The sequence below is a fragment of the Rhipicephalus microplus genome, chromosome X, assembly GCF_043290135.1.
Source record: "Rhipicephalus microplus isolate Deutch F79 chromosome X, USDA_Rmic, whole genome shotgun sequence".
NCBI classification, from domain to species: Eukaryota; Metazoa; Arthropoda; class Arachnida; order Ixodida; family Ixodidae; genus Rhipicephalus; species Rhipicephalus microplus.
In genome coordinates, this window is record NC_134710.1 from 281,642,418 (window position 1) to 281,714,506 (window position 72,089).

Sequence of the window (72,089 nt, forward strand, 5' to 3'; positions counted from 1 at the left end):
CTTCCGACCGGGACAGCTCAAACAAACGCATCACTTCAAGACTTGCTAGCCCGATCACAATGAAGAGCACTACAGCAACAGTGCTGCAAGACCATGCCATACACCTGTCCCCACTGGAGAACCTTCAGTAAATGGAAGCTCTTGCTTCGGCAGCACTTCACATTGAACCTAGCTAGCACAATTGCAAGTCATCTATGCGAAGCGGATGCATTTCTGCGAAGCAGCGCAGCCGTGGCGTTGGGTTACTGAACACACTGTTTGCCTGCGGCTACAGCACGCTGGTTCAGTGACGTCGCGTCCGTCGTGGCCAAATGTAAAGATGACAGTGCCACGTGGGCGCGGCCGCGTGTTTGTCTAGACTGGGAAGACGAGAAAGACGATGCACAATAAGAACTGCGGGCCTGCAGCAAAGGTGCTGTCACTTCTTTGTCTTTCTTCACGGCAATATATATATATATATATATATATATAGAAAAAGGAGTAATTCACACACAACGAACGTTTCAGCACAGTTTAGTCCGACGTTTCGACCGTGGGACCGGTCTTCGTCTGGGAATACAGGGCATAAAATTCGCGCGCTTATATATGTCTATATTCGAGACCCCCCCAAAAAAACACACATGCTCTTGTGTAACGAACAAGGCTCATCTGTATCAGCACAAAAACGGTTTTCAGTGATCAAAAATATATATCTATACAGCACTGTGTGATGTCACCATTTGTAAGTCATTGGCAGCTGATACGGCTTTGCGGGATACACGTGTGCATCGCGACATTACGGATGTCAAAGCTCTTTTCTTACAATAATGGTTCGCGTGTAAGATATACGCGTTGCCGATGATAAATAATTCTATTATATATATATAAGAATCGCTGTTTCTGTATACATTATCAGCACAGCGCACTCTCTGATAAAGAAGCAGACTAGCGTACACTTGTTATATTGTTGACCAATAAGCTTACGTGGAAGGAAGACACGTCAATGTGCCTGCATCCTCATTGATACCATCTGCTACAGTATTGAACTTGAATATCAGGTATGATTCCCGGAGTTCACGATCATGGTTTGAGCGGAAACCAGATTCAAGAATGGTCGCTTTCATTTGATCGAAAGAGTGGCCCGGCATGCGAACGTGTCGTGATAGCGGTAGATGAGGGAATATATTTACATGGGATTTGTGGTTATTAAAGCGTATTCTGAATGGAGTTTCAGTATGACCAATATATTGTTTCAAACAGGCACTACATTCCAACATGTATACGGCATTATAAGTGTCGCAGTCGAAGCTACCACGAATCTTTAATTTAAAGTCCGAAGACGTGCTCGCGGCGTTTTGCGTGCTTTGCATGTGCGCACACACTTTGCACCGTGGTTTGTTACAAGGTGCACAGCCACTCTCTTTACGGGTACCAATTTTAGATGACGTTAACATGTCGTGAAGGTTTTTTGACCGTCGGTAAACAACACGAGGCGGAACAGAAAAAATTTTTTTGAGATTATCACTTTCGGTTAAGATGTTGTGGTGCCGTTTCAATATAGCAGATACCTTAGGAGCTGATGATGAAAATGTCAGAACAAGGTTAGTTTGAGCAGAGCTATCGTTCCCGTCCTTTCCTTTCAGAATCTCGGTGCGGTTGAGTTGGTCAGCTCGAGTTATGGCATCGTCTATTAGTTTTTCCGGGTATTTTCTTTTTACTAGAGAACGTTTGAGCCTATTACAATTTTCAATGAAATCTGTACGGTCAGAGCACAACCGTTTAAAGCGGTGAGCCTGGCTATAGGGAATTCCTGTTTTGCAATGCCGGGGGTGGCTACTCTGAAAATGCAGGAGTTGATGTCGGTCAGTAGGCTTGCGGAACAGCTTCGTAGCAAGTTGTCCTTCGGAAATGGTGACTGTGACATCGAGAAAATTTACAGAAGTGCGCGAAAATTGGTGCGAGAACTTAATAGACGGATGGAAATTATTAAACTTTTGAATGAAACCAAGCAGACCTGCTTCATCGTGTGTCCAGACAAGAAAAATATCGTCAATGAAGCGCCTATAGTAGAGAGGTTGAAGCATGTTTTTACCTAAAAATTCGCATTCCAGAATGCCCATAAAAATGTTAGCGTAGTTAGGGCCTACTTTCGTACCCATTGAGGTGCCGTTGGCTTGTACATAGTGAATGTTGTTAAACTCAAAATTGTTTAATTCAAGGATAAGTTTCAAAAGAGTACCAAGCGCTTCTTTATCAATAGGTTTATCTAAAGGGGAATTTTCATAGGCCTTTATTACTGCAGAAATACCATCTTTATGCGGTATGTTGGTGTATAGTGATGCTACGTCCAGCGTTACTAACATTGAACCAGATGGAACATGAAGATCTACAATTTCTTGAAGGAAATGGTTGGTGTCTTTGATGAATGACGGAAATGTGGCTGGAATCTTGTTTATGAGGGAGTCAACGTAACGAGATAAATTTTCGGTAACGGTGCCGATTCCGGAAATGATGGGGCGGCCGGGATTATTCTGCTTGTGAATTTTAGGAAGCATATAAAATCTTCCCGCTACGGGACTGAGTGGTACCAAAGAGCGGACTGTCTTTTCATCTAATTTACCATGTTCTAGTAAAGACGTAAGTGCGTCCTTAAGCTTAGATTTAAATTCGCTGGTAGGATCGGAGGGCAAAGCTTTGTAAAAAGTGGCATCTGAAAGTTGCCTCTCGGCCTCGCTTATATAATCAACCGCGTTGAGAATTACAATGGCCCCCCCTTTATCGGCTGGTTTGATGACGATGTCATGGTTTGTCGACAACTGTTCGAGAGCAACCTTCTCTTTTTTGGACAAATTGTGGCGGTAAGGCGCAGTTTTCTTATAGGCAGCGAAAATGTCGCGTTGTACAGCGTTTATGTAAATGTCAAGACATCTGTCGCGATGTGGTGGGGGTGTCCATTGTTTATATGTCGGTAGTGCAGGTCTGGTTTCATTCGGGCTTCGGCGGTCATGATAGTATTCTCTCAGACGCAAATTACGGGAAAAGTTGTGTAGATCCTTCAGAAGTTGAAACTCGTTGAAGCCACCTGAAGCGGGGCAAAAGTTGAGGCCCTTTGACAGAGCACCCATTTGTTCGTTGGATTTGTTCGTTGGATGGGTACGAAAGTAGGCCCTAACTACGCTAACATTTTTATGGGCATTCTGGAATGCGAATTTTTAGGTAAAAACATGCTTCAACCTCTCTACTATAGGCGCTTCATTGACGATATTTTTCTTGTCTGGACACACGATGAAGCAGGTCTGCTTGGTTTCATTCAAAAGTTTAATAATTTCCATCCGTCTATTAAGTTCTCGCACCAATTTTCGCGCACTTCTGTAAATTTTCTCGATGTCACAGTCACCATTTCCGAAGGACAACTTGCTACGAAGCTGTTCCGCAAGCCTACTGACCGACATCAACTCCTGCATTTTCAGAGTAGCCACCCCCGGCATTGCAAAACAGGAATTCCCTATAGCCAGGCTCACCGCTTTAAACGGTTGTGCTCTGACCGTACAGATTTCATTGAAAATTGTAATAGGCTCAAACGTTCTCTAGTAAAAAGAAAATACCCGGAAAAACTAATAGACGATGCCATAACTCGAGCTGACCAACTCAACCGCACCGAGATTCTGAAAGGAAAGGACGGGAACGATAGCTCTGCTCAAACTAACCTTGTTCTGACATTTTCATCATCAGCTCCTAAGGTATCTGCTATATTGAAACGGCACCACAACATCTTAACCGAAAGTGATAATCTCAAAAAAATTTTTTCTGTTCCGCCTCGTGTTGTTTACCGACGGTCAAAAAACCTTCACGACATGTTAACGTCATCTAAAATTGGTACCCGTAAAGAGAGTGGCTGTGCACCTTGTAACAAACCACGGTGCAAAGTGTGTGCGCACATGCAAACCACGCAAAACGCCGCGAGCACGTCTTCGGACTTTAAATTAAAGATTCGTGGTAGCTTCGACTGCGACACTTATAATGCCGTATACATGTTGGAATGTAGTGCCTGTTTGAAACAATATATTGGTCATACTGAAACTCCATTCAGAATACGCTTTAATAACCACAAATCCCATGTAAATATATTCCCTCATCTACCGCTATCACGACACGTTCGCATGCCGGGCCACTCTTTCGATCAAATGAAAGCGACCATTCTTGAATCTGGTTTCCGCTCAAACCATGATCGTGAACTCCGGGAATCATACCTGATATTCAAGTTCAATACTGTAGCAGATGGTATCAATGAGGATGCAGGCACATTGACGTGTCTTCCTTCCACGTAAGCTTATTGGTCAACAATATAACAAGTGTACGCTAGTCTGCTTCTTTATCAGAGAGTGCGCTGTGCTGATAATGTATACAGAAACAGCGATTCTTATATATATATAATAGAATTATTTATCATCGGCAACGCGTATATCTTACACGCGAACCATTATTGTAAGAAAAGAGCTTTGACATCCGTAATGTCGCGATGCACACGTGTATCCCGCAAAGCCGTATCAGCTGCCAATGACTTACAAATGGTGACATCACACAGTGCTGTATAGATATATATTTTTGATCACTGAAAACCGTTTTTGTGCTGATACAGATGAGCCTTGTTCGTTACACAAGAGCATGTGTGTTTTTTTGGGGGGGTCTCGAATATAGACATATATAAGCGCGCGAATTTTATGCCCTGTATTCCCAGACGAAGACCGGTCCCACGGTCGAAACGTCGGACTAAACTGTGCTGAAACGTTCGTTGTGTGTGAATTACTCCTTTTTCTATACTATCAGAGCCTGCGTGATACTTCCTATAATCCCTTATATATATATATATATATATATATATACATATACTACGAACTGAGAAGTATAAGAGCTGGATCATTTCTCTAATTCCTTACAAATAGTTGCCAAGAACAAGAAAACACTGCCGACTGTCTGTAAAGTTGCTGCATGCTTTTGCCTAGCAGGGTCAATCAGTCTACTAGTCTTGTAATGACCATTATGCCCATGCAACAAAAAGTGGCATTACCGAAAGCACCAAGATAGTGTTAACTTGGGGGAAAATATTGCTATAATATGCGCACCGTTTACAAATTCTTTTGCGAGATACTTCTAGCCAAAATAAAATGTTATATTCTCTTAGAGTTAATCTAAGTTTATATTTCAATACCGCTGGTAGGGGACTAAAACAATTTATCTGTAGTGTATACTTGAGGTATTGTGGGGACATGAGCTTAATGGCGAGAAAATTTCTTAAAGTAGGGTGTACCATATTGTTAGTAGCAAAAAAGACGGGTCTTTGTCTTAGTGTCAGAGTTGAATCGGCTCATTATAAGAACACCCCACTTGCTGCATGGCGTCATACGTCATGTTCTCCTGTTGTCGCACTTGGAAAAGCCTATGATATCAAATGACTATTTGATAAAAAGCTGTCTGGGCCCAACAGTTTAGTACATGAGCCAATTTTTCTTTTATCCGACCATAGTTATTCACCACGTGCACCTGCATTCATAGGCATGCACAGGGACCTCCTATTCAAAAAGGGGAACGGAGTCATGTCATTGTCAAAATCACAAGTCGCTATAACACTCCTCCTAAAACAATGTCGTGAGAGATCCCATTTTGTTAAATTAGGGGGGGGGGCACACTTTCCACCGACCTTATCTTATTAGCTCTACCCCTGCCCATTCATTACCATTGTACTGATGCCTGTGCCTCCAACTAAATCAAATTTTAGAAAAGGCATTTTAGGTCTATTTAAAAGGCGAACAGCCCCAGCAGGTTATCGTCACAGGCAAACTGGTGGGCAGACTCACACAAGAAGTCATAACGCCTCCATAGGGGGGGGGGGGGGTTGATTTTGAAGGCTAACTACCTATGCGTGTATAAACACATAGGTACTTCATTCTTATTATTAGGAAGAAGAAGTTGAATATGCAGCAGTAGGACACTAAGTATCCTGAAGGAGTCGAGCGTGAGCAGTAGGCGCTAGCATGGTGATTCCTCTGTCAGTTTTCGCAGTTCCAGCTTGGGTACTCAGTGCCTCCAACAATATTGGACAGGGTTTATTGGTGACAAGTGTTGGTGACAGGAGGTCTTTATAGGTCACACTTGAGAAATAAGCTTATGGATATTCAAAGCGGGTGCAAAATCTGCACAAAAATTACAGCGCTAGCGCCAACCGCTCATACACAGCTCTTCTAGGCAAGGTCGTGTGCAACTGCGGCATATTTTCTTTCTACTCACGGTAGATTGTGTCGGCTACTGAAAGCTAAATTGAAGATACTTTATTTAGTGTAAGGTTAGACAAAGTGCAAGAATAAAAATGCACGTGGGCTTTACCGAGCTTGTGGACAGATCGGTAGGAAGGGAACAAACACGACGAAAAAATTTGTTACTTGCCACACAATAGTCAAAGAGGAACATCCTTTCTATAAGTATAATGCCGTAAAATGTTGATTATTTATGTCATAGCAGATTATATTGCCGCGACATCTTGCCTGCCTTCAAACAACGCGCTCATCAACGCGCGCAAAGGAACACACATGCGCGCCGTCTTGTGTTGCGCAGAGTTGATGATGGCACAAGCAACCACTAGACCCGGCTGATGTGCGCCACGTGCTCGGGACTTCGGTTGACAAGGAAGAAGAAAACAGCGGAAGGACATCTTTGTAGTTCGACTGACACGTTCTACGACCATAGTCCCTTTGAACCATGGGCACAGGTTCACCCATTTAACGAATACGATTTATTATAGCCCAGAGTCCTTTAACATCGCTACATTTCTGGTGGAGGTGCAGGGTAGTGAATCGAAGCCCTACGAACGCAAGACAGCGTAGCCCAAACCACCAGTGAGTTGATCCTGTAGAGCTGACACCTGTGCACCACTCGCCGTCTTCGAGGTGAATCACCAAAATTTAGTCCACTCCACTTCACACCGAGAAGAACTTAGTCAATGGAAGGCACCACTTTGACAAGCCAGGTAACACCGGCACATGTAGTGATCAATCAGCCTCACCAGCCACCAGTATTTTATGGCGACTCGTATGAAGACGTTGAAGATTGGCTGAACCTCTTTCAGAGAGCTGCAAGTTTGAATGATTGGAAGAGAGAGAGAAGCTCCACCACGAATACTTTGCTTTGAAGGACTTTGCAAAGCAATGGTATGAGAACCATGAAACCTCCTTTATTACCTGGGATGAATTTTAGCGACAAGCTCTGGGTACTTATGCCAGCACGGATTGCAAACAAAAGGCGCATGCAGCGCTTGAAACCAGAAACCAACTCGCCAACGAAGTGTCGCAATGTACATCGAGGACATCATCCGCCTGTTCAAGCGCGCGAATTCCCATATGACTGAAAATAAGAAGCTGCGCCACCTCATGCATGGGGTGAAGCAAGAGCTATTCACTGTTCTCGTCGGCAACCCACCACGAACAGTGGCGGAGTTACATACGGAAGTGACAGCCATCGAGAAAATGCTAGAACGGCGGGCTCGTCGACAGTACAATTGGGACATAAACTACGCACCTGCCAAGGTCTTCTCTGGGGGCCAGGAAAGTGACGACATGGACGCCCTGTGAGAACTCATCAGATCGGTGATCAGATAGAGCTCAGCAAGTTGCAAGCACCTCAAACTACAGCAATACTGTCTGTCATCGATGTAGTACGATATCAACTGAGGCAGATAATACGTGGGCCGTAGCGTGAGCCACAGCCGATCCAACGCATCCAAACGTGCTCTGAAATACTCAGACAACCCGTGGCGCACAGCAATGCAGCAGTGTCGATGGCCGCTCCTTACCGACAGACGCTACGTAGCGCACCTCATCCACAGGAACCGACGGTACCTATCTGCCATGAGCTCGTAGTGTAGCTCGCTACGTGGATTGATGGATTGAATGGATTAATATGGCTGTACCCTTTAGATAGGGCAGTGGCTAACGCCACCAAGCCGTAATGCTTAGTGAACCAAAAACTATATTTATTTTTTTCTTTAAATAGTGAGGTTGAGGGCTCGTACTTTGCAGTGAAAGGTTTATTTTTCACTCGTGCCTTGACTTTAGCCACCAAGCAGATAATCTCCTTCTAGTTAATTCTACCCGCTTACAGTCTATTTTGCCCTCCTTGTCCCTAAACCCAAGCGCTTTGAAAACCTCTGCGCCATCATTATGAACTATAGGGTGAAGCCCTTTACAGAACATTACTAAGTGTTCGACAGTTTCTTGTTCCTCTCCACACGCACTGCATACCGTGTCTACCCCTTCGTATTTGGCCCGATATGTCTTGGTTCGCAATACTCCCGTCCTGGCCTCGGACAGTATAGAACTACCCCGAGTATTACCATAGATATTTTCCTTCGCAATCAAAGGCGCAGAAAGTCACATCTAGTGTGACCATGAGCGCCGGTTTTTGCGTGTCCATTGCGGGGAAGCAGGTCACCTGTATAAGTTCTGCCCTTACCAACAGGCAAGATTAAGGTACTTTCCGTTGTACGCACCGTGCCCTCGTAACAGCGAACGGCCAGTGGAGATGGAAGAGTACCTGTCCACGCGCCAGATCACACTCACTCCGCGCCAACACCAGACAAGATCGCCGTCGCCAAGGCGTTGGTGATCACCCAGCCCACATGCTTCTTCCACACGGCCTAGGCAGTGTTCTACAAGCCCACACCCGGAAAACTGAAGCAAGCGACCTGTGGAGGTGAGGCCGCTGATAACTACAGTGTCGAAAATCCTCCATCACGGTTTCAAGGTTATGATGCTATGGTCACAGAAAATAAGCGCAGCAGTACAAAGATTACTTCAGATTTACAGTTAAAAATAGACGGATACGAGCAGAATGCTTTAGTTGACACCGGCGCTGATTATTCGGTAATGAGTCACAAATTGGCAAAGAACCTAAAAAGGTTGGGACGAAATGGAGTGGGGCACAGATACGCACGGGAGGTGGCCACACTATTACGCCGCTTGGCAGATGCACCTCAAGGCTCAAAATTGACTTTGTCGTTCTAACGTAGTAACGTCGGCCTCGGAGCCGTTCTAGTCCAGCGGCAAAATGGCCAAGAAAAAGTGCTAGTGTATACCAGCCACAAACTTTCGAAAGCTGAGACAAACTACTCTGCAACCGAAAAATAGTGTCTCGCGGTCATCTGGGCCATAAGAAAATTTCGACCGTACCTCTATGGTAGACCGGGCAGTCAGTGACCACTATTGCCTGTTTTGGCTTGCGAATCTTAAGGATCCTTCTGGCCGACTAGCGAGATGGAGCCTTAGGTTACAAGAGTACAATATTAATGTGATGTACAAATCTGGAAAAAAGCACAGCGATGCCGACTGCCTGTTACGCGCACCAGGGGAGACAAGTGAGCCGGAGGAAGAAGACTTCCCGTTTCTAGGCGTCATCCAGGCATCAGAAATCACTCAACAACAACAACAAAATGACCCCCGATTTGCTGCCGCTTATACAGCGTCTCCAATTACTTAACGTTAATAACCCACGCACTTTATCCAGAGAGCTTCTCCGTTCTGTCTTGATTGATATGTGAGTTTTAACGTCCTAAAACCACTATTTGAATATGAGACGCCGTAGTGGAGGGCTCTGGAAATTTCGACCACCGGGGGTTCTTTAACGTGCACACAAATCTGAGCACACGGGCCTACAACATTTTCACCTCCATCAGATATAGCCGCCGCAGCCGGGATCCTCTGTTCTGTCTTTGAGAAGGGGTCCTTTAGAAGAGGAACTTCCAGCCCAATGGTGACACGTTTTTACTCGTTGTATCTGCATATTTAAGAAACGAGATTCTGCACGCATGTCATGATGAGCCAACATCTGCACATATCTGTGTCAGCTGTACATTCGCCCGAATTCATCTAAAATTCTACTGGCCAAAACTTGTAGCACCAGTTCAAGAATATGTGAAAACTTGCATCCGTGAAACCAGCAGGCCTCCTCCAGCCAATAGAACCGTAAGATGTCCCATTCTACCAAGTTGGTATGAATCCCCTAGGCCCGTTTCCGACATCGACTGCATGCAAGAAGTGGATAGTCGTAGCCACGGACTATCTCACTCGTTATGCTGAGACTGACGCACTGTACAGTGCAACAGCTCTTGAAGTTGCCAAGTTCTTCATCAACAACATAGTTCTCAGGCATCGTGCACCCATCGTCGTAATTACACATCGTGGCACAGCTTTTGCTGCAGACCTAAGGAAATGTCTGATGCGGATGGTCCATACAGACCAGAGAAGAACTGTGTTATACCATCCTCAAACAAATTGCCTAACCGAGCGCCTGAACAGAACTTTGATTGATATGATTTCAATGTATGTCGACGTAGAACATAAACTGTGGGATGAAGTATTGCCCTGCATCACGTTTGCATATAATACAGCCGTTCAAGAAACAACGCGAGTGACACCATTCGAACTTGTATTCGGCCGAACAGTCACCACTCCACTGGATGCCATGTTACCACTGAATGATGAAAGCAGCAATCCACCCGACCTAGATGACTTCTTGCAAAGAGCTGAGGAAGCACGACATTTGGTGAGATACAGAATATGCCGCCAACAGCGTATCGACTACTACCGGTACAATCAGCGTCGTACAGAAGCGCATTATCAGCCCGGTGACAAAGTATGGATATGGACGCCAGTGCATAACCATGAACTTTCTGAAAAACTTCTTAGCCGATACTTCTGGCCCTACGAAGTACTCCATCATGTAAGCAATATAACGTACCAAGCAAGATCCGCTATACAAGAGAGCTCAAAATGCCGCAACCCTACAGAGGTTGTACATGTAGTCCAGGTGAAGCCTTACTATGAAAGATCACTGGAAAACCAGTGACGCCAACCAGAAATCGATTCATTGCTTGACGCAACGGCACGATGCGTCAGGCAAGGAGGGGGATTATGCCACGACATCTTGCCTGCATTCAAACAACGCGTCCATCACCGTGCGCACAAGGACACACACGCGCGCCGTCTTGTGTTGCGCACAGACGATGATGGCACGAGCACGCAGCTGGACCCGGCTGATGTGTGCTACGTGCTCGGCACTTCGGTTGGCAAAGAAGAAGGCCGCGAAAGGACATCTGTGATGTTCGACTGACATGTTCTACTACCATAGTCACTTTGAGTGGTGGGCACAGGTTCGCTCTTTTAATAAATACGTTTTTTATACCCCTGAGTCCTTCAACATCGATACAATGTGCTCAAACGATCATATAATGTATTTTGCTCTAAAATTCACTGACTATAAAGATAGTTCTGGTATTTTTTAGTTGAGCAGACGTTTTAATTTTTAAGCAGCTTGCTTTAAGAAAACGAATGGTTTATTCTTCTTACAATACTGTAGTGGCCTCTGAAAATTTACTCATTAGGTCAAATGTTTATTTAGTCATAATATTTTTGTAACTGAGAAAATAACTCCCTTAAATAGCAAACTGCCGATGAGGCAGATGTGCGCGTGTTTAATGGCATCGCCTAGTTTCAATGACGTACTCATTGCATCTAATGCTTTGTGTTGATAAAGGAAGCTAGCGAAATCTGGAATGGGACACGTTATATACTAGACTGCTCCACACATTCAGAAGCTGCGCTCTCACACACTCAGATTCGTTTTAAGGTAACAAGTGCCAATAAAAAGTTACTGATTGCGCTATCGACCACTTTCCGTGCGAAAAAACGCACTGCTTTTATCCTACATGGTCAAGCTGTCACCAGAACAGTGCTCCGGCCACGTGATAAATAAGAACAGTTGGCCTTGAGCTATAAATATTGATAGCGACATACAATAAAACTGAAGAAGTGTCTGCAAAATAGTGACACATGTAAACCCCGACCTGGGCACTTGTCAATGTTCAGGACGCTGCCACTGGCAACGGACCAGAAGCATATCGGTTCTTTGCTGTATGCTTATTCAATGCACTGCTTTCTCTTGCGAATGAGAGTGCAGTCAAGTAGTATTTTTTATTCTTGTTGGGCTTTTCTATGAACAGAAAGAAACCAGCACGCAATTAGTACGTTGGAGAAAGTAGCACAGACAAGTGTCTTTTCAACATGCGCACATTTGCCTCAATGACATATTTATAATTAGGGTAGTACTTTTTTAAATTCAAAACAAAGTTACTATAAATAATTGTTTGTCATTGCAAAAGAAGTAGTAGTGGCTACTAAAGTAATTATAGAAACAGTAGTGCTATGTTTGGCTGGTGTAACGACGATTCCCTTTTTTTAAATATTGCTGCGTCATAACTGGGACACCCTGTATGAATAGATGAATCCTTCGTACTGCAATTCAAAAAGTGTACAAAAATAGATGTGAAATTCTGCCGCCCGACAAGGAATACAGCGAAAATAATCCCGCCCTCACCGCATTACCTATCATTCAGTAATGCTTTTGTCATTCTTCTTCGTAAACGTGTGTCAGCTGCTGAACCAAGCTGCATAAAAAAGTACGCGCTGTAATATTGATTGAGACTCTATACTTCATCGAATGCGAAGCCCGTAAATTGCGGAAACGCACACGTCATTGAGTTGCTTTTTTCACAAAGCGTTGCATGCGGCAGTTCTGTTCTAAATGATATCCGCTTGATGCTGCTGTTTCCTTGAAGATACGAAATTTGTACCCCGAACAGAAAGGGACAAAACACGAATAAATTTAACTGACAGGACCAAATGCTTGAGTCATTATTGTGGCTGCAGCTGTGAATGTATTGTGCGTTGCAGATGCCAGGTGTGGCATTTTTATAATAATCTGACACTCCCATAATAAGAAAAAGCACTGCACTGCAGTACCAGAAGTGAAACGTTATATTGAGTTGTAATTGTTGAGATAGATTCCGGTTTGATGTTGGTTGAACCGGACAAAAGTGAAATGTTGCAGCCAACTTTCCAATAAACTACTGACAGCATTGCCTATTTCGCAGTACTAACCATGTTTGAAGTGTTTAAGCTCCAGTGGAACCACTCACCAAGGCGGAATAAAACGAAACCGTCCTATTACGTGATCACACTTTTCTGATCACACTTTTCTTAACTACCTGATCGCACTTTCCAAAGGGTAGACTTCCCACGAATTATTCCGCACATGGGCAGACCAAATCGGCACTCCCTTTTGCTAGCACCAAGGAGAGCAACGTCGACATGCTATACTGTCCAGATACTTTCTGAATTACTAACTTTTGGTACTATTCTTGTTGAAGGCCCTAACGTGAGACGCCAGATTTTTTACGCGTGAGCCAAATAACATTTTAGGAGTGAAGCTCCTAAAGGCGTGGGTCTGTCCATCCTTTATATGTATGTACATTGCCGCCTATAATTCCCCCTTTTCAAACTACCCACTACTTCGTCCTTGCAAACATCCCGCTATGCCTCATTACCGATCCACCACTTCACCGACCATAAACCGTTATAATGAAGGGAGAACGGAAGCAACGTATAGCTACCACTTACCAATAATAAAAATTTTTGTATAAATACATACAGCGTTTGTCGTGTCTTTGATAATGTAGTGGGCGATATTCGCGCATGGTTCATGGTTTAGCGATGAAACCCTTTAGTGCTTTGCTCCCACTCATTATCATTCACTCCGTGGATTTGATGAGAACATTTTTCTTTAAAAAATAAGCCATCTGTTACACATCATTATCTTGTGGTGTTTACGTCAATAAGTTCACATGCATACTACTGCGCTGTGGCAAGAGAGACTGTGGTTGCTGCATAAGTACCACAAAGCAAATTGAAATGACATCACAAAACCAATTTTAGCGATTCCAGTTCTACCACCTTGAGACTCTCAATTTTTATTATTGATGTTGCCGGATGAATAAATAAACAAACCAATAAATGAATAAATGAATAAAATGAAAAAAGCGAGCTCTGATCGGAACACGCTGCACAGTCATAGCGTATAAGCTAGAGCTGCTGCCTTCGCCGAGCCGATGGAAACTTTTTTAGGTCACTTTTACAAGAAGCACAACTGAGAACTGCCTTCTACATCATAACTGATTATAATTTTTAGTAACAGCGAACACCCTTGAAGCCTGTAAGGCACCATTCCCACTTAAGTAGCCAAACAGCACGTTTATGCGACGGCTGCTGATGAAAATGATGAACTCAGCAGAATCGCTACTCAGGCATAATTGTTTCGTTGTTCATCGTAGAACATATTTCTTTTGTTTTCTGTTTGTGTCTACCGCAGTTGCGCTTTCAGTGATTCTACGACAATGAATCAAACAGGAACCCCATGTAGTATGTTGTAAGGCTTAGATCTTCCTATTATTGTGCAGTTCATATGGCGTGACACGTGGCGCTATTCTATGCACTCCTGCGATAGTATTACACATTTTAAAGCTGCTCCTTGTCCGACTTGATGTCTGCTGTGTACAGACTCTTTTTCTGAAAACGTCTCAAGTACCTGCATGGCTCTGTGCTGGAATATTTATATGTCACGCTGTATGTGTGTTTTATTCCTGCTCGAACTGCAGCTTGTTATTGTTTTTTTTTACCTTTTCATTATGTGAGATAGCTGCGATGGATAACAGTACCAGAGGTGGACGACATCACCACCAAAATTGGCTGCTGTCATGAGCACATAACAGCTAAAAAGGTCCAGTGATGGGTCATTTTGAAACCTGATACACTAAGCATCGCCAATACGGGCATACAGATCAAATATGGTCAAGTGTATTATAAACGGCCACATACAGCTGTTGGTGTGTAACCAGCAAAATGACCGATCTGCAAAAGCACTTGTTGATTACAATATAAACTGACCACTGTATCTAGATTACCAATGATTTCATACTGACGGTGGGCAATAATAAGTGCACATAAATAAGGTATTGCTAAATAAAATACGGTGACTTGAAGCAACAGAAGCAGAGGCGTGAGGTGCAGAAAAACAGAAAATATGCAATGCTTTGTAGGTGCTAACGTCACACTGGTACATTTGTAGCCGTAGCAATATGAACGCGATAACTCTGTGATCAACAATAATCGCGGGAAAATAAATAATCATGGAACGTTTGGTGGTTGTTGCTCTCCTTCGTACATCGAGGGTTACCTGAGTAAGACAAGGCTTTTTCTACTCGCATCACGCACATGGGCAAGTTTCGTGACAAGAATTAATTACTTATTCAAAAAAACTAAGTTACCTCGAAGCACCGAAACTTGCTTTGCTGCCCCACGTTCGCAACGCAGACCTGCACTGAACGCCTGCAAACACCTTTGTCCACTTTCTTTTTGTTGTCTTTTTTTTACCAATGAGGGTCACACTATATTGGCTAAGCGCTAGACGGTATCCATATTCAATGAGCTCCTACGCCGACATTTCACGGCTTATGAAGCTTCATCCCGTTTCGTTATCTTTTTTTATCAGTCCATGCCTTATCTACAAGTCAACAGCCCTTTTCATTCAAGATTCCATTGCCTACTTTGGTGGTCCCACTTACACCTCCATTTTTCTCCACCATCTTCCCAACCAACAGGCCTTCATGTTCCTCCAAGGTCTGAGGGAGAAGCTTCGCATAAAAAAGGGCAGAAATGGTAATGGAACCTGATTATTCTGTTTTTTAGTTTTTGTGGCCATAGTATTAGTAGCGAAAGTTACATTGGACGCGGCTGTAGTAACATTGGTAGCATAACAGCGCACACTGTCACAAAAATGCCTTCTTTTGCATGATAGTAGCTCTGGGCTTCAACATGCGTTGCGATAATAAAGCACACAGCTGCAGAAGTAGTAAAGCTCTTTCTCGGACAAAGCTCTTTCTCGGGCCTGTATCTATCAGTTGAATTTTATCAGCTACATTTTTTTTCTTCAAGAACAGTATTTAATTTCTAGGTTTATCAAGCCTGAAATATTCATTTTTTTTGTAGTTCATGGGGTTATAAAGAGTAGTCTCAACTCTTGATCCTTTTCACTTATCCCGATCCCTTTCTTTTCATTTATTTCAAATGAAGACTTGACACGCATGCCCGTCTTCCCTCCGCCTGACGTCATGACGCATTAGGAGAGCGCGCCCCCAACTTTTTTTTTTAAGTGACTCAATACGGATAAGCCCGTATCCTCTCACTGCGCCCCCATCTAGTTCTAGGTATTTACGAATTCCGACCACAAACCTTTTTTTCGTCGAAAGCTTGCTTTGACACTGAGTGCACGCTCCGACAGCTAGGCGCATTGCCAACAGAACGTATATAATACGGGGAACGCTCAGAAGAAAAAAGAAAAAAAAAAGCTAGATAGTGACCACCGCTGCAGCAGTGTGTCGTAGTTTTTTTATATTCAATATTTCAATCGCTAGCCTTTGACGCTTTTCCTACACGGGTTGCCACATCGGCGATGCGGCTTCAGCGGCTAAATGAGAAAGGAAAGGAAAAAATGGCGAAATCAAGAAACGGTCGTAGGAAATAAGGCGCGTTAAACGAGATAGAATGACCTTGAGCTCTGGGGAGCAGCATCTTCTGAGGAAGCTGGTCGTTTGCCGTATATTCCTGCTGACGTGATGTCAATGACATCGTCAGAAGTTTGCCCCCGCAAGAACGGCCTGCTGTGGCCTTCGGACAACACCCACAGGTAGAGCACTAGCCATTTTTTCTCTTTCCCCGATGTCTCTCACCACATTACGGATATGAGTTCCTGACAGACAGTGGCGCGTTGTCAGTCGCACGCTTCTGCCGACTCGCGACAGCACGCGTAGATGATCACACGGCGTTGGGCACTGAGGCCAAAGGTTTTTTGGTTCTCCAGCCCCACGGCGGTGCGGTCCTTGTCAGATACCAGCATTGAAAGCGTTCGGGATCTTTGCCTTGCCTGGTCGTTCATGCCCCATTTTAAGCCTCAGTCTTATCTATAGGAAGCCGTGCATTGTCGCAAAATTCTACTTACTTTCATGTAGCAGTGGCTCGAAGATAGCGCGTTCCGTGAAAGAGCGAAGTAATAGTTTCTCTGGTTCACTCTGACTTGTGCTTATGCCACCGAAGACAAAGTGCTACTTGCGTATCGCAATCTTGATTCTAGCCCTTCATCATACTGCACCCAGTAACGGGTTGCGTGTGACACACTTCCCCTAAATTTCAAGCATTCCAGAGTAGCAGTTGTTCTCCGTTCACGTCATGAAAACCCAAGCATGATGTTTATGTCACAGCCTCCGTTGCTTCATAGAGTGCACCGGCTCTGAGTTCTTCTCAACGCCGCTTCTTTTGCTTTGGTAAGCTAGCCAATTGAAGTAAGTTGAGATTGTGGTTCTCCGAGGGATAGACCGAGTTCAGTCTGAACATCCGCACAAGATGGCGTCTCCAACCACGAAGAAAAGAAGCAGCAGTGGCCCATCACCTACATGCCTCTTTATTTTGGTGGCATGTGTTCTGCTGCCATTTGAGGCACATGCATCGCCGGTAGAGAACAATACCAGTACAACTATCCCCGACTCCACATTAGCAACAGTACCCACCACAGCAGTGGACGATGAACCCAACTACGAGCAAGTACTACGAGATGCCGTGACTCGCCTGTTCACCAGCATGCCTTCGTCTCTCAGGAGGAAGCTTCTCGAGGCCGAAGTCAGGCCCGAATGTAGCGTCGGCTTATTGCGACTGATGCGAGGATTCCAGAGTCTTGAGCCGTGGGCACTGAAGTGTAAGTAGGGATCACGTTTTTTGTGTTCTTTGGCTTTCAGAGTACTAGATCCTAGGAGATAAACTCGGCCGAAATTATAAGATATCTACAGTCAGGTTATTAAGCATCGCATGCATCCTCGCAGTGATCAAGCAGAATCAAAAGTGATGATGCTGGCGCGAAGCGTAAGGTCATTTACTCAAGAGCTAGTGTTCAGATACTTCAGCAAACCACCACAATTACAAAAAAATCTCTGCGTAAGGACTTCAGCGTTCTCTCAAACTCAGAAGTGTGCAGTGATTATTTTAGTTGTTAATGAGTGAAGCAGGAAGAACAGTCCCAGAGCTCGTAGCCTTGGGACGACTATACCAATTTTTTTGTATATAAGCCACACTTATGGTATATCAACATTCAGTTGAGGTATTATGATATGTCACGGCAGGGTTTAAAGAAAAAAAATAGGTATAGACATAAATACTTTGTGCCTGCTGAATTCTTCAGAAACCTAGAATTTTCGACAAGCGAAAATTGACGTGATACTTTCTTTGAAACATAGTTGATCAGGCTTATATTTCACTTTCGAAAACTATGAGATATTGGGAATTGAATCTTGTCTCTTCTCGGTCATTGCCACGCCGTTTGCTGGAATTTGCTTCATTGTCCTTTAAGGTTGCATTGCCTGTTTTGGAGGCTCGTGTCTTCTAATTCTTACGTTTATATCTCGAACAAGTGCTCCCTGCTATCTTCAAATACAAGCATTCTTTTAAAGCAAAAGTGCTCTCCTATTGAAGACAGCGGGGTCGCTAACGCTTCCTTTGCTCGCCCTAGTTTGGGAAAGCAAGGTAACGTAACCTAAGCTCGGCGCGGGAAAATTTTGGTGAATCTTAGTCCGAGTCAGTCTAAAGCACATGACATACTTCATGAGTGACTAGTCCGAGTGAGTCTAAGCACATGACATACTTCTTGAGTGACTGAGATCGGGTTCAACAATTTTTTACCAACCTACGGTTTTATCTATAGTCTTGGTTCGCGTTTATGTCAGCCTTACTTAGAATCACGTATAGACTCGTGTCTACTCACACGCATTGCTAAGCAGTGTCTTTCATACACCCTTTAAATATTTATTGATTCGAGGCGTGTATTAGGTAAGGGGTGCCTTGAGCTCTCCTTGACGGCAATCTTAATTCTAGTTTGTTTTCAAGAGAAGTAGAGGCTCATAAAAACTTTATCTGCACCAAAACATTTAATGAATAAATCTTATCTTCTATGAAACGCTTTCAAATACTTGTCAAAAGACATCTACATTGCTGCTGGGAAATTTTTACATCACAGAACTGACTAGATCATTTTGTTTTTTCTACACTACAAAGCAAAACTTCACACTAAAGGTGGTGTAGCAGTGCGTCAATTTATTCGCGACCAACTCGAAGCATATTCCTATTTTCCGGGAACACCCCATGTAATAGTCCGAACCCTTATAATCAATATAAATCTAGTTTATGTTTCAATTACACTATAAACGAAAATTCGGTGAGCCTATACTTGTCAGCTGCAGACAAAGAACACTGGAGAACTAAATACCCTTGAGACAAATTGAAGAGATGCAAGGAGTGTTGTAGTTTTTTTATCAGCTTACGGTGTCACTGCGCACTCATCGTTAAACGAAGTACTAGGAATGAGCGTGCGCGGTGTTGCCTTCTTTGGCGGTGTTGCTTGTGGCTTCTTCTTGTTGCTTCATGCTTCACATGAAGAGATTGACCGCATCTGCTTAATCGTAGAAGCGCGCGTCCTTCTGTACATGCTCCGCTGCCGCATCTTTCTAGGACTAAGTATTTTAAGGTGTTTGTGAGTACACACTAACGGGTAGACTAGGTACGCTAATTACCATCTCACCGAGTTCTTTTTTGTCTCATTAACTTCTTTATCGTGATGTGCACTACGCATCGACAACCTTCCTGGTCGCCATATCTACGAATGTAATAGGAACACTGTTGCTCCGTGCTTTCGACAAGGACAGATTGAACGTAAACGTGCTCAACTGAGCCGGTTCATCAGGTGCTTTGTTCCATGAACGTGATTCTCTCCTTTCTCATGTGTCCTTTCTCCAGTCGTAGTTACAGTGTAAACGTTGCTGACCGTGTGTCAACCGCACTAACGTTTGGGTGATTCAATGCGTACTTTTCCTTCCTCTCTCGAGCACTTCTATGTTTGTATGCAGTGAGTTCGATTCGCTGTGCCACCAATCACGCACCAGTTATTTTTTTTCTCGTGTGAATAGTGGTACCGAGATCTGGAGCACGTTTGCGCGGGTATTCCTGTCGTGAAAGTGGCCTCTATTTTCCGCTGTCTTCTATCTTTCACTACCCCTTCCGCTTTAAGCACTGCCCCATGCTCACCAATGGGTTGTGGAAATAAACGTCTCTCATATAACCCTGCAACCACTCTAACTAATACTTGGTGAAAGATAACAAGGAACAGTACAAACAGTTGAGACTAAATATTTTTCTCGTTGCGACACCATGACATGCTAGCCCAAATGATAATTGTTGAGAACTCACAGATGATGAAGCCAAAAAACGTGGAGGGGATGCCATTAGAAGTAACTGTAGGCAAATTTGAAGAAAGAAATGTGGGCGAGAAGGTAGCTTAATTGCCACTGGCAGGATCTGAAGCTGTGACCTTCGAATGACGCGTTCGCTGCTGACTGAGCAGTGGTGGTGGTCATCCCTCCGTCCTTATTGTATAGGGTATACGTATGGATTTTCATAGCTCAGATATACATCCTATAAAAAGGGGACGTAGGAATGACCCCCGCCATACCTCAGTGGTAGGCCTTCACACGCGTTATTGGAAGGTCGCAGGTTCAGTCCCTGATGGCGTCAAGTTATGTTTTTGTCTACTTTTCTTTCTTTACATCTACGTTACATTGCATTACATACCTCAATTACATTACATTACATTACAGTAATTACATTTCATTACATTACATTACATACCTCAATAACATTGCACACACCTCCCGGGGCACCTTTGTCTCTTAGTTGTCGTAATTAATGTGTCTCATTAAAAACGAATGTTTAAGTTTACACTTCTTTCTTAAAATGATGATTTAAACACTCAAAACACACTCATTTTATGAAGCATCTGTCGCGGTGGTTTCTCACCAATCGGCGTTCATTGAAGCTCAAATGGCAGAGCGATAAAGGCGTTTCACTTCAAACAATTAGGCTTTTCCCACAGGGTAGTGGTTCTTGCGCCAACTGTTCATGTATGCCATTCCTGTGATTATTTATTGCTTTCACGTGCCTGCCCTAAGCTTGAGTGCATATGTGGACGTTGCGCCGATCTGGGCATCTGAAAAAAAAATTTCCAGTTTGAAAGCGTTTGAGCAGAAAAACTGGTTCTACCAGTGCCTGTCACGAAATCCTGAATTCTTCAGATGAACTGATAAAAAAAGAACTAAACCTTTGTAGAACAACTGGCATTCGTGGCATCTTAGCATGTGGATTTTCAGTTGTGTTTATATATTCTTATAGAATATTATTAAGATGCGCTATGTCGCCCGATAACTTGCATAGTAGGCGTCGTAATTGGATGGTAAAGGTGGCCGCCGTTCTCACCTCTTTCTTGCAGCAACAATATTTCACACGAGATAGACAGGTGGGTCCTCTCTCAGGCTATACAAGAGTCAACTCTCTAAAAATTAATGGTAAGAATTACTGAATGCAACTGCTTGATCTATAGGATTTAACGCCCCAAAGCATGTCAGCTTATGTAACACGCTGCAGTTGAAGCTCCAGATGATGCCGACTGCCTGGGGTTTATTAAGATGCGCTGACATTGCACAGTATGCAGGTGTCAGGCGATTCGCTTCTATGAAAATGTGACAGTGGTGGCCAGAATCGAACTCGTGCCTTCGAGGTCAGCCGCTGAGAAGCACAACCACTGACCACCGTATAGAGCGGCACAGGTCCGAAAGCACAGGTGTTGTCGTCAAAAATTGAGGCATGCCACAACATACTCGGAATGCTCATGTACCATCAAGGTGATTTAAAAAGTAAAGTGAATTCTAGACACCCACACTTTAACATATGGCATTGCAAGATTGTGAGCAATACACGGTCTGTGCGGATTTATTGCGAAGTATTCGTAGCGTTTGCTTCGGTTTTCTCTCTGTTTGATTTTTTTCCTACAGTATTTCTTGCACTGAATTACTTATTATTCTATTTACCAATACTACAAACCACCCCATGTTACATGCCGGAGGGGCTGTGTAGTGACTAGAGGATCATAAAAAACATCGCAATCACAGCGAGAAAGAAAAAAAGAACATTGAGAAAAATGGAATTGCCAACCAACATTCATAAGAATCTCGACTCTTAATACAAATTTTCCATTGATGGAAAAAGTCATTAGCATCACATTTGTGCGGTTCTTTCTACTCATAAAAAATTAAAACTTTTTTTCTTCCTCTTGAAGTGTTCGACGCATCCGGAAAGTACCCATCAGGGCTGCTGCAGGCAACCAAGGCTGATCTGGGCGCTTTCGACGAGTGTCTGGAAACCGTAGTGCACGACAACTATGGCCTAGAAGTGTCTCGTGGCCAATACTGCAGCGTGCTGTTCCACCTGAAAGAGAACCGCGCCCTGAAAAAGCGTATCTCGTCACTTGACGTGCTGCACCCACTCGTAAGCATTCTATCATACGGAACAAGTATCTCAGTGCAGTGTATCTGGCGGTGATAACTTCCAGGAAATCAATGCATGGTTTCTTCTAATGTTCACCCAGGTACTATCAACAGCAAAGCTTGCGAAGCGTGAAATGTTCATTAAACCTTAATTACCGCTTTGTCTTGGAATGTGATTTCAAGAAAAATATTTCATACTGCACACGGAATTCTGATCTATACAGTCACCTACTTGATTACAAGCATTAGGCACTGATATAGCCAAAATTAGCATTTGTTGTGAATCCAACGTCCCGAATACTTTTGCTGTTGATAGTGCATGGCATTTAACGGTAAGAAAAACACAGCAAAAATCAAAGCAGTAACAGGACGCGAAATGAGAACATATAATTTGGAATAAAAAGACGAGGGTTCCGACCACTAGAGAATAAATGAACTATACTTTCGTAGGGCAGACACTTTTCTCCTTGAATTTTTTTTTCAAAATTGCAATATCAATTTTAAGAACTGCTTTAGGTTTATAGTCAAACGAAATATCCGGCTTCCCAAGCGGACAAAGAGGGTTTTAAGTTCATCCTATAACCATAGTGTACACAGACCTCCTTAAAACATTCCAGAAGTGTTGCTTCTGACAGAATCGCCGTAAGTACGCAGCTGCGCAATATTATGTCGTAGCGTTTCATGAGTGTTTGATGAGTAGTGTTCTTCAGAACAAACATTGCAGGATATCTATGCAAACAACACCCCACATTCTGCACGTGCCTCAATTTTTTCGTGTTCTTCTGAAGCCTTTATTGTGTGACGCTCACTACAGTATGCCTTGTCTTGTTTCTCTATTTACAGAGTGTGATAGTTAGAAATATGTATATTCTAAGCAAAATATTGTGTATTTTATATTTTTATTTTTTGGTCTGACGTTGCCCGGCGCAGTTTCCCCGTAACTCTTGCATCAAACCAGATTCCCACAATCTGTCAGTTAATAGATGTGGCTGTCCTAGGCAACGAAAATAATGTACCAATTTTCATAACAAACCATTTAGTCTCCTGGAATGTAATAGGATATACGTGTCTCATCTACCACGATTACAGTAGCTTGAATTGTAGCTTTATACAATAATTCTGTTTACGTAGAACTTGGCACAAAACACCTGTTCCAACAACTTTCAGATTAAGCAATACACGGATTATTTTTTCATTGATGAAGTCCCCGTGACACGCCTTGGCGTCTGCATTACCAACGACTGCAATAAACAAGATCTGCAAGCCATCATCAATGCAGGCAAGTGAACGTCTGTCATTTAAAAAATACATGATCTTAATTTGGAATGTTCTTATCACGCTATAATGATGAAAAGTTTTTGTTCTTAATACAAGAAAAATGCTGCACAGATATGTAGATGGTTTGAGAGCAGGGCCGGAAGATGAATTATACGGGCAGAATGGCGGGAATACTATTGAACACGTTAAAGAACCCCAGGTGGTCAAAATTTCCGGAGCCTTCAACTACGGCGTCTCTCATAATCAAATAGTGGTTTTGGGACGTTAAACCCCACAAATCAATCAATCAATACTATTGAAAAAAAAGCCACCGGTGTTGCAGCAAGATGGCAAGTTGGGCCAGTTGAATTGCGTTCATAATTGAATATTTTGTTGAAGCGCACTAAGAAAAAACACACGGACAGAAGAGGCTCACAAGAACAGCAAGCGCTGTCCTTGTCAGCTTTTTCTGTCCGTCTGTTATTTTAGTTCGCTTCAAAGATTTTTTCACCGGTGTCTTGTTAATCAATCCAAAAAAGAAACAGTAATGTAACAGTCGAATTAAACTGTGCTTGCTTAGCTCGTCGGTGGCACATATCAAGAGGTTCCTGCCAACTACTTGGACGAGGAAGTTAGGGGAGATGACACACTGCTGCACTAGCAACTGAACCAACAGAGGAGGATCCAGCACTGTGTCGTGTCCCTTTCTGTCCTTGTCCAAGTAGTTGGCTGAAACCCCTCACTAAGTAACAGTCGATGCTGAGTACTATAAGTCAGAAGGCAAACAGGGAATTCTGAAATCATCATTGTTCCCTGAAAAAAGCGTGATTGTACGAGAAGAGTAGTTTTCAGAAAAGAAATTGTGTGAAGAGATAGATGAAAGGGGGTAATTAAATTAAGGGAAATGCACAGTCATTCAAACCAGAGCAAGAACTCGGGAAGACGTGCCAAATAGAGATTATTTCAACCCCTGCTCGTTCACACTATTACTGAATTTTTTTTTTTGCATTCCGTCTAGCTCCTGTTATTTAATCTTGAATGTTCTGGGAACCACGCGCACGGCGTCCCTCATAATTATATAGTAGTTTTAGGACGTTAAACCCCACATATCAATCGAACCACACTCACCGGCTATCAAGAGATAGCACCACGTGTTGCGCAGTAGTGGTGCGCGGGGACGCCTTGGCTGCCACGAAGGACGGAGGCTGTCACCCGCACTGGCCGATCATTGCTGCCGCGGAATCATGGTCGTAGCGTAGCTGTCTCGTCGCTGGGACGACCTTCCCATACACCGTGTTTAGTTAAATAAATGTCGTTGTTTCTGACGAGAAGCTTCCGTCGTCCTTGCTCTACGTACGGATGGGACACAGCAAGCCCCAAAACTGTGGGTATGGGGCTTGCCGCGTCCCGTCCATACGTAGAGGAAGGACGATGCAAGGTTCACGTCAGAAACAAACAACAACATGTATTTAACTAGACACGGTGTACGGCAGGGTCGTCCCAGGGATGAGAGAGCCACGCAACGACCATGATTCCGCGGCAGCAACGATCGGCCAGTGCGGGTGACAGCCTCCGTCCTTCGTGGCAGCCAAGGCGTCCCCGCGCACCGCTACTGTGCAACACGTGGTGCTATCTCTTGATAGCTGGTGTGTGTGGTTCCCACACTATGAAAAACGTTTTTCCAGTAGAATTCAATAAGCGGACAGAAAGAAAGAAAGCAAAAAGAAAGAGAGACAGCAAGAAACAAAGAAGGAAACAAAGAATGGAAGAAAAAGGAAAGAAAAAAATACATAAATACCCAGTATCTGGATGTAGCTCCCACTTTAACCAGAATCACAAGAAAATTAATTCAAAATTTTATCATACGCTGGTGTTTGGAATTATGTACAATTCATGCTAGCTCTAGAGTGGCACTTTATTTGACGCTGGATTGTCGTCAACACGCCTTCAACATCGCGAGACGTTGACGGCATTTAATTTATGAGCAGTAGATAGAAAATATTGAGCTCATAAAAAGTGGTTGTCGAGATCGAAAAAGTGCTTTAAAAATGACCCCTACAAATGGGCAACTTGCCAGTGGTTCCTGAACATTTTAAAATTAAAAGTTGAAGTGTAGGTTTTACACTTACCTGATAAAAATCAACAAAATCCGATTAAGTTTCGCAGGAGCAATGTTATGGTGTGGGTTAATAAGGCGGTTTTCCCCCGAATGATATGGTACTAAAAACCACAAGAGGTAGATGAAATATGATTGCCAAAGCACTATGCATGCAGTGCATCCGTTCTACCTACGTGGCGTAGTAAGCTGGAGTCTTTCTTGAGCGGCTGACCCCTCAGTGTGTCACTACAAGACGAAATTCACTCTGGCTTGCTACTACTTCACTGGTAGGCAATGTCACCTTGAGTGGTTCAATACAATGATGCATTGTACTTCTACTCACAAATATGTGCCGAAATGTGGTCTCTGAATCCATCAGTTTTTAAAGAAATTACGTTGTTACACTAAATTTCAAGCTTCACACTATTTACCACGTATGTAGTGATTGAACATTATAATTTTACTACCATGACACTTGCCAATTACAGATACTACCTGCAGGCAACTAATATTTTTAGCACATTTTCGTCTATCGAGGATCACGTTGTGTGCTAAAAATAACACGTTGCACCTAAACAGTGGCTGGGTGCTGCAAATGGCGTTTCCACAAGTGCACTTTTCTCACTCAAGGTTGCAAAAAGACAAGTTCGCTTGTTGAAACGTCGGCTTCAACACCCACCTTCCTGTTTTCCTATTTCTCTTCGCAAGCTTCCATCTGGCCCTTCGGAATTTTCTTTTGGCGGTACCCTTGAAAATTTTGTGCAGGAGTGTCAAGGAATTTGTATACTGGCAACAATGAGACGAAGAAGGACAATTTTTTATCAAATCAACTGAGAAATTTGTGTTTCAGTTGTGCTCTAAAATTGTAAAAACATTGGCCCTTTTTCAATTTTTACATTTTTTACAAACGAATAAACCGCAGTGAGGCCTAAACCGCTGCGAATCGAAGTAGAAAGCTGCACCACGATCGACGACGTGGTGATGACCCCTGGCCAGATTGCGATAATGTGAGTATCATTTATAGGTGGTGTATGCAACGAAGAACTTACGTATTCTACTGTACAACATTTCATGAATAAATGACTCATTTTAAATAACAACAAGAATTGTCTAGATTCTGGGCAGCTATAGCAGCTGCGATAGTTAGCTTGCATGCTATTTATATTGATATTTTTCGCAGCTATGTAGGTGCTATTTTAATCATTGAAATACACACTCATACTTTGATTCCTGTTCATAGTGAATTTTGATGATACCACGTTCCTGCCATTTGCTTTTCGGTCATTGATTTGAGTTCATATGCAAGCACTGACGTGTATGCTTGCCATTGTGAGCTCTAGTTAGAAAACACTCTAGGCTCCATAGCTTTGTGTTCTTATCAATAGCATCACTTTATAATATTTAGTCGAGATTGCAAGCTGAGGGCTGCTTTGGTTGTATTAAACTTGTCAACTCGTATCGAATTCAGCGTAAACAACACATTCGACAATTAACTCTAGGATAAAAGCTAATACAACATCATTTTCATTTTTAAGAGCCTTCTTGGCTGTCATTAGCATCCTTATTGGAGCTGGAACTGTCGTCGAGATCTACGTCGCATCTAGAAAAAAGACTGAGAAAAGCAGCCAAAGTAAGTCTGCGACAAACTCACCGTTTCTTTCAACGCATTACTCTAGAGCATGCAGCACTGTTTAAAATGTATTTTTTTTTGTATGGATGGCTTTGGGGCAAAAAGCTGCACGCACTGAAGCGCATCTTCTTCGTTTCGTTCATCTGTAATATTTGTGTCCATAAATAAATCAAACAATATATTCTCTCAACAGACTTTAAATTAACTTCAAGGCAATGGGTGCTCAAATGTCAAATTCATTGTGACAGTGGTGGCCAGGTGGCGAACCGGACCATTGCTTTTCCCCCTCGTATGTTCTTTGATTTGAGAAGGCTGAAGTACCCGAGGTATCTTTTTTCTAGTTCCGTGTTGCTCGTTCAGAAAACGTGACTTGAAACATTGTATGTCCATTGACTATAGCAATGACATGGCACCTGAGATGAAAGCTTCCTAATTGGGGGCCAATTTGACCAAACTTCTCTCTTTTTTGTAAGTTATTGTTGTCATTGGTCGGCCAGCTTCAGTAATAATGAGCCCAGTGCCAGAATTGGCTGAAATATTTTGTTAAGAATGCCCACGAGCAGAATCGCACACGCACTAAGGAAAGTGGTTGCAGCCTTGAAGAAGACGCGTGTCGACACTCTGTCCTTGGCGAATTCCTGCAGTTTTCTTGTCACATAAACCGATATTATGAAATATTGTGCAAAAACAAAACGACAACACCGAAGCACGAATAAGACAAGACGACGTGCTAGCAGCAAGCTTATTAAAGCACGCACAAAGATAACACGTGCAGTAAAAATCCACCATTGATTGAAACGTGGGGCCACAGTATGAATAGGTTGACGTAACTAATAGGCACCACGTGTGAAGGCGTCGTTTGAGTTACATCAGGTCAAGGAAACTCTGATTATATGTATTTAAATAGAAGTCTTGTGCGCAAACTGCAGTGGTGACTACGCGAGCCTATTCGTCGGTCTATTAATTCCCAGTATTCCTGCATCACCGCGCCTTCAGCGGCAGCAATAACCACCCCTCAAGAGATTGTGGCATCTACTTTATTTAATTTTTCAGCAGTGTATATACAAATCTGTAATCAATGCTTTTGTTTTCTAGGCGCATGGCTCAAGTATGTCACCTCCTTCTCTGCGCTGCACAACAGCCGTGCCATATTCACCATCAAGCGCCAAAGAAATGCTGGTGACTTTGATCTGCGTTTTATTCACGGACTGCGTTTTTTCAGCTTGGTGTCAATAGTCCTTGGCCACAGCTATGGTATCATGTCAGACGTGTGGTGTAAGTATGATACGTGTGTCAAAGAAGAGTGCATTCTTTTGTAATCAATATATCAGCGATGCAAGTTTTACACAATCCTACTTTATGCATGCTGCAACAAAAATTTTGAAATGATTGAAATTTACTGTGACAAACTGAATAAAAAAGTTTTCATTTGAGCTCAATTGCGATATAGCTATAATTTTAGATGCAAAGCAACACTTTTCCCCCAGTAATGCTTAGTTACGCTTGTCACACCGCTTAATGTGATGGACGTCTGGCAGATTGCAGAAGGAACCTTGCGATTCCTAAGCCATGCTTTACAAAAATCGGAATGAAAGGTGAACAGTTTTTCATTAGCCGCAATGTCTACCGAGCTGCTGCTCTTAAAAGGGGAGTTTTTTGTGTGTCAACATTGAATGGCAGGGAAGAGAGGGAAAACAAAGGAGCCGCTATTGTTCATTGTAAACAAACTGACATTTCAGCCAACATGCGATTTTGTGAATGGCGAGAAGAGTTTAAAGGGCAGCTGCTCTTACCATTAAAGAGTGAGAATTATAATGCTGACGAAAAGACTATAGCACCTATTTGCGAGCAAATGATTTCATGTAACCATTTTGTAGCATATTCAAATAGTGCGCTACGTGCAGGTTCTTGCGATAAGCACTGCATAAATTTGCTCTAGCCCAGTAAAAAGGCAGTTGGGTGTAAAAACAGTGTATTCACTAGAAGTGCAGAAAAATTGTTTTGCATGTTCTCTGAGGACAGTCATGATGCTCTCACTTGACTGCACCTAGCCTTACAAGTTTACAGTGCTCGGTTTCTTGAAAAACTTCACATGATGTCGCATAATTGCACTTGATTATACCACTTCAAAGCGTTCCTAGAAAGGAATTTATCTTAATGTTGCAGTGCGTAACGTTGCTTTCACAGAGAATAGTTCTTTTTCTTGCCTAGGTATTGTAATTTAAACTTTGGGTTGCTTGAGTGCCAAGATTTGTGGGCTTTCAAATTATGGTTAAAGAAACCTGTATTTCGTTTATTTTATTTGAAGTTAATTACAACTAAGAAATGTAACCCTTCCATTATCCTTTCTTGCAGCTCGCACACTAAACCTGCTAATTTTGACTGAGTATTACATGAGCATTTTCGTGACTGCAGGATTTGTTCTCGTCGACACGTTCTTCTTCATCAGGTACGTGAACATTTCATTGCCACATCAGAAATATACCAACGTGTGTCTCTTTTTATATAAGAAATGCATTTGGTGAGTAATATCAGAGGTTGCTAAAAATGACATAATAATAAACCAAGGAAACATAAAAACACAGCATTTCCTTAAAGTTAATGATGACAAGTGAAGCGAAGCGTTCGTCTATCCATCCGTGCATCCCTCCGTGCATCTGTTCGTACGTTCGTGCGCTCGTTCGTGCGCCAATTCGTACGTCCATGCGGTCCATTCATACGTACGCCCATCCATCCGTCCGTCCGCGTGTCTGTCTGTCCATTCACTTGTCTGTCTGTCTGTCCATCAGTTCATCTAGTGAAAACTTCAAGTACCACATTCTCGGTTCTTTTTATCCCATACTCATCATATACAAGTACTGCCATACAGCGGACAATCCAAGGAATAAATGAGAGTACGTACCAAATTTCTGCCGTCAGCGCTTTTTTAACACCTAGAGCATGATAAGGACGCCATGCTACGTTTTTCGTAACATGTGGACATGCGGATATGTGCCCGAGGGCGGGTACGTGCCACTAGTATGCGGGTATGTGCCACTGGTATGTGGGTATGTGCCACAGGTTCCGTACTATGGCAACGGGGGATGCACAAGCCATGTCATAAGAAGCTTTGCTTTTAAAAAAGATCTTAATGAATGTCGCAGGTGTCCGAACTAGCAGAAAGGTAAAAAAAGCAAGAACATTTACAGTAACGGCAACATTGCTTTTAGTAAGCAGTTATAAGCAGCTGAAGAGATTGTTTATTTCGATGCTTTCAATATCATTCTCACTTTTCCTCACTTCGAATAGGCTACATTTGCTGCATCAGCTTCATTGTTGTGCTGTGAAAGTGCAGTGCCCGGAAAGTTGAGTGCAGGGCCGAGAAGGTGACGCTTCTTTGCTAAGTAGTTGCAAAAATGCAAGCACTCGAACACAGATCTGCAGACCGTACTTCGAAGTACGCTTGCGATGCCTCGAGTTCTAAATCCTTATTATTTGAACCAGCCCTCTCTTATTAAACGCGCCATCCGTTAAAGTTACCTCCACACCTTGCCACTACAAACATAAACCCCAGACGTTTTCTCTTGCCGACTGTTTCGAGAACGTAACATATGCCTACAAACGAAAAAAAAACTTCACTTCCTGTATATTGTGTATACATGTGCTGCCTTATGAATCTACAAGCACGTAGTGAGCACTGGCACTTGATGTGTACCTATTGAAACCATTGTCATTTGACGTGACAAACGCGAAGGCGTGCGCTCCCGCGTAAAATGTAACCCTACATCTGTGCTTTTGCGTAGATGCCACACAGCGCTTCAAGAACGTGAGAGGCAGAGCTTGTAGCTCGAGGCATGCACGCGGGCAAGTGTTCACTGCTGTCGTCTCTCTCACTGCACCAAATCACTCACTGCACGACTTTCACCGGTCTTCTATGGCTTTCTAGGGGACTCATTTCAGCAATTTTATTAGCTGCTGCTATTGCCAGGCCCCAGAAACTCCGTGCTAGTTTTGGTTTCAAGGAACATGCACGCTCGTAGGGGTTCCCGGGCATCCTAAAATTCGGTTGAACAGTGTGAGGTTTACCGTGAGTATTTGCATTTATTGGCTTTCACAAGTTCTTACAAATAAAAAAATGATACCCCTGTAAGGAACTTCTCATTTGTTTGTATGTTTTCTCCTATTTTTCTTTTGTGAACTTTAAATCAACTGAAGCGCCGGAAGGGATTGACATAAGCTCGTAGCACTAGCCTCCACTACTCCCTTTCCCTCGATCAGCGGTATTAAAAGTTGTGTCGCGCACAGTTATCTCGCTCAGTTGGCGTGCAAACTGCGGGTGAGATAAATACAGCATGTTGTGGTGGGCAGACAACGGAAGCCGCAGTGATATACGCCGAACAAGTAAACCACGCATTCATCAAAGATGGCTAAATCAGGCAACAGACGTTTTCCGCAGCTCTGTGTGGTGCTAACTCGAGGATTTCTAGTTCCGTGATTGTTTATCAGCGTTTCCTAAAGCCAACGGGGGAGTACAAGAATTGGGACCCATTCTTTGAGCTGATTGGTTTTACATGAGTACATAGAAAACCCAGTTCTCTGCCAGCCTGACTGGACTGACAGAAGTGCAGTGTCGCTTGACTAGTCCTGCGGCGTTAGTCTAGTGGCAAATGTATTCGGCTGCTGCCGGCAGGTTGCGGAATGGAATGTCGGCTGCGGTGGCAGCATTTTCAATGGAGGCGATAAAGCTGGAGGCACGTGTGCTCAGATTTGAGTGCACGTTAAAGAACCCCGGGCAGTCGAAAGTTCCGGAGCCCACCGCTACGGCGTCTCTCATAATCATATGGTAGTTTTGGGACGTTAAACACCACCTATCAATCAATCAATCAATTAATCAATCAGTGTAGCTTGACGAATCGCTGAAGACGGCAGCTAAGCTGCGGTCGGGAAAATGCATTTATTGGAAGGCTTGAATTTGAGTTGGCTCAGCTACATAACTTTAGCTTCTTTTACTTTTTATCGGGTCGTGTAAATTATGCCAATTAATTATAGGCTGCTTTCTGCTTATGAAATGTTTGTAGCTATGGTTTGAAAGTTTGTGAGTCTACTTGCAATACAGTCATTCAAATACATGTGATGGAATAAAAGCTTCTAAAAGTTATTGCAAGGAATGTTGATGGAGCCAACGTTTCCACAAGGAAACTTTTCTTCGTCAAAGCAATGCTGTTGCCCCGATGAGGACCAGTCAACTTGCAGAAAACACTGTTTTCAGTGGCTTTCTTTCTCAAAAAACTTCTGATCGCTTCATGCCTTTCCATGCCTCTGAATTTCAATCTAGTTTGGTACACAAATTCTGTAAGAAAACTATGCGCCTCATAGAAAATGTGATTGAGTCAAATAAGAAGTGTGCTACTCGCGATTTTTGATAATTTTTGCATTGGGTTGGATATTCTGGGTTCGATGTTTCCAGATTATGTGCGTGTGCCAGTTCAAAGTTAAACCTGCTTTAATAGATTGACACTTTTGCACTGCGTGGAGGTGTCTGTTTCCTTTTATACAAAGCGTATAATAAAAAAGTTCATTCATTAACAATATTTAACAAAATTTTACCAACGGCCGCATAGCCCAAGCATCCAGTGGATCTGAATGAAGGCACGGGCGCATTCCGCTTGCATGCAAAGTGGAAAAGCAGGGGTTCCACAGGAACACTTCTACTCTTGATTTTCCGTTCTTTTTTCTCTATTTAACGATCTCACCAGTGACGTCATGAAAGAACTTTTCTATTCGTGATTTATTTTAGTAAGATGCCCAATGACCACCAGTGGCAAAAGTGGCGCTGCCACTGCGTTCTGCATGCGAGAGCTAATACATTGGAGGCATAGGGAGTTTTCACCCCCTGCTATCGCACTCAAAGCAGTAGGTGGCGGGGAAACACCGTTGATGCATGCGGATGCTGCGTTACTCTGTGGACTAGTCATCATGCTTACACGGTGCGAAAGGCGAAGTATACGTAATGTGTAGTTACCACACCGAATAAGTGCCTACGGCGCATTGCATGACCTTAGAATTTCCTGCCGAAACGCCTTGCAAGCCTCCGTTGTGCTGAAACCAGCAGAGCGCTCACTGTCGGCTCTTATTAGGATAATGATGCGGTGCGTAACTGTATCGCTTGTATACGACGACACCACCCAACCAACGAACATCACTGCGTCCATCCTCGTTCACTTCTTGTCCGTATCTCCTTCGCACTGCACCTACTTTAATTAGGGCAGAGGGAGGCGTGACAGACATAGGGCGCGCTTATAGAGCCTTGTGCTTGTGCGCCGGTGGCGTACTAAAAAAAGCGCTGGGCGTCTTTCGTCGCGGACCAAGAGTTCGTGGGTTTGATTGCTTGGGCATCCAAATCAACGAAACTTGTAGTTTATCTTTGACATCGTTTCGGGTACATCTTACATACGACACTTCCATGACGAAAATGTTGGCAGTTAACTTTCGCTAGACTCTAACATAACAAAACTTTCGTGTTTAATATTATACCGGAATTGTTAACTCCATCACGTGGTGTAAAACAAAGGCGTCGTCATTTCTCCAGAACAACAGCACCACAGATCGGAAACCCTTGAAACTTGTTACTTGCTTTAGCATTAGTCTTCCATTTATTTAGTGCACTCTGAATAATACGCGCATATCTGAACTTGTTTATTCTTGTTCCAGTGGGTTCCTGATGTGTCTAGTCATCGACAAACAACATACAAATGGAATAAGGGTGTTCGTTTTTGCACTTATTCGTAGGCTTGTGAGGTAAGTTGGTCTCTCTTTTCTCATACTTTAAATCCGGCTTTGTGGTCCTACAGAGTAAGCCGAAATTGTTTGATCAATCATGTCAGTATTTTTCCTCTAGCAGCGTCAAAAAAACGACAAAAAAAAAACAACAACTAAAAACAAGCTAGAGTGTGCTGATACTTCATGCCACTATCAAGGCGGTATTTGTGGATAATCAACTACACCAAATCGTTACTGCACTTTTTGTGACTAAGTTAATGATAGTGAATATAATTATGATGATAATATATGGTGTTTTATGGCAGAAGAACCATGTGGCAAACATGGGATGACCAGATATTATTCTTGCATTATTTATAGTACAGAACTGTTTTCGGTTTTCCCCAATGCCCTGGACGCCACCAAAAAGAGCGCAAATGTCGGATATATTGACTGCAATTGACTGCATTACTTGAGTTTGGTAAAATTTGTCGTATTATTTAAATTGTACGACACACATATTTCTTCACCCATCGTAATTGAGGGTAAAAAGTATTCAGGGTAGATAAAGCGGTGACATCCCTTCCTTGATTAGCAAAAGCACTGCACCAACGTGAAAAGAGAACACTGTTATACGTGAGAAAATGAACGCCGAAAATTGTCTGTGAGGAAATGTCAGTAGGTAGGCAAAATATTCACAAAATAATTTATTGTGTGCATTATTGCCGGAAGAACATTGGATTTTATCCGCATGTGTCCGGCGTGCGCAAAATATTTTCAAAATATACATGTTACCTATGTTCGTAATGTTGGAGTATAAAAATCAATATTTTACTGGGGGAAAATGCCACTAAAACGAATATTTTTTTTTTCAACAGGACCACTGTTCCTTTATTCTTTGTCGTGATGTGCATATATTTGCTGCCGCTTATCCTGACCGGCCCCGGTGCAAAGAACTTCTTTGAAAAAATGGATGAAGAACTGCACACACACTGGTGGCAGTGGTTGCTTCAAATCCGAAACATTTACTACGTGGGACTCAGGGTAACTTGTTCATTTTGAGTACGATAAAAGTAATTTTTACTACCAGCTTCAAGCCTAGTTCAGTAACCCTATTTTCATTCAAGCACTGTGTTATCCACATAGTACGGGTGAAAGTGCGCATGCACAGTTGCTGTTGGGATCGACATTGTTCCTTTTAAAAACGAGAAAGAAAACACATGAACAACAATGCTTTTGACGTTAACGACTATCTTTATAAGCGGTGTTAACAATCAATATTATGACTATATGTGTTACACGTTTTAGGAGTTGCAAAAATATAAACGAGCTCGTTTCGAGCTTGTATTCATAAGAATGGGCTCATCAAAATTTCCTACCAGTGACTATATATCTAGAGTTTCTTGTGAATTCAAGTATAAAGAGAAGCACGCAAAGCACTGTGTGATGTCTGTTTTTTCACATAAATACGAGCGTAGAACAAAGAGTAGTGTTTCAGTTTGAATGCACGCGGGAATTCACGCCTTTAAGTGCACCGAGCTTTAGCTTTCTGCGCAGGTTACAGTCTCGTTTCACACTAAATTGCCCACTCATAGAAAAAAACAATGACATAATAATGGCCTGTGTAACTGTACCAAAAATAAGCGCGCAGTAATGTAGCTAAACACGTCACTTTCACTGTACGATTTCTTTTGTATTGTGATTGCAGACTGTGCTTCCACACCTGTGGTACCTGTCCGTGGATTACCAATTCTTCATTGTGGGCATTGCTCTGTTCCTGCTCCTCAAGAAGTAAGCACACTGTGATGCATTCTTTGATTTACCTGCTTGCCTGTGATTTACCCACATGGTAAATAAATCGCTTCAGAATATAGTGCAGTGGTTGATACGCCAAGGCTTAGTATTGGCCCCCTTTCTCGTCTTTTTTTTTTTCTTGACGTGTTTATCTGCCCACGAGTCGATCCTTCCTCTTATCATGCAGCAAAGGATTATTTCGCTGTCATGTATAGATGGGGCACAGTAAGTGGAACATTGACATAAACTAATACTTTTTTTGGAATTCGTTGTGGTCAGGTACGGTGAGAGAATATATCGACGACCATTGCTGCTCATTTGTTGTGCTCATGATTGATTGATTGATATGTGGGGTTTAACGTCCCAAAATCACAATATGATTATGAGAGACGCCGTAGTGGAGGGCTCCTGAAATTTCGACCACCTGGGGTTCTTTAACGTGCACCCAAATCTGAGCACACGGGCCTACAACATTTCCGCCTCCATCGGAAATGCAGCCGCCGCAGCCGGGATTCGAACCCGCGCCCTGCGGGTCAGTAGCCGAGTACCTTAGCCACTAGACCACCGCGGCGGGGCATTTGTTGTGCTCATTTAAAGAAGAGCTGTGAGGAAGCGGTAATCATCGAACAGAAGATGTCGATACATTACTGCGAAGCGCTGATAGGAAACAACAATCGCGAAAAAAGCTGCGAAGTTGCGAAGGTAATTATTCGTTGAAACAATGGAACGACCACTTGGCGTGCACACATGTGGTGCATTGTACAAGAAAGATTTGTAAAAACTTTACTTTTACTTTATTCTTCATCAAAATTAATCTGCTGAGATAAGTTGCATGACGGCTGACGTATGGTTTAAATAGGCTTTCGGAATTAAACACCATGTATATTTCAGACGTCAACACTTGAACCTTTGCGCACGCAATATTGTAAGTGTTCTTGGCACATAGTGCGTAACGCACAAAAAAGGTGTCACAATTCATGTACTTTATATATGCATATGCACATGCGAAAACAAAAATTTTGGTGACCCTTAAAGGCCAACTCCGGTGATTTTTCGAGGTCAGTGGATCTCAATAAAATTCAATGGGTTCACTCATTTTCAAGTTTGCGCCATTCATGCAAAATTGCGGGCTTTAGAGTTTCGCAAATTCTTTACAAATGAATTTTATTGCTTACCTCAAAATGCTCTCCTCACGTGCCAGAATTATTGGCAACATTGTGATTGTGCCGTTCAGTTTTGCCTGGCGGAATTGACGGAACTGATATGCCGCTGTAGCATCCCTTGTATGCTATGGATTGTGTGGGTTGGGTTGGCGCTTCCTTGATTGAGCATGCGATTTCCTTTTCCTTTTGGTGGGCGTGTGGTAGAGCCAGTGGTGTTGCGTTGTGAGCCACACAGGATTCACCATATATTCACATAACAGTGTAAGCGTTTGAGCCGATCGCCACAGCTGCCGTGGACAAGTAGTGCCATCTGGTGGGCATTAGGCGCAATCAGGCAGGTTCTCAGGCAGCGTCACGCAATTGATTACGTCAAACGTGGAAACGCTCTCAGTGGTGTTTCGGTTTTGGTATAGCGGTTTCTTAGGAAATTACAAATTATTTTAGAATTTGTTCAGCATTTCAGCTGTCGAACGAGTGACAAGAGTGTCTCAGGAACATAAAAGCACCGCTATCCTGACATGGTCAAAAAATCACCGGAGTTGGCCTTTAAGGTTCGCCTTTAAGAGTTAAACGCAATAGTGAAATCCGGCTCCTACTGCATCCTTCAACCGCTAAGTGCATACTTATTAATACGTTTGTTACACACACACACACACACACACGCGCGCGCGCGCGTACTTTTAGTAATTTAGTGACTGTGCAGTGTGGCCACTTCCCTCTGCTTTAACGGCCCTCTGCTGCAGTCGAGACACGTTTTTCGCAATGTCTTACAGATGACACACACACACACACGCGCGCGCGCGCGCGTGCGTGCGCCCACGCGACAGATACATGCAGGTTTTTTATCTAAAACAAGAGTCGCATGGCCTCCAAAATACACGCCCCACGCTCGCCATCTTGGAGGCCATAAAGAGTCTCACAACACCTCACAGATGGCAGGACAATATTTAGCGTTGGCTATTTGCTTTATCAACGCCTCTGGAAAGGCATGATATGTTTTCCGCTAGATGGACAAAGTTGTCCATTTTTAGAGCTGTTTGAAAGCTCTTATGTGTTGGTAGCGGTGGTGGCAGCACTATCCCGGCCTTTTTCTGCGTAGTTTCATGGCCTCCCAAGTGCGCCTACAAATCGCCGAATGGGCTCGATGTCGTCGTGAAACCTGTCGAACAAAATGCGTTAAGGAGGCTCCTTCCATTTCACGCCATTTATGTAGTGTTTTTTGCCAAAGCAGCAGTGAATAACAATATAGCTTTGTGAAAATGCATCTGCAGCCTACTGTCAAAGCTTTCTTCTTTAAATGGCATAAAGGCACTCTACCAGTAAAATCACTTTTTTCAGAGAAAGGGATTTGTTTGCCATGGAGAACACAATGTTTCATTTGCAAAGAACCGGAATCTATTGATCATGTATTTTTGCATTGTTGGGAGGGGATTTATTTTTGGGACGTGCTGCAGCGTCGTAAAGAAAGAACTTCCTCTAGACCCGTACCGAATTTGGTTCCTGAATGTTATCAGTGAAAATGATGTACCTTTTGACGACAATATGCTGCTGGGCCTACACTCTCTGTGGAGATCAAGAATGGCAGGCTACCAATTTGACAAAGACGCACGGCTTGCAAAAAAAGTATTTTCGCGAAAGTGTTGATTAGTTTATAGATATCCAACAAGCTGCACCAGAACCACCAGACTGGCTCTCAAGGGTAAAACCGCTTGCCACTTTATCAGAATTTTCACCCGACGATACCAGTACAGCTCTGGTTGACTTATCAGTCACTATGTGTATACATCATACTTTGTGTGATTTTGTTGTGTCGGTGGCGTAATATGTTGATTACCAAAGCCAGGTAATGAAGAAAAAATATCGAAGCTTTGTGGTTAGACACCTGCTTGCCACGCGAAAAGCCCGGATTAGATCCTCGATGGGACCGAAAATTTTATTCTTCACTTTATTTGCTTGTTTCTTAATTTTTCGCTGACGGACAATTTCTCGCTCAAAGCCAACGGTGCCACCGCCAACGGCGGAATTTCTGCGACACGAGCTCTCTAACGTTATCGCGTTAAAACGGCGTATTGCACTGTTTCATTGTGCAGAAAGTTTTACAGCGAAAGCTCTTATGAGATTAGAACACAGCTCACGTGTGACAGTGAAGTTGTCCGCCGCTGCCACCGCCGGTTTCCGTAGCCAATATTGCAAGAAATAAGAAAAAAAAAAGCTCAGTAAATAAACACACCAGAACACAATGGCATCTGATTCCGGGTCACCTACGCGCGAGCCCAGTATTCTACCACTGAGCCACGCCGGCGCTTTAAGCTCATTTCAAAACTCCCCTAAGGCAAGCTTTATGTCGAGAAAGAAATCACGCTAATATGAGTAATACAGCGTTTAAGATCATCACAGGAAGAATCAGGCGTCACACAATGCGAATTTCGTAAAGAGTACGTCGTCCCATGATCCAACCAATTACAAAAGCTTCTTCTTGTTCACGTATTAACTGTGGCGCATACCCACTTCAAGCATAATTTTTCATCGTCGCCAGTCACTGCAGAAAAATATTGCACAATATTCTTAGCGAGTATGTAGCAGATACTACGGTTCTCCGAAGAAAGTAGAAGGATATATATAGCTTACTGAATGCCAGCCTATCACAGAAGAAATATGATTATTTATGTGTTCATTGAATAACTGTCACACATACTGGCTTCAGCCAGTATTATTCATTGTTGTCAGGCACTGCAAAGATCACAACATTTATTTGGGTCCCCGGGCATGCTGGAATTGAACTAAATGACTTCGCTGATTCGCTAACTTCGGCATCTTTAAATTTCCCGGTGGTGCTAGTAGCACCACAGTTTCCTTTTATTACTTCCGAACAATTCAAACGCCTGTTAATCTTAAAAATCAACGAAACGTCGCTTCTACAATCAGAAGAATATCGGCTCCTGCTATTCACACGGAACACCGCAAAATGCCTTTCCCGTCAATGTGAGGTGACCCTCACAAGCTTTCGCTGTAGAGTTCCTCTGTTAAATTATTATCTCAACAAATCAGGATTTTCATTAACTAACCTATGTGTTGTTTGCAATGAACCGGAAACAATAGATGACTTTCTTCTCACATGCCGCCGCTTCGCCTCACTGCGCCGAATAATTCTTGAAAGACCGATTGGTATGCTCGGATTGCCAGTCAATACATCCACCCTATTATCGTTTGGAGCCAGTCAGTTGGGTGTGGGCCGCAGTGCTATTCTGTCAGCGCTACATAAATTCATTCGGGCAACCGGAAGGATACGCTGCTAGTGGTACTGCCAGATATATCCAATTCTTTCTCCCCTTTCCTCATTCTTGTTAATTTGTTTTATATATTCTGGTTTATCGCATTCTTCTGAAATTTTTCACGTTTTTTTCAAAGGAACATTATTATTGTTCCTATCTAATGTCTCTTTATTTTTTTTAGCAAGCGTTGTAAAAAATGATGTATTATGAGGTACAGTGTGGCCAGTCCCCCATGTGGGTATGAGCCAAGATTTCCTAGGAGACAAGACAAGACAACATTCCTAGCAAGTGTGTAGCGGATACCATGCTTCACCGAAGAATGATGAAAGATAACACACTGAGCGCCAGCCCAAAAATTATTATTATTTGGGACGTAGTATGTATTCAGCAGGTTTTCTTGTAGCAGTCACTCAAAGAGTGTTATGAAAAGGCTCTGAAAGGCCTCTCTTCGAGCTTTCGCGGTACAGTGCTGCGCATTCTACGCAGGACTGGCATTTTTCATCCGCCATTGCGCAGCTTTTTGTTCTTGCCTTTTGTTATTCATACTTTGTATTATTGTTTTATAAAAGAAAGTATCATGCGCGATTGTCTGTTGCCTCACTGATGGTGTCACTTCCACGCTGATCACTAACATCAACTGCACGGACAGAACACCAACTTATGAGGAGGCGGTGCTAGTATGTGGGATATTGTAACGTTTCTATAGTTAGTTGCTATCGCTGATTGAGTTGACTCATGCTAACTACGGCCTAATTACATCTGGAACAAATGAAAAAAAGTCGCAGCTTTGCCGCAAAGGCGAAGCAATGAACATGATAGCAACCAAAAGGAAGGTCACGCGGAGAATCGCAAGGAGCTCAAAACGCGTGTCACGTTTCTCACGCACAAACAACGCAAGAAGCATATACAGGTACAGATAAACGCGAATAGGTGTCTCAGTTGTTACTTCGCTGTGTCTGAAAAGCACCCTCTTTTTGCAAACTAAGACTGTGCAACGATTGCAGTGGCCTTTGTGCACCCGGTAACTACAACATAATCGTTCCAGTGAAAGCGTGGCAGCTGAACGACGAAATAAGGGGGCGCGAACGTGCGTTCAGGGGCGTTATGATCACCCACTCTTCTCCGCGACGCAAAGTATACGTGGAAGATGAGGGCGCACGCCGCCGCGCGGTCATTGTGCCATATTTCTGCTATGCTGAAAACACAATAGTTTCCTCCGAAATTCCCGTCACCAGTAATAAACGGTAGATATAAGTAGCTTCCCGTTTGCACGTTCAAGGACGTGCTCCGCGGTGACTCATTGGTTGACACCTCGCACTTGCCACGCAGAGGTTCCAAGTTTGATGCCGCACGCCTGAATCTTTTTCTCAATTTTTTTCATAATTGCTTTTTCATAATTATAGGTACGTATACATATACGGTGAGAGACGCCGACGCCGGCGGCAAAATCCAGAGAGAATGTCCACATAATTGCTATCGCAATAATAAATAAAATAATATGGCTGGGACCGCTTTCGGATTCAGATATTACTTTGCTTCAAGGTTCATAATGCCCTGCCAACGAAGTTCTTTGAACATGTGAGTGGCTTGCCGAAAAAGTTGTCGGATGGTGCATCATCTCGGTGGACTCGTGAAATGTGGCGAATATCTTTGCACTTGTGTTTACTGGGAGGTGGTGGGTGTACGAGCATGACGGTTCCTTTAAAACTTGTCGATTTGTGCATATGAGTAAGTCCGCTTTCATGTGTGGAATATTCTTGGCGTAAGAGTCAGTTGAAAGTAATTTCTTCTGTAACCTTTTTATGTACACGACGAATTCCAGCTTCTGATAAACTTGATACTATATTATTACATCAGTCATGCCGCATGTTATAGTTGATTCACTCATGGAACAGTAAACAATACTCTCCACTTTTAACTCGTATTGCAGCCGCAGGCCTTTTGCGATCGGAGCGTTTGCCTTTCTCGGGCTCTTGGGGTGCTGCATTTCTGCCTGGCAAGTCACTCAGTGGGATATCGCCCCCTTCATGGTGTTTCTTGCTCGCAAGCTGGCGTGAGTATGCATTGCCTAATTGCTAGAGTACTAAAGTTCCTGACTCTTAGTATTCGTTGATTGGACATCATTCTTGCAATCGTGCAGGTCAATTTATCAAAAAAAAGTTTAAACTCAAAATATGGCAGAAATTTACGTAGCTATAAGCATAGGCGTGAGAAGAGTTCCCCTTCGAGGGAGGGAGGGAGGGTTCATCATCACCTCGTCCTGTTAAGTTAAGCTATGGGGTATACTCCCCCTCCCCCCCTTTTTTTTCCGGGGGCGGACGCCAATGACTGTAAGGGGTGCTTTTATATCAAGAGCTGTGCTGTTTTCTTGTGCCTGATTAACTTGACCTAATGTGGCGAAGCCGCAGATGATCTGTTCGAACATGATAGAGGAGTTGGGATTATTTTAATAAAGTCTCTAACTTTATTGACTCGCCGTAACACAGGTGCTCTGAAATAGTCAAACTCTGCTCACATTCGAGAGCGGGCAATGATTATCAAAAAACGTCATTCTGAGCAGTATGGGACGGTATGATGGCTTGAATCGTAGGGAGACTCACCTACTTCACATTGAGTAGAGCAATACCTGCTTTTATGTCATACAATGGGCATCATTAGACACGTTACGTAGTTGTAATTGTACAAGTATAAATGAAACAAGGCCTTCTTGAAAACGGCCCTGGACACACATAACTCAATCCTCAGTGTTGATGAAAACAGCGGCATATTCATCGTGCACTGGCTCCTGAATAACCGTAAGCGGAATCACGGGGTCAGCATCATGCGCCGAATTTGTTCATCGTAACTGGCACATGAATGAGGCCTTGTAGAAGTTTCCTCAAGTAATAACACCAGGAGTGGTGTTTCAGACAGTGCCAGCATGCATATACTTAAGAACAGCGATGCGTTAAAGGGATGCGAGAGATAAAATGATGCCCGTGATTGCTGCTGAATAGTCGAGCGCTGCCTCACACATTTAATTGTACTACAGCCACAACACTCAGCCCCTTAACCCGAAAAAAAAAACAGCCACATGTGCTATACCACCGTGCCAGGACCATCATCATGGCGTTTGTAAAACACATGCTTGCCGCAGAAATATTTTTAAGAGCTCCCAAGGCTTAAACGTGCCGCCGGGTTAGATTACTTGCAACCTCCCCTTTTCTTGTAACAAGCTTGCGTGGATGTGATTCTAAATATTATGAGGCTTGCTAACTTAGACGCTTTTATACCTTAGTTTTTGTTGCAGCGCAACCAGTTTAGGTGTGTGTGTAGGGGGGGGGGGGGGGGTTCATTGCAGCATCACAGATTTGACAGAGAACCACAACATATGGAAGTTATGAAAAATGAAATTGTAGTTGCCATCCACCTGTATATTTAACGAAACTTCAAGAAAATCCAAATGACTTTCTCAGAATAATTAAACGTCTTAGTTGACGACGAATTCGTTCTTGTCCGGAAAAATCCTTAATCTTCTCCCCTAGATTTGTGCTAGGCTCGTTTAATAATCAATGAGTAGAGCGTTCATATCGTTCATTTCATTTTACTGCAAATTTTCAATTTCACATATACCGGCAGCGTTTACTAAAGGTTGTCAAAAATTTTGAAAAATAATAGTGTTTCGGGCTCCATAAAGGTCTCAAATAAGCTCATTATTCGTTAAATAGCACGTATAAACTACATATTTATTGAAATGCTCACTGCGTGTCCCGTATCTTCATTCACGAACAGTAGCCGCCGAGATCACAAGACGAGTAAAGTGCTGCTAAAGCATCAGGTTGACACTAGTTTGGGGGTAAATAACACAAAAGGGTGTCACGTACTGCACGAGCATTTTAGTTGCTTTTTCTTACTTAAATGCAGAAAACCGAGTTCAGTAACCCCTGTAATTGGACCAGTGCATATTAATTGCAGTTTGGCTACAGTTTAGTAGCGCATACACCAAAATTGAGCCACGCTGAAATTTCACACAAAGCGGCTTCTCGGCAGCAATTCATTACGTACTGGCAGTGAAAAAATTAATTTAGATCTTCATCAGTAAATATATATTTCACAATTAGCTGTTCAAATATTTCTGGACACCTGGCGTATTGTACAGTTTATTTTTGATAATTTATTTTTCCTTTGAAACCCCATCTGTAAAGGTTACGTTGTGCTGAAAAAACATGCCGTCACTGTACTGCTGAAATACTAATACGCCAGTACGCCGCGACATTATTCGCTTCCGAGTACTGTGTAAGTCTCAGGTTTCTCCCAGTTGAAGATCGATCATTTCTTTGTCTCCTTTTTCTCTTCAGCACTGTTGGCGACACTGTGAACAAGTACTATATTACTCCATCGTACCACGCGGTGTGCTATTTCACTGGTTGCATCGTCTACCTTGTTGCCGACAACTTGCGGCAGCGGAAGGTGTCGAAGGTAAGCATTAGGGCCTCATGCATCAGCAGAACCCTACTTCTCTTACTATATATTCGGTTTTTACTCATCTCACTCCTATTCCTAGCCTTAGAATAAAAAGATTATCACAATTTTGTTTCGTAGATGGTTCAAATCGCCTGCTGGGCGTTTTCCTTGGCCGCTGGCTTATGCTGCCTTTTCATAAAGTCTGTGTGGTACAGTGGTGATGCACCGACCTCGGATCTTGGCAAAATTGCCCTGGCATTCTTCGACCGCATCATGTGGTCGATTTTCATTGGCTGGATCACGTTGGCCTGCATTTCAGGACGTGGAGGTTTGTTCTGCTTTTATTCCTGTTTTGCATAGATAGTTGACGAAGACTTCCCCAACCGCCGAAAAAGCGGTTCCTTAATATGTTTGCCCGATTTGATTTTATTGTAAATTTGTGTTAAAGGCCAAAATTAACCGAAGATTTTTAATTCTGTATTCATAATAATTGTCTTTCGAAGTCTTGCAAGGGAAATTGCTGACGAATACCTAAAAATGAAGCTCACGAAATAGAGCCAAAGCAACATGCGATATAATGCAGCCTGCAACAGCCAATAAGCCCACCTCTTAACTATTAGCCTCGTAAGATTTATGTTTGCTGCACCGTCTTTACTACGGCTAGTAAATTAGGGCAGAAAACAGTGTCGCATTGTTCATATTTCTTGTGTCCCTTAGTTATGCTAGTAAAATTTCTTTTTTTAAAGTTTATTAGTATTACTTCTGAGTAACTTCTGTCCCAAAACCAGGATATGATTATGAGGGACACCGTATAGTGGATGGTTCCGAAACTTGGACCACCGGGGGTTCTTTAACGTGCAACTAAATCTAAGCACACTATCTTCAAGCATTTTAACTTCCATCTCAAAATTACGAGATGGTTTACTTCTCAATGGAAGACCATAAGTACTAGACCGCCACAGCGGTTTTTTTTTTACATTTCCAGCTTCACTACTGATGTTTGGTTGTAATAGTAAAATTGCGCAGCTATGAAAACCTGTGGATGCTGGCCATGTTCTTATGCGTCATAACGTGCATTTAAAATGCATTACATTGAACTGGAACGTTATGTTTTTTTGTTTGTTAATAATTGCCTTCTCACTGTTCTTAGGCTTTGTGTCTAAGTTCCTGTCGTGGGCTCCTTTTGCACCGTTGAGCCGCCTGTCATTTGCTGTTTACCTCATCCACTTCCCCTTCATCGAAATAATGCTGCATTCATCAAGGGAACGCCTCTATTACTCCCACTTTAATCAGGTAAGCACATCCCGTCACTTCTTCTCCCACCCTTGTTCCTAGTGCTCGTTTCAGAAGTTGGTAGATTAAAATATTTAACGTGCATTTTTCATTACAACTTGTTACTATTGCTACAAAATAAAACACATTTCATTGAAATTTGTTTTACGCTTCACACACACACACAAAATAAAATGATATCCATCATAACTGAAACAGTCAGTACATACTTGCAAAAAAATAAATTAGTTCAGAAAGGTCAAGCTTCCGTGCAACCCAATCTTCACAAAGTTCTTCACAATGTTACCCATTCTTCACAAAGCTCTGCGACAGGTAAGTTCTTTTTAACGAGCGTTATGGCATATTTTTTGAACTTTGGTATTTGACTGAGATGTGTCAGCAAAGCTTTTGAAGTAATAGAGCGCATATATCAACGCCCCAGTTGAACATAAAGGGCCATAAATAAAAAAGTTAGTCGATGTTGTGCATTTACCTTTTGTTGAGTGGAACTTGTAAGAATGCTGTTGTTTATATGGTATTTCGCCTAAATACAAACACGTCATAACCTTAGCACCTCCTTTTATTCTATATGAAAGGGTAAATTGTTGTGAAAGTAGCTTGGATGCTTTTTTCGTGCCGGCACTCATACGTGCGCAGTACTGAAGTGCGACCAAAAGAGCCATCCGGAAACTCATACTATCTGGAAACGTTCACATCTGAGAACCTTCAAATCATCATTTGACAGAGTGCGCTCGTTGTGTCGTGTCTTCACTTTCTTTATCTATCAGTCTCCCGACGTGAGTGGACACACAGTACTCATATTATGGCCATTTACCATTTCCCCGTTTCTTATTTTTTGCTTTATTGCACAAGCATTGTCGTATTATTAAGGCGACGCATTTCGCATTATGGTAATCAGTTGTTCAAGGCTACAGCATTTTACTTGTGATGTTTGTCGTTTAAGTATGTACAAACTCTTACCCTACCGATATGCCCTCTCTCTCCCTCACTCCTCATTCCTGTGTGCGACCAGGTGACCTTGTTCTTCTCGGTATTGATGTGGAGCTACACTCTCGCCTACTTTATGTATCTGGTGTGTGAGGGTCCCACGGCAAACCTGGACAAGCTGTTCTTTGGTTCCACCACACGACCACAGGTCGAGAATGCGGCGTCAGTGAAAGCGCAGAAGGGAAGCAACCTAACGCAAGAAGTAGTCTTCGAAATTCCGCGCATCGTGCTAGAAAACGACGAGAAGCCTGCCACTAGAACACAATGACAAGTCGACACTGTTTAGGTGGGCGTCACGAACTTCAATTCATGAACCCGTCCTTCGTGTACGGTGGCTTGTGAAATAGTGTGGCGATAAATTTTGCGTTGAACAGTTTACTCGCACCAAAAACAATGCAAAAGGTGACAGCTGGGGTAAACGCACAAGTTTCCTGCAGTGAAAGGGTTCTTAGTGAAAGTATTCTTCAGTGAAGCGTCCTTTCATCTACAGAGCAATATTCATGTGAGTGCCCAATAGAAACTTTTATCGCTCTTTATACGGAAGACATTCAATTCCAATTGTGTGGCGGTGCTCCTCTGTGATATTACAGTAATCTTACGTGTGAACAATTGCCTGAGAAGAAACCTTAAACACGCTGCTGTCGAGCTGTGTAGCCTTTTTATTTCGCGAGGAGTTCCTGTGGTGCTTTAGGCTTGCCATGAGCTCTCACTGTTTGTGCTTATAGCGGATCTTAACAGTCCGCTAATGATGTACGAATATGGCGTGCTAACTGAAGATTTATGTATGGCAGTTTCGACAAATGTTGCGCCTAGCCGTAATCAGACTTGAATAACGGCAACTTAATTTGCCTGCAAAGTCTACATCGTTATTCAGATGCATATTACTTTAGTTTGTTTGTGAAGAGTGTATTCATGAACTTTTTGAGCTACTTTGGCCTTATAAAGGCCACAACTACTCAGCAAACTTTCGGGCATCCTTGTGATGAAAAGAAGGTTCTAAGTTCATTGTGTAAAACTCAAGTGGCCAAGTGGTTTTCGTATTTCTTATGCATATGCATAAGCTTCCTGAGTTCGTGATGGTTGAGGCAAATGTTGTTTTTTTCAATTGGCAGTAGCTGTCCGGATAATACATCATCAGCTTGGAGGGAAAGTGCATATCGTTTTTTTACACATTTTTCTATTATAACACAAGAAATCACACATACATAATGTAAAAAACGCACATGTTTCCAAATTGCAGAAACTTAAGCCATAATCGTATATCTGTATCTACTCCATACATCATAACACTGTCTGTCAACGCTTTGTACACGTTGACCCACAACAGCTCCCAAAACGGCTTTTTATTTTAAAAAATTTATCTTTGCCGTCACTAAATATACTTATTTCATGTTTGTTTGTTCTTGGTTATTTAATGTGATTCTCAGTTTTATTTGGTTTTTTGTCAATTTTTTAAATATTTCGCATTATCAATGGCCAGGTAACTTATTATGTGCTCAGTTTGATGTTTTCTACGGCAATTTTATTTATGGACATCGAACAAGGTATGAAATAAAATATGTCCATGTAATGTACGTAACGTTTTGGTCTCTTTTTTTTGCAAGTTTTACTTTCCTATAGCCGATATAGTAGAGTGCACAGGTGCTCTCAAAATAATTTAGAACTCCAGAGGCGCAGCCGCTCGTCTGTAGAGCGTGCCTGTGAAAACGTATTACGATGGTATGCGCATGCGCAATCTCCCTAAAAACAAGCGTTGATCTCTAATGCACGAAACTTTGCGTTGCGTTGCTACAAAACGGTAGTGCTACGTGTCCTTTAGGGCTTTAAGATGGGGGCTGCGTGGTTGATGTCTGTGACAAGCTGTGCGTGTATGCATCGAGTTGGGAAATAGGCCTTCGTGCTTGCATGTGTGTTCGAGTGCGTTGTTTTTTTGTTTTTTATCATTTCACGAGAATGTTTATTGAATATAACTGTGACTAGCACTGGCAAAGGACGGCGTCTTCATCTGATGAAACCATGGCCACATAGAACAAATAAAGCTGATGATGATTGATGATGATTATGATGGTTTGTGGGGTTTAACGTCCCAAAACCACCATATGATTATGAGAGACGCCTTAGTGGAGGGCTCCGAAAATTTCGACCACCTGGGGTTCTTTAACGTGCACCCAAATCTGAGCACACGGGCCTACAACATTTCCGCCTCCAACGGAAATGCAGCTGCCGCAGCCGGGATTCAATCCCACGACCTGCGGGTCAGCAGCCGAGTACCTTAGCCACTAGACCACCGCGGCGGGGCTAGAACAAATAAAGTTCAACTTCAATTCTTTCTTTTGTTGCGATAGCAATCATATGGACACTCTCGACTGGATTTTGCCGCCGGGGTTGACGTGGGCGTCACCGTCACACAGTATATATATATATATATATATATATATATATATATATATATATATATATATATATATATATATATATATATATATATATATATATATATATATATATATATATATATATATATATATATATGTATATATATATATATATATATATATATATATATATATATGTATGTGTGTATTTATATATATATAATTGGGAAAATGCGAAAAATCGAAAATTCTAGAAAGAGATCCCGGCGCACAGAATCGAATTTGGTATCTCTGAAACGTGAGTGCGAGGCGTTAACCACTGAGCCACGGCGCAGCACGCCCTGCAACGTTCACACGACAAGCTATTTAAATCTACCACTTACAGCTGATGACATGCATCTCGGGGGGGGGGGGGGGGGGGGCTATAATGTTTTCAGCATTACCTGCAAAATGGCGCAATGAGTGCACGCCGCTACATGGTCACGGCGCGGGGCACGTGCTCTTATCTCCCACGCGTACTGTGCCCTACGGGTGGAGGTGGACGTAAAACCCCTGGACGCTCTCTCGCGTGCCCTTACCTCGTAAGAGAGAGGATCGTGCGTCTTTGCTGGCTTTTGACTTTCACCGGAACAATTATGTTGTAGTTACCGGTAGCAGAAACGTCACTGCAATCGTTGCATTGTCTCCGTTTGCGAAAATAGCACGCTTTTCAGACACAGCGAAGTAACAAGTGAGACGCTTATTCGTGTTTATCTGTATTTGTGAGTACCCTACGTGCGTTATTTGTGAGTGAAAAATGCAGAGCACGTTTTGATCTGTTTACCATTCTGCGCGTGATCTGCCAACTTGTTGCTAGCCTGTTCATTTCTTCTCTTTGCGGCAAAGCTGTGACGTTTTTGTATGAAAAAATAAACCGTGTTCTTCCTGGTATATCTCTCTTTTGTGACGCCATTGATTTTGTATTTAGCTGAGATATTCTATCGCTGACTAGCATTGAACACCACCTCCAGCGGAAACGAAATTCAATATCTGTGGCAATAAACTATGACACGTGAACGAAATGCTCCAAAACTCGTTACCAAGCGCCCATATTCCGGGATTGATTAGTGCTCGAATATATGCGAACTGCTAATGTGTTGCACAAATAAAAAACTCTGGAGTAGTGGGGAGAGAGAAAATAAAGTTGTGTGAATAGCAGAGAAGTTACCCAGAAAAATATCCGGTTTGCTACCCTGCGTTGGAGAAAGGGAAATTGGCATGAAAAGGTAAGAAGGGTAAAAAAGGGAAAGGGACGTTTGAAGAAAGCTTGATAAAGTACGCATGAAATCAATTCTTTGTCTGAAGTTCGCATTCACAAACAAGTCACCTCATTACGTTTTGAAAAATGTTTTATTGTCGATATAACCAACTCCTGTAAGGAAGTTAAGGATATTATAAATAGTCCTCGTATAACCAAGCTAGTAGAAACACGGATCACGATATAATTGAAGCAAGAATCATTACTTCACAAAACAGGAAAACGTGGTTTAAGAAAGGCAGTGAAGCCTTTGCAGCCATACCATACCACCTTACTCGCACATAGACTTCCAGAATAAAAGCTTATAATCGCCAGTGCACGCCGCAAAGGGTCAACTAGTTTTCATATCTATGAATTACAGAGCAAGGCATGCTGAAGGCCCTTATTATTAAACTATCGTTAACGTGAACAGAACCTAGCGGTATACCCTTTTGGAGCGAGAAAACGCCAATCTAGATGCACTAGGGTGATACACTTGCTCGCCAGATAGGCCGCGCATGCGCAGACCTTGCCTGTATTTACCCGCGTGTGCACTTCGCCAGTAAGTGGCTGCATGTTCGGTGTTTTTAATTATTGTGAGAGCACCTGTACTTCACGCTATTTGCACTGATGAAAAAAAGGTGCATCTTTGTGTTTGCAGTTGTTTGTATGGAAGCATATCGAACCAGTAAATTACAAGACAGCAATTGCATATCATAATGAGGTGCCCATTTGAATACATATGCGTAAACTAATAATACACGCCTAAAGAACACTGATATTAATGAGTGAGCTGTATACCATATACCAACACGACCCAAAAAATTATGGCGCCAAAGCTTACTCTTCAGATGGGTGGAGGCTTGGTGAACTTGAAATGAAGATGGTTACTCGGTATTTTCTGGTTTTCTGAGACCTTATTTTTCTTTTTGTCCGTCTAATATGTTTCTAATAATGTTTCTTTTTGTCCGTCTTAAGGATGTCATCACATTTTAAAAAGGAAAGTTACCCAAATTCACAGGCTGGAACGGAGCATTGCCGATGTAGCCCTCCGCCGTTTTTTTTTTTTACAGAGGGAGGGGGGGTATAGGCATGATCATCCTCAAATCATAATCCACACATATACATTTCAAATAGAGAAACCACACTCGCTAGCTGACGCCATGGAATAACTCTAAATGTAAACAAAGAAAGCGATAAAGAAGACCAATGGCAAGAAGACCTCACTGTTAATGTTTTATCGCACAAGTGCAATGTATTGCGTGCATTTCACTAACAAGTCAGTGTGTTTGGATGAAGTTGTCACGCAAGTCTTTTACTTACAGGTCGCTACATATGTAGCTCGTCTTCCTGAGGACGAAGTAGTTTTTTTTTTCTTTTTCATTAACCACATGAATTAGAATACGTGTTTTGTTATTGCGCTCTATTTATTTTAGTTGCATTAACTTGTCCCAGTAACAACTTTGGTGTCTTCACTGTAAGTCAAGTGCTTTGGAGTAGTTCTGTTCTCGCCTAAGGTCTTTAGGCTCTGTTTCAGTACTATCTCATTGTCATGCAAATTACTTATACAATATTTTATTTAATGCACTACATTCGGAATGGACACATATCTTTCAATGAATAAGGCCACAATGCTGGCTTTTAATCTACAAAGAATAATCAGTTGATATGATCACACCTGGATCTAACTTCCCGCTTTTGCGTTCCTTGCGTGATGTTAGTGTCTTTTGCATATCTCTACAATAACTTAATTCTTCTTCTTTTGTTTCAAGCCACGACACGTTCTAGAATTGCCTTATTTTTTGGAAAGTGACCACAAAGTATCGGGTAGATACCAAGATGCCCCAAACACCTAACCCATCTAACATCAACAAGACCATGTCTTTTAAAGGAAAATAAAACAGAAAACTGTAAAACTCTGGTTTTTACGTGACGAATTCTGCAGAAAGACGACATCGAAATCTCAAAAAATAACGTGACAAAATACATCACATTACCACAGCCTAGCATAAGTCATGCTTGCGCCAGCAAAACATACAAATACAACCACTCTAAATAACAGCTCGTCATAACCACCATAAACTCTCACTGAACGGGATCTTTACAACACAATAAACCTTAACGAAGTCGCGCTAAAGCAGTTTCTACCTAATTGTCTTGGTCTCCTTATATGTTCACTCTTAAGATGAATGAGTGCCATCCTAGCATGGCATTGTATACGAATTCTTGAAACCCTAGCATGCTCTATTAAGATTATTACGGCCACATAATAGCAGGATGCAGCAATTAACCACATATGACCATAATAAATAAATGCTTTTAAAAGGCCAGACAATGAAGAAATCACGTGAATAATCGTTTTTCGCTCAAGGCTCGACCATTGACGACTCCGATAACGCCATTTGCCTGCAGGGACATGTAGGTACATTGTGCGGTGACTGGGGTTTAAGTTACCAATCTGCACGTAGCTGATTTATTAACACTAACGTTATGTGATTCATGATACCCAGTTCTTCGACAAGCAGTGCAAGATGCATCAACTCTTGTTTAGAAAAGAAGTTTCTCTCTCTACAGTTCGGTATGATAGTGCAAACAGTCTTATGTGTTTCCAAATAAGCTAAAGGAGGGCTTTGCGACGTAGCAGCTTTTCATGAAATGGTAACTGACAACCATGGGCATTGAGTCTTAAGGTACGAGGCAAAGCCATCCTCGCAAAAATTACCTTCTTGACTTCTAAATTTTGTTGCTGGATATACGCGCTAGCTTTCTGCAGAGCGAGACGATAAAGTTAAATGAATTTATAATTATAAGCGTTATATAACGCCCATCGCAATTGGTCCTTTGGAATTTATTTACACATTATTGTTGCAGTGTTCCTCAAATGAACAAGTGCATAAGTGAATTTTAACAGCGGAGATGTTCTGGGGATCTGTCTGACCACAGATGAGTGCGAGCTACGGTGCAACAATACAATAGGTGAGCGAACGCCGGAACTATCCGGTGCCCGATAACGTTCTGCTTCGCAAGGAGCCCGAGAGATGGTCCTACAAACTTTCAACTTTCAACTTAAACTTTCAATTTTCAGCTTTCAACTTTATTTCAGACGAAGACAAATATTATGTACAGTTGTCCTGTCTAGGAGGTGTAACAAAAAGGCACAAGTGCCTTACTGAGTGCCACATCCCTTTCTAGACAGATAACTCAAACATCAGTGACAGTTAGATAATCAAAACTACATACAAACGATTATATGTACTATACATCGTTAGGCGAAACGTATACAGGATTATGTAGATATATACATTATTCTATAAGCCCAGCCGCGGTGGTCTAGTGGCTAAGGTACTCGGCTGCTGACCCGCAGGTGGCGGGTTGAAATACCGACGATAGTTATAGCGCGAGAACAAAACGACGATACAGAGACAAGAAGGACACGAAAGACACGAGCGCTCGTGTCCTTGTCTCTGTGTCGTCGCTTTCTTCTCGCGCTATAACTATCGTCATGCCATACCAACTAGCCCAAGCTGCCACACTTCTGATTTAAATCCTGGCTGCGGCGGCTGCATTTTCGATGGAGGGGAAAATGTTGTAGGCCCGTGTGCTCAGATTTCGGTGCACGTTAAAAAACCCCAGGCAGTAAAAATTTTCGGAGCCCTTCACTACGGCATCTCTCATAATCTTATGGTGGTTTTGGGACGTTAAACTCCACATATAAATCAATTATACATTGTTCTATGTACACACAAAGATTTTCTGAGTATATGTACAGTGTAAACTGCAGCAAGGTAAAAAAACAGAATTATTCTTGTATTGAAATGAGGTATAAAATTAACTTCTTTCAAAGCATTTCATGTGCATCGTTTTCTGTACCAAGTTTATTAAGGTAGAATGATGATTTAAGAAATCTGCTATAGCTTAAGAATGTTTTGAATGCCATAGTTTGTTCATATGAAACCTTTATCCTATATAGTTTTCTAGTATTTTTCTAGTTTTGTAAGTGTGTCCCCTCCCCAGGAATTGTGGATAAAAGCTGTCCTGACATGACTTTATTTTTCTAGCTTCTTTTCTAGTGTGTGTTGCATTGTTAATATGGTAGTTGCTTTAAAAAGTGGAGTGGGGTGAGTTAGATGCGGCACATTTTCAAGAACTCGCAAAATAAGTTTTTGTAGAATATGCAGATTTCTAAGATTAACTTTTATTATTGTTCTTCCCCACACAAGGAGGGAGTATTGTAAATGTAAATGAAGTAGTGCGTAATATAGCTGAATTTTTAACCACCGGGGCAAAAGTTGCTTTGCTCTACTTATAATACCTATTGAACGTGAGATGCATCTTGTGAGGTTATCGTCATGATGAGACCAGTTGAGGTTTTCTTCGAAAAGAACACCGAGAAATGTAAGAATTCTTACACGCTCGATATTCTCCTCACGGAATTTCAAATTTACGTCATTTCCGATAGTATTATTTTGGGAGCAAAAAATTATATCTTTCGTTCTTGGTATTTAGTTCAAGTTTATTTACATTTAGCCACTCAGTCAATTTGTTGAGTCATTTACTAGCCTGCTACTGAAGTATATGTACATGCTCTCCTGAAAAAAATACATTTGTGTCGTCGGCGCAAAGAATTATATCTGGCGTGAATGCAATATACACTATATTATTTATATATAGTAAGAAAAGAAGTGGTCGAAGGATGAAATCCTGAGGACCACCGTATTTATTTTCCCCAGAACTGATTTTGAATGATTGGCGTCTGTTGTTACGAAGGCGCGACGCCAACACGGCCCCGAATGCGCCACTGCTCCGAACTCCACGCCAAGGTGAGCAGCTGTTTGGTAGCATGTGTTACTCAGCTCGCGACTGCTTCTGCGCAGAGCTGATAGACGAGCGGACGAGATGACAGTGAGTTAAGGCAAGGTTTATGTACAGCATAGAAATAGAGGCGTTACAAATTCGGCCCTGGGGCCGACAGTTTAGGGACTCGAAGAGCCGAGATGTCTTCTCTCTTACGCATACGTCGGCTTCTCTCTGACACAGAGGTCAACTGCTGGCGACACGCCACGTAGCTTTTTTTATAAGCACCAGGCGAATCTCCTGCGTACCCAACGTCCAACTAGAAGCGCCGCTGGCGGTGATGTTAGAATCCTCCAATGGGGATTCGCCAGTGGGCTACGTCATAATCATCAAATCCGGGGCCGCTGCGCGGGGTTTTACCCAAGGACGAGTGATGTTGCCACGCATTGCGTAAGACTCGCCAGACTGGAAGGCGCTGATTGCTTCATTGGGCTCGTGGGCTGAGGGAGCTTGCTGTGCGTTGCGTAGGACAGACCGGCGCCGCTTGATGACGTCGTTGAGTTGATCGCGTAAGGCGGACTCGATCGCTGGCCTTGACACAGATTGCCTTTGGAAAGGCATTGACGCTCGGTGTGGACTCCCAGGCGTAACACTGTGTACTGGTAGTGGCTCGTCAAATAACTTTGTATAATGTCGATAGCAAGTCCCCTAACGCCATATTTGCTTAACTTTTTTCAATAAGACGTCATGCCTAATAAAGTCAAATGCCTTTTGAAAATCAAGAAATATCCCTAGAGTATACTTTTTGTCTTCAAAATTTTCAATAATTTTTTCTTTGATACTTAGAAGAGCCATTTCACTTGACTTCTTTTTTTTTTCTGAAAGCCGTATTGATTGCCTGTGTGTACATAAATTTTAGTGCAGAAATTTATAATTCTTATATTAATTACTTGTTCAAGAACTTTTGAAAATAGTGGTAATACAAAAATTGGCCTTGCCTCGGCTCCGCTTCTCCCTCTCGGTGTAGGAAAGCCCCGTACGTAGGAAATTACCATCAATAAAAGTCAATGCTCTAGATATCGAAGGGGCTACCACATTGAAGGTTTTCATCGCTGCGTTGTTACTTCACTCATTGAGGTGTATTCGTAATAAATTATATCATGGCTTTATGTGCAACTTGCAATAGGCACATCAATCAAGGAGCACCTAGGTGCATCTATGTGAAAGCAGAATGTAGCCGTTTTTGATGGTCAGCACGTTCCTGAAACAGGCAATGACTAGGCGCAATTTTGCGCAGCTGCAAATAACTTGTGCATCATGAGACGTAGCAAGCGTTCAGACATCGTTTCAAGCTCCATAATGCGTTACAAGCAGTCGAAACGTGCATTTACTCGCCTTCGTAGGGCTACGACGAGCGCGCGCCAAAATGCAGACGCTCTTGACAGCCTCAGTATTACGGTTACTGAACTGCCACCGTTATCATGGCCCGTCAGAACATCACTCAAGACGCGGCTATACAACGCGGCGCGCCCGCTTCATTCGTGCCACTGCCCCCAGCCCTTTCACAAAACACAAGCGGCGCAGGCAGGCGCCGGGGCTCATCGTCCCGTCGGCGCCTCAGCCTCCTCGGCGCGACAGTGGAGATTGCACCGTCTCTGCCTCGCCTTCTCATAGAATGCGTTGCGTGCACCGGATTTCTACGTTACAGAAAATTGTCTGCTTTTTCGGAGTTGTTTACTTCCTTTGTGGGTTGCGCTCATGCGGAGGCTTCATAGGCTCCGTGCCAGAATTGACGATTGTAGGGAGCCTTATTTATGGATCTGCGCACGTGGGCAACGTTCATTGGCAGCCTGCGTACGCTAGGTTGTCGCGGACATCCAAATTAAACTACAATAACGAGCTGGCACCCTTATACGCGATTTTGTACTAGTACACGTAATGTGATTGATACGATAAATTATCAAGGGTGATTGTACGCTGATTGTACATTCTGTGTGCACTGCTGAAGGCACCATGTGTAGCCTTTACATGCGATTTCATGTACACCTAATAGCATTTGCATCGATAATCAAGTTGCAGCGTGCGTCCACTCGCGCAAACGTGGAAAAAAGTAGACAGCGTAGAGAACACTTGGCGTAGCAAATAAATATAGACTTTTGTTTAATATAGACGATATAGCTCGAGGTGCAGATTTATTGGGGCATTTTCAGCTTGTATGAGGAAAATCGATTAAATAAACACGCTGATTAAGGGAGGTGAAAAAGTCTGATTACATGCAATACCACGGCACGTGTTGCCAGGGCCACCACCGCACAAGTTTTTACCCTCGTTTGTGGTTACTCTTTTCGTGATTTGTCTGCATCTCTGGTGAGCGTCTGCTTAACATTATTAGTATAGAGTGACTGAGCGTGGCTCCGGGCTTGGTATGCACCGTGATTTTATAGCACATGTAAAGTGATCATATCCCTAAGACTCCAAAGTGGGACGGGGTAGGGGGGTTGCAGAAATGTAAGGAAAAACATATAGTGCTGAAACAGAAAAATCCACCTTTTAACAGGGGAGCTGTTTTAAGTTTGGCGTAGATTTTCGTACTGTACGTCCTGGTTTGCTAGCGCGGGGAAAAACATATAAGCCGTTCGCCCTGTCAACGAAGAGCTACACTCCCTTTGGTTAGAAAACCCGACGGAGCAAAAAAGGTGGTTAGTCAGGAGCCTCTACAAATCTCATTTGTTTAAAAAAAGACGACAGGAACGTGTCCTGCAAGTGTGCTACCAGATGAAATGTTCTAAAACTGCCATTTACAAGTGGTGTTTCACACGGTAATGATTCATGACAATACATATGTTTGCCATGTCTGTTTGTATTTGTGGCTTTGTTTTCGCTGTTCATTGTGCCTATCTAAACGCCTTATTGTCAAATATATTGAAAACTAATATAACTGTTTAGTTTCATCGCCATATTATTATACGTTTTGTTCTACACACTTCACTCTTCATAGCTGCTAATGGTTAGTTGGAAAGGCAACATAGCTAATCACCGGTTTTACGCTTCCAGCGATCACCGCGTTAAAACTTATTTGTAATGATCATAAATAAATATAAAACTCTATACCGATTTCTGCTATGCCTTTCGCAGCATTTCAAATGCATAACGCAGTCGCACTTTTTAGTTGGCTATGCTCACAACATGTATGTAACCAAGGCCTACCTTAACTACTTAATTCAAAATCACAACAAAACCTTTCGCGCTTCGTATTTTACTCTGTCAAATAGCTTGGCCAGTTATTTGAATGATTTTCATTAAGATAAAGTTGAAATTGAGCTCTCTCTGTCGCTCTTCTTGCAGTGACTAGGCACAATGGAAAGTGTTATAGGCTTGCTCAGAATGTATAATTCACTATTTCTTAACGGTATTCGCGCAGAGCTACCGTGAGTCAGATGAATAGATTGAAACTATTTATAGGATCAGTGGCCACTCCAGTGTGTGTCGTTTGACCCTATAAGCAGAGTTACCAGCAATAGTAATCTGACTCTCTAAGCAGTGGTAACATTACCTTCCAGATAAGGGCCTCTCCTTTCTTCAGATTGGGTGCGAAAGCAGGTGCCTGTATAAAGTGTCAATAATGCGATGGTGTATACAGATTTAATACGAAATTATTTTCCGCCAACTCGAGCGTCACAATTTTCCAGTGACTCCGCAGTCGCTGAGGCTAGAAATATGCGTTCATAAATTATTTTTGTTTGTCTTCTATACTTCAGAGTCCACAGAAAGTGTTTGGTAGATGAAGGGCCCGAAAATGTACACGGGCATCCGCTTCGCCTTCGGCCTCTTTGCCCGCGTAGGAGCCGCTACTTCAAAATTGGTTTCAGATACGCTTTCACCAGCAAATGCATGCCACCGCGTTGTGAAATAATTGGTTATGCTGCAGATAACAGCCAAACGTGGTGAGGATCCTATTTAATGAACAAGCAAGCAAAATGAGCTAAACTTTGAACGTGAATATTTTTTCTTTCGAAAGTCGCTATTTTATTCTCGTGTCCCATTACCTTATCTCCGAACGTACTTTTAAACGACGAAGAAGGTGGGAACCACGTCTTGTAATAGGCGCGTGCTGTGCGCCAATGAAAGGAAAACTGAGAAGTGACTTTACGGATTTTAAACGGCGTACAGTCTGCGCTGTAAACACTGGGCTATATCTGCGCCTCAAGTTAGTTTTCAATAAACAAAAGCCATTAGATTTATTTAGTATGTCAGGGCGTTCTGCACGCGTAGTGATTTTTTTCAACGTGCCATGTTCAAATCAGCCATTGGCTGATTTGAACATGGCACGCCCAGCCGTTACGGAGATTGCCGCGGAAGACCGTCACTTGTCCTCGCGCGCGCGCGATCGCACTATAAAATCCTCGTATTCGAAGAAAAAAAGAAGAAAAAGTGCTCAAGGTCACAAAACAGGCGTGAGGGTTTTTGTTTTTTTGTTTCTCCCATCCCTCCCTGCTTAGCTTCCAGCACTTTTGTCGGGACCAGAGAAGAGAGAAGGCGATTTCAGCGTGTGACTAACCTTTGTAACTCTGCTCGTACAGGACGAATTTTTAAAAATTTTGCGGCGTTCAATTTGTGAGGCAATACGCTTTTCCGGCGAATTCATTCCATGGTTACACAAAAAAGTGTTCAGGGCCCCTTTAAAGGCGTGACTCCTTGCACAATGAATTTTTAAAAACCTTGTGCGTTGTGTGGGTGCTTTTACTGGTGTTAGAAGTGGCGAAGTCCGAGAGGACGAGAGGTACTGTAGGCTCGTGTACTGTATCTGCGCACCACGTCTACATAACCTGCTGAAACTTTCTTGAAGGCAGTACCACAGAACACCTACCACTTACAGAAGGGAAACTGTGCCTTTGAAAGTTCAACGAAAATAAGAGTAGCGGTGGTGTTCTGAACTAACTTATCTGACCTAGAGATGGCGCTGCTAGGACCAGTCATCATTGCGTTGAGGCAATATGACGGCTGCATTGGTGGGGGGGGGGGGGGGTCGCGGTGCGCTCCCGCAGGTTTTGAGATTTATTCGCTGCTGTTGCGGCGGGGCATACGCGCACACGGCAGGCTAACGTAACTATATATATTTCAGCTATGCCACCAGGTGACCGAGAGGCCTCAACTGGCAACAAACACGCCAAGAAATTAAGCGCACATTGTTTATGAACAATCATGAATACAGCAATAAACATGTCCACAAAGAACACTGTCTCTCCCAGAGTTGAACTATACATGCACACAAAAACCCGTAATAGTCATTTGTTTAAATAGTGCAACTTTTTTTCTTGTCCCGTTCAGTCAGACAACAATATTTACACTGGGAACCCCTTGCAAAGTACTTGGTACCATGCTGCCTGTTGTCTTTCTCACCACACATGCCCTCAAAAAGTGCAGTGTCAGTACGATTAGCCTTAGCCGCAATATGATATTTGACTACACATTGGCGAGAAACACATCGCGTTGAGTAAAAAGAAATGACCCCACGCTGTTGTGCTAGGTATCCCAGCTTATAACACTGTTCTGGATATTGTGTTCAGAATCTGTGTTTTCACCTGCTCATCCGATCTTTTTACGACTAACTAGATCAACTTCCAGCTGTGGTAAGCATGTGCATCCTAGGAAAACACCATTACAGGATCGCGTTGAATAGAAAACTTAGTTTACATTTCAAAAGAGGTAAAAGAGTTGTAGTGACAGGTACTTTAATTGAGTAACAGTTGGTGAATAATGAAAGCCTGACTCAAACATTTCAGTAAGTCAACATTCTTGTCAAAGTTGTCACGGATGACAATTTAAGAGAATCAGCTACACTTGCCCTTGCTCGTCTACTGTTGATCAGCGGACACATGAGATAGAAAATGCCTGTTAATGGTCCCAAAACACTCATTCGTAAATAAGAAATTATGCACCCGTGGACAGGACTCGTAATACACTGCACATAACATATACGCATAAAATCAGGACATATGAAACACTAGTAACAATAGACAGCTGAGAAGTACTGGAAGTCACGGAAGCAATGTTAGAAAAATAGGCAGTGAATAATCATTGTAGTCAAACCTGCATAATGACATTTTCTACGATGTTTATGCTCAAAGTAAAGGTAATTTCCTAATCTTTCAGTATTTGCACGTCAAACTGAAGAGTTATGTACGCAGCACAATCTGCTACTTTTCAGCGAAAGTACTGAAGTGATTGTTCTGGCTCAGTAGTCATCTGCTTGACGGGGAACTCAGACACCTGCCCCGCCGCGGTGGTCTAGTGGCTAGGTACTCGGCTGCTGACCCGCAGGTCGCGGGTTCAAATCCCGGCTGCGGCGGCTGCATTTCCGATGGAGGCGGAAATGTTGTAGGCCCGTGTACTCAGATTTGGGTGCACGTTAAAGAACCCCAGGTGGTCGAAATTTCCGGAGCCCTCTACTACGGCGTCTCTCATGATCATATGGTGTTTTTGGGACGTTAAACCCCACAAATCTAACTCAGACACCAATGTTGGCGAGTATTGTTGCTCCCGCCTGTTGTAGGGTGCACACTGTATTTACATTTTTGCATGCAAAATATTTACTAGCTTTTCCAATTTACAAGGAGTTGTGCACAGTTCATGGACCACCTGTTATGAGTGAAACAAGTGTCAGAATACGGTGTTCAGACTTCCAAAATGGCTGCACATATGTGTATGACAAAAAGTGGAGCACCCCGCCAAGCATCCAGATCAACCAAACTGTTCAAGTGGACAAGATATTGCAATATATTGAGGGCTAACAGTTAGTGGTAAGTAAGACAAAGTTTTTATTGTTTGCCTCATTAAAATTTGCACAATTGTAGCCGATATGTCATGATGTCACAAAGATAGGTTCCAAAAATGCTTACCGACCAACTCAAACACTGAAGGGCATCAAGTGGATTAGTGTTTTTGGGCTGCTACTGGTAAAACAGGGATGATTTGTTTTCGAACACTGTTGCACATGTGATGACACTTCGTAGTGTACACAACTGCATAAACAACACAGTGGAAAAAATTCAAGCAATTATTCTACTCCAGTTAGAAAATTATGACTATCACTTTCCAAGTCAAAAAAAGATTTAATGTTTAATTTCATAAAATTTGGGCTACACTTACAGCTGACATATGCTTTGAAATATTTGTCACAGTAATCAGTACGATAAACATAGATGACGTCACAAGCTCACATCCGGAATTCGCCTCCTACATGACATCGTGCATCCTTACACCACAATTCGAACCAATGGTTAGATCAAATATTTTGGTAGGGAGCACTAATTACTCGCCCTACTATCCTGAGCCAGCACCATGCGATTATTTCCTCATCTTTCACTCTAAACAGTGACTCATGGTACAATTTGAAGACAGTGAAAAATTTTAGATCACCATTCGCAATATTTTCAATTACCAAGTGACGTTTTTTTATTAGATTGACTAAAGAAACTACAGCGACAGTACAAGAGGTGCTAAGAAGTTAGCAGTGATTCTGTAGAAAAGTGTGGTAGGTTTTTGCTAAACTAAGTCCACCAACAAAAACTTTTCTTAATGAATATTTACTTGCTTGGAACCAAATGGCCCTTACTTTTTTATTTATCTTCAAAATTTTCACGCTTCACATTGACAGATGAATAAATTAGTTTTTGTGCTAATAGTGCATAGTCATCAAAGAGACTTCGCAAACGATAAACAACGGCAGAAGCTGCATTCACAATTTTTTTTATCTTCACTACTTCCTAACTGGCTGTTTCACTCTAAACACAGGTATCATACCAAACTAGTCTTCTTGGCTTTATATTTCACAGTAATAAAAAGGAAATAGCTGTTAGTGTGCATTCAAATGATCAACATGTACAAACACTGGCCAACTCTGATTAAACCTACATAGTGCACTAATTGTTCTGTTAAAAATAACATACCTTTAAAAATGTCTTGTGTGACAGGTTTTTTACATAGAACAAATAACATTGCAGTAAAGGGTCCTTACTTGAACACGTTTAGCAAAATCGCACAGCCCTGTGTATTTCTATGGGGGTAAATCTCTCGACAATTTGAATACATTGGTATCCCCAACAGCTAGTTCGAACTGCGAGCCCCTTGTTTTTGTTGCTGCTCGCGCAAGCCTGTCCAGATTGACCATAACATTCTGCAAAAACAAACCAAACTTGAGGAGGGAAACAACGTCACAGCAGCATTTCCATGCAGATGAGGTTTTGGATGTTGAACTTGAGCCCTTGGACAAGCTACGAATGATGATCATGAAGGCACAGTGAAAGAAATGTTAGCAAATGCGAATTACTGGTTTTCTTCTAATTTTGATTGTGGTAGCTCTGTCATGCAAACAAACGTGTTTCGAAGCACAAATATTGACATATGGTTCAACACTAAGGCTCACTGCTTGCGGGCATGTTGGAGCTTGTTTTTGGCGTATAATCAGCCTTACTACAAGCACTGCAGAACAAAGACCTCTCCCAAGACCGGCCAATCAACTTGGTTCAGTGCTTTCTGTTGCCACATTATACGTAGAAACTTTTTAATCTGATAGACCCACATAACGTTCTGTCTTCCCATAGTGTTTTTCCTTCTCTGTGAGCCCCGCCGCGGTGGTCTAGTGGCTAAGGTACTCGGCTGCTGATCCGCAGGTCGCGGGTTCAAATCCCGGCTGCGGCGGCTGCATTTCCGATGGAGGCGGAAATGTTGTAGGCCCGTGTGCTCAGATTTGGGTGCACGTTAAAGAACCCCAGGTGGTCAAAATTTCCGGAGCCCTCCACTACGGCGTCTCTCATAATCATGAGGTGGTTTTGGGACGTTAAATGCCACAAATCAATCAATCAATCCTTCTCTGTGAATCCAGTCACTTACTCTTAATGACCAGCGGTTATCCTGCCTGCATACTACGTGCTCGGCCCATGTTCATTTCTTCTTCTTGATTTCAACTATAATATTCTTAACCCAAGTTTGTTCCCTGACCAACTCTGCTCTCTTCTTGTCTTTTAAGGTTACATCTATTATTTTCCTTTCCATCACTCGATGCGTCATCCTCAGTTTATGCTGAACTCTCTTTGTAAGACTCCAGGTTTCTGCTCCGTAAAGTACGCGCAAGATGCAGCTGTTATGCACCTTTCTCTTGAAGGTTAGTGACAGATTATCATTCATGATTTGAGAATGCTTGCCGCATGTGATCCACGCATTCTTATACTTCTAGTTATTTTACTCTCATTGTTTAGCTCCGCGATGGCTACCTTTGCAAGACATGACTTGCTTAATAAAGGGACGAGTTCTTGCATAGGGATTTTCAGAACTTTGATAGTGTCACTTCAAATACGCACGCGGTATCAGTAACTGTTTCAACACTAATAAAGCAGTACCTATCACTGCCTTGCAACATTCTTTACATTCACAGCAATCTATACACAATGTAAAAAAGAAGTGTTGCTAAATCTTTGCTACTACAAGGTTATCTGTTAACTAGTAATATGTGATACTTTATGCAAAGTTTGACACGTAGAGTGAAGTACAGTATGTGCACCTCATCACATGCACTTTCCAAAAAATTTGCAGCCTGCACATTTCCTGTAAACTGAGTAATTCATAAAGCAAGCAACAACACTCTGTGCACCCTATTTTGTACAGCTTGAACATACCAAACACTATCACTGCTTTTCAGTATAATGCTTCCACTTATTCACCTGGTATGTTTGTGGCACATGGTGTTGTCACTATGGCAACTGGTGAGCTTCTTATGACTCGATGTGGGTAGCTTGGAAATCAATGGTCTCCTTTAGTCCAGTTTTCTGATGAGGAGGGCAAGACAAAAAGAAGTGATGAGGAGGGTAAGACAAAAATGGTTGAAAAAATCATGTTCAATATTTTTTTGGTTGAGTGTACTCAACCAAATTTGCAAGGATTTTGGCCCATGAGCTTGCTTTCAGTGATAAAACATTCTCCGCTAACTTGAGGTCTGTTCAGAGTGACGAGGCGTCCAAGCGTACCCTGATATCAGCAGTTCCTTGGAGGCTGCGGTTGGGTTGAAAGAAAAAAAACAGTCCTGGTTACTCTGATAGAAGCATGAATGGATTTGTGATGCATGATTAAGAAGAATGTATATGGTAACACTGCATATCAGAAAGGTAGTGTGGACATGACATTGCTGTTTTTGTGAATTTGTCTTGTGGATGGCATTATGATGACTTTGTTTTAGTGACGTTCTTCAGAGGACAAAGCCAGGTAATTCCCCAACTGAATGGACTATATGGTTAATGCAAATGTGATATGCTCCATTGTAAACTTACAAAAAATGTACAAATGCGTATATGTACTAAAGTTCCCTTGGCTCTAATATGCATTTTATTTATGAGCATATATTGCGGCAGAGTTATTTTGAGCAAAAACAGGTTAAACTAAGCGGTGATCTGTGCTACCATGTTTATCAGTAAAGACATTATCAGCGAGTGGGACAACGAAGTAAACAATTTGAAACATTCACAAGATGTGCATCTTATTAGTTGTACAAGTCGAAAAGCCTTATGAAATGACAAAAACTGCAGCGGATGCAAAAGAAAAGGGCCTTGTTCAGATGCAAAGCAGCGAATTTTCACTCATTGGCGAACACGCCCACATTGTGCATGATTATTCCGTCTTCGTAGGCAGTCTCCAGGCAATTTGCCGGCGTTGTATTTTCATGCTGGAGGCGGCGCAGCCGGACATCTGTGAAGCACAATAGCTGACATGGTTCAAAGCCTTTAAACACGTTCGCTTTGTCGTAGCGGCCCGCAAAGTCTGATGTGCAAGCTTGCATTGATATATCAAAGCTGAAATGAAATGAAGCTTCGCAATGCCGATCGACAAAAATTACCGCAGTTAACCAGGGTACAATTTGAACAAATTAACCAACAGAAACGCAGTCAATGCTAATGGGCTGGTGCTTTTCGAGCGTCAGGATAATCTCATTACTTGAACTCAATCTGTCACCGCTCTTGTGTTACTAGTAAAAGTAATACAAAATTATTTTATTCAGTTTTTATGAAAAATGACGTGGTAACTACTCTTTAACGTTCTTTTGATACATGCTGAAATAAAAATTGTAGCCGCTTTGAGAGCCTCTTACAGCAAAAACGCACACTAACTTATCCGACCGTTAAACGAGGAGTTAGTAGCTCCAATATACGCGCACATGACGAAGCTCGCCACGGTCGATTTTTTTTTTTTTGCCATCTACGGCCATCGCGGGAACTTGAGAGTTTCCAGGGCCTGGCAGTACTACCAAACAAGCAGCGCACTCCTAGAGACAGAGAGGAGGTGCCATCGCCGCAGACACCTCCACGCCGAGGCAGGTGCCGCTGCAGGGGCCGTCGTTGCGCCAGGACACGCACCGCCGACATACGGTGCCACGGCGCCGCATCAGAATGTCAGCCACGTGATGTTTAGCGTTTGTGGCACCGTTTTCTACGCGCTAGCCGGTCGCCATGCGCTGCACGAGTGACCGTTACCTTTTGATGAAAACTCAAATCTTATTTTCTGATTGCTAGTTTCATTTGCTGTTTTCTTCCAACATGAAGCCTGTGTTATGAAGCTAACACTATGTCGAAATGAAACTTTTGTGTGCGTGTGTGTGGCCTCATACCGCTTGTTTAGTCAACTGCCGCTATGTAACAACCTCAGCACCATTAGAGCACTTTTTCAGCACGACCACTAACTGTGAGTGTCACCTCATTTCATACTCACGTTCATACTCACGCCTACTCACATTCATGAGTGCTCACCCACGTTCATACTCACTTCTACTTGCACTAGGAGTACTCACTTCTACTGACACTCATGAGTACTCACTCACGTTCATACTTACATTCGGAGTACTCACTCACGTTAAACTCACTTCTACTCCCACTTGGAGTACTCGCTCCCTTTCATACTCACACCTACTCACACTCATGAGTACTCACTCGCGTTTATACTCACTTCTACTCAAGCTCCGAGTAGTACTCACTCATCTTCATACTCACCTCTACTCACCCTCACACTACTCACTCATGTTCATAGTCACTCCTACTCACCCTCAGAGTACTTGCTCATGTTCATACTCACTTCTAATCACACTCGAAGTACTCACTCGCGTTCATACTCACTTCTACTCAAGCTCCGAGTACCCACTCATGTTCATACTCACTTCTACTCATTCTCAGACCGCTCACTCATGTTCATACTCGCTCCTATTCACCCTCAGAGTACTCACTCATGTTCATACTTCTAATCCCACTCGGAGTACTCAGTCACGTTCATACTCACTTCTACTGACACTCATGACTACTCACTCACACTCACCACATTCAAATGAGTATGAGTGAGTGTGAGTGTACTCATGAGTGAGTATGCCGAACTATGCAACACCCTAACACACCAGAGCGCACTTCTCCTCTACACTCACTTTCCGCTACTCTGCCCGTACCACATCCTCCGGTTGCTAGGGTCGAGGATTAGCGCGCGACCACAGCTGAAGTGAGAGTGCAGAGATAACACAGCCGGTCCGCGGACACCGACATACGCCTGAATGACTTGACTAAGAAATGCATTCGCATTTAAATATGTTTTCAAAAGCACGCCAGAAATCGAGACACGGGCGAGCCAGGTGCAACTTCGACACCTGCGTGACGACTAGGCGAAAAAGTGGGACTCGGCCGCTGGATTTCGTGCCAACCGGTTGTAACCCCACAATCTCCGACGACAACGCAGCTCTGGCCGACCGGCTCGCCCTCCACCATCTTCTGACGCCGTGAAGCTCTCGCTGAGTAGTTTACCGTCCTCGGACTCCTGCGACCGTGTCGATCTTTCCTATCTTCTCCCTATTTCTGTATGTGTGTCTTGCTGTCTCTGTCCCTATCTCTATCCCTATCCTTTCTGATCCTCCCTATCTCTTTTAATCCCTCTTACTCAAATTCCTCATGAACCACTGTTGAGGTGTCACTCTATGATGCAGACATGTAGTTATGGGGCTCACTTTTATCTTCTTTTCTCTCTTTTAAGAATTGCTAAAGAAAATACAAACAAGTCAGAACAGATTCTCTTTGACGTGGTAGCTAGGGTGAAGTAGCGTGCTGCGCACCAGAAGAGAGATGGTTCAGAACAACCAGTCAGGTCAGTTTCGGGACAATGGAAAGCATCTAGCCCCACAGCAGGGCTTCTCTACAGAAAGTCATTTCGGGTGCTTTCTGAGCCTTTCGTCGAAAAGCAGGAACGAAGGGAATAAAAGTGCCATACAAGTGTTGTGAATTCGCAAGTTTAATTGTACCTCGTAATAATAATAATAATAATAATAATAATAATAAATTGCAATCCTTTAAAAGCACCCGAAAAGCGCTGAATGCAAGAGGTGTTTACTACCTTGAAAAGGCAGAATTTTATGACATCATTTCAACTAATATACAGATTGCACTTCATTCATATGTGTAATTTATGAGCAGGTGCATCACAAACTCAAAGCCTAAAAGGAGGTATAGGACGTAGTGCTGCAAGTGTGTCAAGTTCGATTTATGCCTCACTGTGCATATTGAGAAAAAGGTCTTACGCTAAAGGCGTACGAAAATACTCCGGTGAGTCCTGGGGCAGAACAAATTAGGGAACCTGGTTGCAACCAACGACAAAAAAAGAAGCATGCTCAGGCTAAGCATAGAAAGTTTGCCCCATTATGTTATTGTTATATGTCATCTAATTTCCACTTTTTGAGACTGCTCAACCAACGAAGTACCCACTGGGTGAGTTAATTATTTTGATAGACATTTTTCGTTTGGTCTGAAAAGTGATTGCGCTAGTGAGCTCAGTTGATCATAGGGATATCGTACATATTGGATTTAAAACATAGATGTGTGTGTGCGTGTTTGTGTGTTTGTGAATAGCGTGCCGTATTTTTTTCGGACGAGTAGTGGTGAGGCATCAGTCGTTCAATGCCTTCATAATGAGCGAAAGCTAAATTAACTTTTCAAAGTACAAATAAAGTTTTACTTATAAAAGAGCACCAAGGTATGTATTACCGATAGCCTTTAGAAGTCGGTAAGCTGCAGGTTCTCAGACAGTTTACATATTATAGTGTTTATATAACAATAAAAAACGCCTTTAGAATGTCTAAATATGTTTTTATACAACATATTTAGAAGGAGGCCTTAAGGCGGTCTACGTGATATAGTCTTTATATATTATTGAAAAGATGCCTTTATATGGCCCATTGACAACTGTTACTAAATCTCAAACGTTCATTGAATGTATCTAATGTTAATAAATGGTTACTAGGTGGTCTACCCAATGTTACCAGTACCATTTGTAGAGGTGCGTATGTTCTGCGTGTCTTTATGTGTGCACGTGTGTATACACGAGCAAACAAGTGGGGTGGTTGTCGAATTCTAATTACACTCGGCCTCAGCTAAACCTCTGCTCCTTACACATGACATGGGCTCGAGTCATCCAAAATGCGCGCAATAAAGGGACCCGGAAAAACTTTTTCAAGCATCCATGGAATGAACTTATTGGAAAAGCGTATTTATTGCCTCGCGGATTCAACGCCGCAGAAGTTTGAAGAATCCATCCAGTGAGTGTGCAGTTACGAAGATTTGTCACTTGCTATAATTGCATTCTCTGTTCTCTCGTCTCGACGAAAGCGCTAGTAGTTAAGCAGGGAGAGATGACAGGTACAAAGAAAAACGTCACGCCCGGCTCGCGACCCTGAGCACTTTTTACTTTTTTTTCTTCGATTGCGTGGCTTTCTCAGTGCGTTCGCACGCGCACGCGTGCACAAGTCATGGCCTCCCGCGGCTATTTCTGTAATCGCCGAGTTCCCCATGTTCAAATCAGCCAATGGCTCATAGATGTTCTTTTTACAAGTGATTTTTGAGCATCTTCCGTGATTTGTCGAGAGAAGAGAAAGCATTTTTTAGCTGTTTGATAATTCATTTTGAATTCCAGGTCGCTTGCTGCTAGCCGCTACTACCGATCGGCAGAGTTTTCTGACCTTGCTCAAAAAGTGAAGCAGGGCCCCTTTAATGTTCCCGATAAAGTCGTGGGTGTTTCAAGGATGCGAAAAACGCGTACATCCGAGAGGGTGCTTGGGGTACAACATACACGCGTGAATTTTCGCAAGGATGGTTTCGGTAAACAAAACACCCTTAGACATTATTTTGACAACTTTGTGCTCAACAAAAGGGTGTTTCGATTGCTCAAAATACTCTTAAGGGTGCAAAGTGGCTTACATTGGACACTTTTGCTTCCATCAAAATGTGACTGCCATGGCAGGGATCAAACTCGGGGTCTTTGGGTCAGCAGCCGAGCACACTGCCTCTGTTCCACCAAGGCGTGTAATACGTTTATTAAGTTTATCGAAAAATGGTAAAAAACACAAATGTAAGTTTGCAATGAAGGAACTCTGAATCAATTTTGTATGAAACATTTGAACAGTTCAAACAGCCTTCTTTATTGTGTAATTTACTTATGCTAGAAGCAGTTGTAGTACCCCACACTAAGTGGCAGTAACATGAAACGCGGATAGATAGACAACTATAAATAAGAAGCTTCACAGCTGTGGGACATAAATAGCTCCCCCAAATTCCCACAAGCTCCCGCGAAGTTCTTCCCAAGCTTCAACCAATGTGGATAAGACTGCACTTGCCCGTGTAGCGTAGTACTAGAGATGTCTGCTAGTGGGAGACGTGGGTTCGATTGTCGGCCACATGGGGCGCACTACTACAGGAATTATTTCTAATGAACAAGTGTTTTCTCAAATTTAGTAGGACATGGGTGGCAATACGTGCAGCATTCCTTTATTTCTAGTTCTAATATATACAAGGTGCGTTTATATTTATGGAATCAAATTATATTCACATGACTGCCAAATAATGCCCCTTTTCCCATATTAGTGATCAGCTGTATTGTGACTCCATCGAAAAAAATTAACTGAAGCCCCCATGCATTAAAACTGAGCGGAAAGTAGTGACGACAGCTGGTTCAGATCTATTTTAGATATCGTGTACCTTCTCAGACATAGCACGTGCTGTTTATAATAGGATTCCAAATCAAGAGCATACGAGCTTCCTCTATGATGGCGAACCATCATTTTTGACCATGGAGCAAGGCCTGTGGCGGCACGCCCGTACACGTGTCACTGTCCAAAAACCAAGCAATCGTTCACAAGCGCTATAGAGAGCCACGACTTTAGACTATATGACTTACTGGACACTGTTATGACCGATGCCTGCGCTGACAAGGGAGTGGCGTTCTTTGATCTTCAAACAAGTTGCCTAACGACTGACGGCCTCTTTACGACATGTATTGTCTTTCCAAGCCGGAAGGTGAGGCGTCGTGTCCCCCGATGCCGCAAGCCGTTTTATGGGAAGACAATTGTTTATGCGGTAGCAAAATCTTCTTTTGTAGAGACCGCGGCGTCAGCTTCGACGTCAACAGCCCCGCTCATTCAGCGAGCGATTCGGTGGTCTCTTTTGAGCTGTGTTGGGTGGCCCTTTTGATATATGCTGTCGTGAGCATGGGACCCCTCGTCGAGTGGCACACACACGACAAGGAAGAGCCTCGTTGGTGCCACATTGCAGTGCTGTGACCACACCTGAATAATGAA

The 72,089-nt window shown here is 42.7% G+C and overlaps 2 protein-coding genes across 2 annotated transcripts; both read left to right on the forward strand.

The window, feature by feature from the left end:
- The first annotated feature begins 16,581 nt into the window (after positions 1–16,581).
- Positions 16,582–23,617, forward strand: LOC119162195 (uncharacterized). Its single transcript, XM_037414663.2, has 3 exons — positions 16,582–17,664; positions 22,123–22,331; positions 23,498–23,617. Exons 1-3 carry the CDS (start codon positions 17,316–17,318, stop codon positions 23,615–23,617), a joined length of 678 nt encoding a protein of 225 aa, XP_037270560.2. The 5' UTR covers positions 16,582–17,315.
- Positions 23,618–26,548: 2,931 nt separating this feature from the next.
- On the forward strand, positions 26,549–48,584 carry LOC119161461 (nose resistant to fluoxetine protein 6-like). The gene is made up of 12 exons (XM_037413946.2): positions 26,549–26,692; positions 27,221–27,315; positions 28,411–28,590; positions 29,671–29,764; positions 34,006–34,092; positions 34,932–35,097; positions 35,762–35,844; positions 42,213–42,335; positions 44,620–44,740; positions 44,864–45,053; positions 45,876–46,018; positions 47,031–48,584. Exons 1-12 carry the CDS (start codon positions 26,667–26,669, stop codon positions 47,271–47,273), a joined length of 1,551 nt encoding a protein of 516 aa, XP_037269843.2. The 5' UTR covers positions 26,549–26,666; the 3' UTR covers positions 47,274–48,584.
- The last annotated feature ends 23,505 nt before the right edge of the window (positions 48,585–72,089 follow it).

Coding starts and splice junctions, on each gene's coding strand:
- LOC119162195 (XM_037414663.2), top strand. CDS start 17,316: ATGGCGTCTCCAACCACGAAGAAAAGAAGCAGCAGTGGCCCATCACCT. Junction 17,665..22,122: donor TGAGCCGTGGGCACTGAAGT/GTAAGTAGGGAT, acceptor TTCCTCTTGAAG/TGTTCGACGCATCCGGAAAG. Junction 22,332..23,497: donor TTGACGTGCTGCACCCACTC/GTAAGCATTCTA, acceptor AACAACTTTCAG/ATTAAGCAATACACGGATTA.
- LOC119161461 (XM_037413946.2), top strand. CDS start 26,667: ATGACCCCTGGCCAGATTGCGATAAT. Junction 28,591..29,670: donor TATCATGTCAGACGTGTGGT/GTAAGTATGATA, acceptor CCTTTCTTGCAG/CTCGCACACTAAACCTGCTA. Junction 35,845..42,212: donor CTGTTCCTGCTCCTCAAGAA/GTAAGCACACTG, acceptor CTCGTATTGCAG/CCGCAGGCCTTTTGCGATCG.